Consider the following 68,029-nt stretch of genomic DNA (forward strand, 5'->3'; position numbering starts at 1 on the left):
ACAAGACGAGGCATTTCGAGGAGGGCACTGGTGTTTCTGGGAACCCAAACCTCTTTCCTTCGGGGCTCTTTGTGCACTGAGATCGCCCCTGCCTGCCTCCAGCAGCCACCACAAGCTGCTTGGCCCAGGATCCTCAAAAATTCAGGATCGGGACCCCTGTGCTGCCCAGCCCTGCAACAACCCATTCCCACCCCGATCTGAAACGGGTCTAGAGGCGGGTCGGACCCGGATATGGAGAAGGAGACTGCTCGGCTCTTTCCCTTCCCTCACTGCCAGTGTAGGTTTGAGCCCAACCCGCTTCCCACAGGAATGGTGGGGAGTCCTGATCCTGTGTCACCGCTGATATTTCTGCACTGTTGCTGCTGCATTTCCCCGTAGTCACGTTGACACTGTGCCTGGAAACCGTAGCTTCACCAGGAACTCGCACTGCCAAGCCACCGAGCGCTGCAAAGCTTGTGGGGAGGAAGAGAGAAAGGAGATCAAAGAGCCTCATGGCCACAGGCGCTCAGGGCTGCATCCTCCTTCTAGCCATCTGCAGAGACTTTGCTGAGTCAAAATTCAGACCACCACGTAGCTCCAAGACACGCCACTCAGACCAGGCGGGCATGTCATCCACTCTCCTCTGGCCAGTGACAACTCCTCCGGAGGATGGGTCAAGGAATCCTGCAGCGATTGGCTAACCTGCCCCCAGGGGAAAATTTCTTCCTGACCACAATATTAAAGAGGTTGAGTTCTGCCCTGAAGCATGAGAGTTATTTAATATTTAATATATATTTTAATGTATTTAACAGTGGGCTCTTCAATCGAGCAGAGAAAGCTCTAACACGATCCAGTGGCTGGAAGCTGAAGCTAGACAAATTCAGACTGGAAATAAGGTGTAAATTTTTAATGGTGAGAGTAATTAACCATTGGAACAATTTATCAAGGCTTGTGGTGGATTCTCCGTCACTGACCATTTGAAAATGAAGACTGGATGTTTTTCTATAAGATCTGCTCATTTGGGCAAGTTCTCTGGCCAGTGTTATCCAGGAAGTCAGATTAGATTATCATAATGGTCCCTTCCGGCCTTAGAATCTGTGAATGCGGAGATAGACTGTGGAACTCTCTGCCACAAGATCTCACTGGGGCCACAAGTTAGCAGTGTTTAGAGGAGGATCACACCTTGATTTGGAGAATGAGACTCTCCAGAGTTATAACAGGAAGGGGTTCACAATCGCTGTGGTTGGCAGGGCTATAAACTTTCCTGCATCTGGGCAGAAACCAACCTGTGACCACGAGGTGTCAGGCTGCCAGTCCATAACCCACAGCCACTGAGTTCGACTCACAGTCCCTGGCTTTTCTTCGCACTCACCCTCCCTCTTCCCCTCCTTCCTTCCACTCTCTCTCTGCCTGCCCCAGCTCTGAGGACGAGAAACTGGTGTTTCCTCTATGCTGCATCCCGCGAGGGCTCACGTGGCGGGTGGCGGTTTGCGTTTCACGCATGCATTTCCCCTTTCCCAGCCGGGCAGACTGACAACCCCACTGAGTCAGCCCCCGGCACCCCATGCGCACCCAACTCAGCCAGCCCCGGCGCGGATTGTCCCCTGTTACCCAATTTCTAGAGCCTGAAACGCCCCCAGTCATGGGGCTCCCTTAGGGGGAGGATTTCCCCAGAAACCGCCCCCCTCTGTCTCCTCCACTTCCCAGCCCTGGGGTCTCCCCCAGCCCTTCGCCCTCTGGCTCGGGGCCTTCAGCCTATCAACCCAGCTAGGAGATCTCTGGCCGTGTGCCACCAGTGGGAGCCTTGGATCAGACCCTTGGTCTGCAGATCTGAGCTAAGACAGCCTCAATCCCTGCCCACCCCCCACCCCACCCCCAGCCCCCTGCCCCTGGGAGCCAGGTCAGTGCAAGGCAGACCCACTACCCGGCCGCTCAGAGCTCTGACGGAGCCCCTGGGCTCGGCAGTTCCTGGATCTCTCAGTGGAGGAGAGGGGAGACCCTGTGTGTGAGGGGAGGCTACAAAGGGGGAGCCTGATCCTAATTCCGAGGGAGCTTAGGGGGAGGGGGGTGCATCCCCACACCCCAATCTCTTGGGGAGGGGAATTCTGCATGCTGCCTGATTTGGGGTTGGAGGGTGCAAGTTGGGGGCTTATTCTCAATGCTGGGATCTCAGTCCATTTACACCCCAATCCCATGGGGAAGGCATTGAAGCAGGGTGACCTCCCTGAGTCTGTGTTTGGGGGGACTACCCCAGATTGGGCCCCCATCCCAGCTCTGCAGGGTTTCCCGCATGTCTGTGTCTGGGGGGCACCTCCCCATTGAGATGCTGTGTCCAGAGTGCACCCTGATAAATGCTGGGGAGCTGGCTGAACCCCTAATTGTGGGGGGTAGCTTTCCTGGGGTGCATCACCCCTTGACGGCAGGATGGAGGCTCTGTGGAGTTCAGGGTAGGGAAGCCATCCAGATGTTGGCACCCCAGAGCTGGCTGCAAGAGATGAAACCAAATTTCATCCCAAAATTCCAAACTGATTTCATCTCGCAGAGTTCCAACTGAGCTAATTGTTGGGGGTTTTATTTTTAATTTGAAAAAAATATATAAATCAAAGGGTTTCTTCCATGTATGCAAAATGTGCCCATTTCAAAAGTGGCAGAAAGAAGGAAATACAATTTCCAGCCATTTCTTAAATGGGAAAAAGGCAAAGGAAATAAAAGGAACATAAAGGAAGGATAAAAAAAACCCCACAAAAAAGTAGGAAAAGCCAAAATAATCTCCAGAAAGATAAGAACAGGAAAAAGAAAAGAAAGAAAGAAAGAAAGAAAGAAAGAAAGAAAGAAAGAAAGAAAGAAAGAAAGAAAGAAAGAACCCGAAAAATATAATCTAATGCCAGCAAAATAATAATCATAAAATGAAGAACTCAGAAACTTGGGGGTGGAAAAGGAAAAGAAACAAACAAAACCTTTGAAAATATGAAAAAAAGGGTGAAAAAAAATTGGAAAAACTCAGAAATCTGAAAAAAATAGAAAAACCCTGAAACTTGAGAAAATTGAAGAATGGAAGGGGGGAAAAAAGACCAGCCTGAAAACATAAACAAACAAACGAGTGAAAAAAACAAACCAAGCCACCCCCAGTTAATCTGCACAAAACTAAAACTGAGAAACCAAGACAGCCAGACTTTACTACATTTCCTGTGTTGACTGCCCGGGCTTTTTGCATCATGCAGACAGACCCTGATTATTGTGGGTGTTACAGAGCAAATGAGACCTCATCCCCAGCTGAGATCAGGGCCCCGTTGTGCCGGGCGCTGCCCAGACACCCAGCGAGAGACAAGCCCTGCCCCAGCTGAGATCAGGGCCCCGTTGTGCCGGGCAGGCCTGGAGACTGACGTGTGGAATTAATGAAGCTATGCCCTTGGCCTCACTGAAATCTTGTGGCAGAGAGTTCCGCAGGCTACCTGCATACTTTGAGAGGAAATATTATTTCCTTTGATCTGGTTTCAAGTGCCCTCCTTTCAACACCATCAACTTTCTTTTGGTTCTTGTACCCTGAGACAAGGTGAATCTCACAGAACCCTACTGACCTCTCCTAACCCCACCCATTGTTTTGGGACCCTCTGTATTTGCTATGATTAAACGGCCCGTGGCTAGCAGAAATCTTCTCCCCATGTTGGGTCTTATAGACTGTGATCAAGCTACCTGTTATCCGGGCTGTGGGTGAGCTAAACAGATCAAGCGCCGGAAGGCAGCTCTCACAGACCTCAAGTCCTTTGCGCGGCTCTTATCTGAGCCCTTTCCAACTTAGCAAGAGCCTGTGTGAATGATGGACGCCAGAGAGTCTCCAGTAAGGATCTCCCCAAGGCTGTATACACTGGATCTTGGGGTACCCACCTGGTTAACCCCTGCCTCCAGTGAGAGGGAGTCTTGCTTACAGGAACTGGTGGTCAGTTCCCTAACCCCACCAGCCTTTCAACTTCTCAAGCCCCCTCCTCCGGGCTAGGCCAGTCCTGTCTCTGGCTTGCAAGTTAACAATAGGTGGAGCCCAGTCCCCGCACCCCTTTGCTGCGCTCCCCTGTGACATCCAGCCCTGACACTGGCTACTCACAGAGATCTGCCCCCGAAGGAGCCGCGGGCCCCCTCACTTTATGTCACCGCTCCTGTAAACCACACCACGAATCACAAGCGGGTTTGTTTCAGGAAGGACGGCGATTCCACTAGAAACAAGAAAGCGTGATCCGATTCTGCCCAAAACACCCCCGTTCATCATGGCACCTCCATGGGTGGGTTCAAAGCATCCTCTGTGTTATGCTGAAACAGTCTTTTGGCTTCATCCATACAGCTGGTGATCCCCGGGATGCTGCAATGTTCCTTTTATACCTCCACGTGGGATGTATTGTTGGCCATTGCCTTTGATGGTGTTCCCTTGACTGTTCAAGATCGGGGCAAAGGCAGCCAACTGAGCCTCAGATGACATCGCCGGCTAGCCAGGGATGGGTGGCAACTAGCCCCCTGCACTAACAAGCCCTGTAGACACCTTCTAAACTGAAGACCAGTTACAATGTTCCTTAAAAGCTACCTGTGCGCACATCACTCTATGATCCTGAACACGGCTAATTTCAGTAGAGACCTTATACGTTACACTTGATGGACAAACACCCGGTGAGCAAGGCATTTGATGGAGTGAGTTTGTCGGGTCTGAGACGAGCATTGCTTGCTTTGCCAAGAGGCCTTTATGTCACTGACACCACCTCCCTACGCCTGCTCTTAGCCACAACGTCGCGGACTGAAGTGCAGACGTAAGAGGTTGGGGTGAGATCTAAAACCCACATGCTTCAGGGCATCGCTCAAGTGCTTTCATACAGCGGTCAGGAAGAAATGTTCCCTGGGGGCAGTGTCATGGAGGTCACTCACGATTCGGGTGCCTCCTGCTGGCCTCTCTGGGGATTAGCTCTTGCCAGACCTGAGGCTCCCTTCTGACACTCGTCCGCACACCCAGCCACCTCTCCCTGCGACTCAGGGTTCTCGTTCTTCATGGCTTGGCCCTCTGACTAGGTCACTATAGTCCTCACCTTCTGGCATCCCAACTTCCCACTGGACAACTGTCCTAGACAGCCTTCTGCCCCACTGCCTGGTCTGTTCCACTTCCCCCGTGGCTGGTAGGGGAACCTGGGCCCACCCTTTACGCCAAGTTCCAGTCCAGGGACCTTACAGCCAGCAGCCAAGGTCTGCACAGCCCCTTACCTTGTTACGGTTTCCCCAGGCTGCTTTCTACTTTGCCTCTATCAGGCTCTTTCTCCACCCTCCTCTGGGTATGTCCTTCCCTCAGGGCCAGGACCCCAGGGCTTCTCTTCTCCCCCTGGTTCCTCGTCTCCCAGTCCACGGCTGGAGAATCACTCAAGGCAGCTCCTTCTGCCGCCAGCTTCCTGGCTCTGCCATAGCCCTGCCTGTTCCTTCTCAGCTGGGCTCTATTCCCAAATCAGGGGTTGCTTATCCTGCCTCATTCCCTCTCAAGTTAATCAGCCCACTTCTCAGCCTCCTTTACCCCATCCCAGTGGGTCTGGGGTGAACATCCCGTCATGGGCAAGTTATCTAGTCACTGCGTGGTGCCTTGAGCAACGCTGAGGGCCTTTGTGGTTTCTGGGATGTTTGATCTCCTTCTTCCCCACCAGGTTTGCAGTGCGTGGTGGTTTTGCAGCACCGGCTCATTGCAGAACTGCGGTTTGCGAGCTAAGCAGCAACATGACGAAGGGGAAAATCCGCCGCGGGGAGCATAAATAGCTCAGCTCCCACTGCAGGGCCTGGACCCAGAATTGTGCCAGCAGGCCGAGGATTGAGATCAAGCCTGATCGCTGAGCAGGTGAGTAGCTACGTGGAGGAGGCTGGATGTCTTTGGAGATCAGCTGCCTTCCCACTTGTTCCACTGCTAGGTCCTACTTGGAGCGTCCCCATGCAGAATCCAGGGAGGTTGTTGTCCCCGCTCTCAGGGATTAACTGTATCCACCTTCCCCATCTGGGGATGGCAGGGAAGAGTCCAATTCCCAGGTATGCCGGGTTCATCTCTCTGGTACACATCCAAGGCATTGCTTTGATGAGGGTGTCTCTCAACTCCTGGCTGCCTGTATTTCCTCCCTGACGTCAGGGATGGCTTTCTGTGCAAAGTCTCCCCCTTCCCCCCCACCCCCCACCCTGATTCTAGAAAAGCAGCTTTGTCAGGAAACCTTGCTCCGATTCCTGATTTGAGTCCGAAGGTACCTTGATTCTGGATAGTACAGGTTCAAAAATTGAGCTGGTCAATTTCTTTGCGACGGGAGCATTCGGTTGAAAAATACAGCGCCCGATTTCATCAGCGTCCGATTGTTTTGTGGGAACACGCTGATTTTGATGGCCTTTTCCACGGGAAGAAGTCAAAATGTTTCATTTCAATGTTAGCGAGACAAGGAGGGAGAGCTCATCTCTTTTATTGAACCAACTTCTAGGGCAGACATGGCTACCACAGCATTCCAGCGTTATCTCTTTATTTGGACACGTGTATGATAGCAAAATATTCATTTGCATGTTATTATACTTTAGATATTCTATTTAATATTATGTATAATCTAGTTACTAATAAGTAGAATAGAAAGATCAGAAGATAAAGACAAAATGAGGCTTGACAGCGGCTTTCATAGAATCATAGAATATCAGGGTTGGAAGGGACCTCAGGAGGTCATCTAGTCCAACCCCCTGCTCAAAGCAGGACCAATCCCCAATTTTTGCCCCAGATCCCTAAATGGCCTCCTCAAGGATTGAACTCACAACCCTGGGTTTAGCAGGCCAATGCTCAAACCGCAGAGCTATCCCTCCCCCCAAAATAAAACATCTTGACTAGAGCTGGTGAAATTTCTGGGCAAAATATTTTTCTGGTGGACAAAGCAGCTTCGGTGACCCCAAAACATTTAAGGGATTTGTGTCTATTTGGCTAAATTGTAAGAAAACGGGGGGAGAAAAACCTTTACATTGTTTGAAAAACATCCAAATGTCTCAGTTGGAGATTTTTTAAATGAAAATGTTTGGTTGCTGGTTTCTTTGGGTTGAAATAACTTTTCATTTAGAAACTCCCTGTGGCTTTGTTTTGAAAAACCCACCCCTTTAAAAAGCGCCCAAACTGGAACGAAACATTTCGCTTCTGGTCAACCCTAATGTTCCGCTTGCCTCCAAATAATTAGCACGGCGCTTAGTGACTTGATGATGTGCCAGAAATTTTACAAACTGCATTTTTTCATTCAGCCCAAAATAAATCCCCCCTCCCCACAATTGTCGGCAAACCGGGGGCGGGGGTGGGGGAGAAATCATTATTTGCCCTGATCTACTTTTGACCCTTTTGAAACAAAATAATTCGGTGGCCCCGAGATGAAATAGCTCGGCATTTTCATTTTGCGGGGAAGTTTGGCTTTTTGTTCCAATTCAGAACAATTCCCCCCCCCCCTTGCAAAATGTTAGGATTTCCCGTGGAATGGAAACACCCCATTCCCAACCAGCTCTAGTGGACTCAGGGCCAGATTCTGACCTCTGTGAATCCAATGTAAATCCGGAGTGATCCCACTGATATCAATGGAGTCAGGGCTGGATTCTGATCTCAGTGACCCCGGTGTAAATCCGGAGTGATCCCACTGATATCAATGGAGTCAAGGCTGGATTCTGATCTCAGTGACCCCGGTGTAAATCCAGAGTGACCCCAATGGAATCAGGGCTCAATTCAGATCGAGGGTCAATGTGGAGTGAAGCTATCTCCCCGCACGTGGCATTCCCACTCGAGGTTTCCTGTGTATCACTCTATTATCTGTCTCTCACACTCTTCCCATCCCTCACTCCCTGGAGGGTTCCCTCTCTCAACAATCTCCTCCTCCCACGCTCTCTCCTCTCTCTCTATCAGTCCATCTGCCTCCCACCCCAGCTCGCTCTTTATCCCTCTCACTGGGTTTCCTCTCCCAGGTAAAGCCTCCTCAGACACGCTGATCCTACACATCTCGATGGCTCCCAGGCTTGCAGGGCATCTCTGGAGGACAGTGGGGCACAGTTGCCTTCTCCTCCTGCTGCTTTCCAGGGCTGTTACCTCCATCCAATGCCAACCTGAGCCATCAGGTAACCGAGAAGCCGATTGCTCTGTTGAAACTTTCAACCTTCTTCCAGCACATTGATTATTGATGTCACTATCCCATCAACACGGATCGCCAACAGGATCTGAACCTAGGACCTCCATCAGAGCCTTTTACCACTTGAGCTAAAAGGGCTACTCCATTTGAGAGCAGAAGTAGTAGGTTGTTATCCTCTAGTCTATATGGGACATGCACACTGTAACCTGTGCTAAACCAGTGTGGCCCTCTGGTTCCCTCTAGTGGCTGAACCACATAGAGGTTGATAAATCCGCTACAGGATTTGGTGTTACACAGATGGCTCTTTTAGCTCAGGCATTACAGGTGCATGCTCTCCACAGAGCTGAGGAGAGAACCCAGGAGTCCTGGCCCCCAGCCCCCACCTGCTGTAACCTACCAGACCCTCCACCCCTCCCAGAGCCGGGGAGAGAACCCAGGAGTCCTGGATCTCAGCCCTCCACCTGCTCTAACCTACCAGACCCTCCACCCCTCCCAGAGCCGGGGAGAGAACCCAGGAGTTCTGACTTCCAGCCCGCCACCTGCTCTAACCACTAGACTCCACTCCCCACGCAGAGCTGGGGATGGAGCCTGGGTATTCTGAATGCCCTGTCTACATCACGTTCCCACTCATAGCCCCACAGCCCTGCCACCTCGTGCTCTCCTCTCTCACACGCCGGTCCCTGTCTGCTCCCCCTTCTAGGCGCTGGCGATTGCCCCCATGCCCACTGTTCTGTGCCCAGGGGCAGCTCCTTGCGCGTCCCGCTTCACCTGCCCGCCACCCTGGACCTTTACAAGTGGCACAATTCCACGCTGACATGGGACCACGTCTACACCTTCATCAACGGGACGTCACACCAGCTGCTGCGTTCCTTCCAAGTGCGGGTCTCTGTGTCCGGGGGCGACTTCGCGGTGCAGGGCGTACACAGCGGGGACGGGGGTGTCTACATGTTCCAAGATCTGGATGCGACGTGCCTGGCCCGGCTCCATCTGGTGGTGTTGGGTAAATTCAGCCCAGGGGGCGGCTCAGCATCATTGTTTGCTCGGAGGGTTTGGTGAGGGGTGGGGGAATTTTCCATCTCAGTCGGGGGGTGGAGCAACCCAATGCACTCCCCTGAATGAAAACGTAAAATGCCCACCACCGGTTCGTCCCGAAACTTCTGTGAGGGCCAGGGACCGCACTGCCCCATCTTGTGAAGCTACTAGAGCAAACTGACGATGCCTCAAAACTTTTCAGAGAAATGTATCATTGGACAACAGTGATCAGGAACAGGGGGGCCTCGGTCCGAGATGGAATTTCTGGGAGAAGGAGCAAGAACTCAGACTAGCCAATAGGGCTGGAGGTTAGGGCACGCACCATGAGATGCAAATTAACTTTTTCCATAAAAGTTTTTCCTAGTAGCCAGCCTTGGAACAAACTTCCTTCCTCTCTCTGTTTGCAGAACCTGTGGATTGGAGATGGTACCTGCTCCTTCTCATTCCAGTTTCGGCGGTTCTAGCCCTTGTGGGCTGGAAGCTAAAGGACGTGTGGGCGAGGATAGCCGTGGGCGACCAAGAAGGTGAAGACAGAAGGCTGTAGATGTGACCAGGGATCCCCCAAAATCAGCCTGTCGCTGTTTGTGTGTGTTGGGGACACAGAGGTCTCCCCACCACTCCCTTAATTATCCACAGTGCTGAAGGCTGGTCTCCGTAGGAGTTCTACCCGGGTAACACACGCAGTGGTGAATCCACAGCTGTGTGTGCATAGTCACACACTTCCAGTAGCGCTGGTGCAAGCTGAGCCATGCCTCCGTGCATGGTGCATTGCATCGTGGGTAGTTAACCCAGGTGCTCCATGGCCCACTGGGTAAATTTTGCACTAGATTGTGGGATAGTTCCAGGAGGCCAGCGGGGGTTGCCTCCATGCTGTATCCCAGAATTCACCAAGGTAATTTTTGCACTGCATTGTGGGACACTTCTCAGAGGCCCAGAGTACCCGTGAGAAAAGGGATCAAAGGACCACAGTTTCCCCCTGCCCGCCTTCCCCATATCCCAGAATTCACTTGGTGTGCATGCCACTTCCAAACTGATCTCTGAACATGGAGCTCCAGGTCCTACTGAAACAGTAAACCAGTGCTGGCATAGTGGAGTGCCCACAGTGTGGTGGTGGTCTCTAGAGTCATGCAAGCCAAAATACCCCTTGGGATGTTGACTCTGAGCCCTAATGATGGTACTTGACATATCAACATGCTTAAGGGGTTGGTAAACTTCATTTGAGAGGGAGGCTGACCTTGTGTTACAGGACTGTAGTCTATCCCCAGTTCTGCCATAGCCTCCCCGTGTAACCATGGGTAGTTACTGCATTGCTCAGTGCCTCAGTTTCCCCCTCTGTAAAATGAGGATAATAAGCCTTTCGTGTATTTAGATGATAAGCCTTGCAGGGTAAAGACTGTCAGTAAGGCTCTAGGGCATCTGGTACAATGGCTGATCTTGGTTGGCGTTACTGTAATATAAATAATAAGGGAGAGAGAACATTGTCATCACAGAAGATGCAAATTGCCCCTCAATGGGGCCTGGCCACCACACTGCCCTGCTCAGATCGGCTTGTGATGCAGAGTGTGACAGTGCACTCCATCGGATTTTATGAAAATATGCTAATGAGTGTGAATATAATGTAACTGGAATATGCTTCAGGCAAAAGATCTCTTGTAAGGTATCATTACAAAGCTTATAATCTACTGAGTGTGGTCATCCTATTTGTATGACTGTATCATTCTTGTATCTGAAACTAGAAATATGAAATATAACTCTGAGGTCCTATTGTAATTATGCAAAGTGTGGGCCATCAATGGTGGCTTGGAATCTTGATGACTCCCATTAACCAGGACAATTGACTGTAGATGGCTCTGTTTACTTGCAAGCCTTCCTGTGAGTCACGCTGGGAAGAATGAAGGCTTCGGGGTCTCACAGGACATGTGACCATGTCACCTGGTACTGGAATCCATCTTAAACCTGGGACTTTTCCATTTAGAAGGAGGGGTGAGGACCCAATGAGACAAAAGATTCCCGCCTTGTGCCAAAGGTATATAAGGGGGTGGAACAGAACAAGGCGGCTGCAGTAATGAGAAATCCCCCAGTTACCACCTGAGCTGGAACAAGGACTGTACCAGGGAAATGACTGGGCCCAGACTAGAAAGGAGTCTAGTCTGTGAAAGAAGCTTCTTGGAACATCTCTGAGGGTGAGATTTTATCTGTATTCGGTTTCCTACTGTATTAGGCTTAGACTTGAGTGTTTTTATTTATTTTTCTTGGTAACTTACTTTGTTCTGTCTGTTATTACTTGGAACCACTTAAATCCTACTTTTAATAAAAGTGATTAATAAAATCACTTTTGCTTATTACTTGACCGAGAGTAAGTAATTAATGCCTGGGGGAGCAAACAGCTGTGCATATCTCTCTATCAGTGTTATAGAGAGCGGACAATTTATGAGTTTACCCTGTATAAGCTTTATACAGAGTAAAACAGATTTATTGGGGGGTTGGAGCCCACTGGGAACTGGGTATCTGGGTGCTGGAGACAGGAATACCTGCTAAGTGGCTTTCAGTTAAAGCCTGCAGCTCTGGGGGACATGGTTCAGACCTGGGTCTGTGTTTGCAGCAGACTAGCATGTCTGGCTCAACAAGGCAGGGTTCTGGAGTCCCAGGCTGGCAGGGAAAACGGGCTCAGAGGTAATCTCAGCACATCAGGCGGCAGTCCCAAGGCGGTTTCTGTGACCCAACCCGTCACACAAAGCACTTCAAAGGATGTGGCTGCAACGTGTATTTATTATGCACTGAAGCGTAAAGAAAAGTCTGTGTGATACAGTCATTAAGACCAACCGTTGAAATTCAGTGTCACTTATTTATACGGCCACATACAATCTTGCTTGATGTATACTGCATAGGTCTGCAAACAGAACAAGCGCTGAGAATAAAGGAAATTCCATCTGAGAGATGCTCTACTAACGATGAGATGAATGCTTGCTGCCAGTGGGTTAAAGATAACAAACACACTTCCAATTATGAACATAGACCTATACGTTTCAACCAGTGTAAAATGCAGGGATGCTTTCAAAGATGTCAGGGATGATTTTAAGGCCAGAAGGGAAAATGAAGTCATCTAGTCTAACCCCGGCCAAATAACTCCTCCCAGTGGTTATCAGAGGGAATTTTTGTCTGGTCCCTGGATCCAAATCTCACTGGTGACCCAAACAGGATGTGGGGTGACTACAAAATGCAAGAAGATCCCATGTGATATTATGCTTAAAGCTTGGGCAGCTTTAGTCTGCAGTGGGAAATGCGAGGGGGAAATGAAAATGAGGAAGAAAGTGTTGGCTAATGTATCACGCTCTTCTCTTCCGTGATAAAAGCGAAGGAGGGTGGGGGATGGGAAATTCCAGCTTCGGTGGATCCACCGGTCTGAGCTAGCTTCAGCGACAGGACGCCAAGTAACACCAGCTGGGAATTTGGTGTGTTTGTCTCTAACGGAGCAATATTGATTCACACCTGCAGGGATCTGGCCCCATTGATTGCAATGAAGCGACGGCTGAGTCACCCCTGCTGGGGGTCTGGCCGCACTGACTCCAGCAAAGCGACACACATTTACACCAGGTGGGGCTCTCACCGGGGAGCTTGACGTCTGTTCTTTCTCGTCTCATCAGCCCCTTCCAATCTTAAACGAAAGACCGTTCAGGCAGAGAGCATGCAGGCTTGCACTGGACTTCACCACAGTGTCTCAGGTTACTAAGCAGTGTGGCAGCAACCGGTGGAACTCACTGCTGCAGGAACACAATTCCACCTAATGATGACGGTAAGTGTGGGTTTGAGAGGAGAAACGGCAGCACGTGTGTGCAATCATACAGCAGGATCAGAAACTTAGGCTGGCATATAATTCCTCTGAGCCATCTGGTATGGGCATCTCTTGGAGGACGTATATCGTTGACAGTGTCGTGACGGTTGCAGCAGCATCTGTGGGTGAACCTGTCCCCGAGGTGTCCTTGTTTCTCATGGACAGAACATACTGGGGAAGGGAATCACAGTGTGAAGTTGACTCTGATCATTCAGCGGGCGACAGGGAGTGTTTCCAAGTAGGAGCCCAGTTAGTGGGTGTGGTAGGGGGCGTTAAGGGGCAGAGGCCATGTTAAGCTACCTTTCCACTCATAGATATGAGGACGGACACACACAGAGAGAATCCAGTGTGATTCACGAGGGCAAATGTGGTGTGAGACGTTCCCTCCAGCAGGGGGCAGTGTTATTTCTCTCACTCACACCCACACACACACGTGTTCAAGGCATGTATAACATATTTCCTCCAGCAGGGGGCAGCATTCACACACACACAGACACACACACACACACGAAAGGGGGGAGAACCCGCTCACCTCGCCCACGATCAGCACCAGGAGGCAGAGAACCAGGCCCGCTAGGCACAGCCGGACAGCATTGGGCATCACAGCTCTCCCTCCATCCAGCGTGGCCCATACCGGGGCGAGGGGCGGCGCTGTGTCCCCTGCAGAGAGGAAACCAAATTCAGAGCCCTGCTCAACAGCACAGCCCTAGGGCTCACCGACACCCGCCCCCCTCCGCACACACCCGCCTGCCTGTCACGGGATTGGGGGCGGGGGGGTCAAGCATGGATCACCCCGGCCCTCAATGTCATGACGCCGCACAGGAGAGCTGGGATCTAAGCCGAGAAGCCTGGACCAGGAACCTCCACTGACCCACACGATCAGGACTGTTTTGCAGTGCGGACGGGGCTCAGGCCCCAAGACAGAAGGTCTGCGCAGCACAGGGCGGCCGCGTGAGCACGGCTGGGAGCCCCGTGGCCAACCACCATAAGGCCAGATTGAGCAGGCAACTCCCAGGCCGCAAGCCCCGGGGCCCACAGATCCGGGTTCACAGTGCAGGGTAGACGTAACATAAGAGGGGCTGGAGCGGAGGCCCGGGACGCAGGGCCCCAGGGGGCGAAGTTGGGAACCGGAGGCCTGGGGAAAGAATCATAGAATCATAGAACATCAGGGTTGGAAGGGACCTCAGGAGGTTCTAGTCCAACCCCCTGCTCAAAGCAGGACCAACCCCAACTAACTCATCCCAGCCAGGGCTTTGTCAAGCCGGGTCTTAAAAACCTCTAAGGAAGGAGATTCTACCACCTCCCTAGGTAACGCATTCCAGTGTTTCACCACCCTCCTGGTGAAAAAGTTTTTCCTATTATCCAACCTAGACCTCCCCCACTGCAACTTGAGACCATTACTCCTCGTTCTGTCATCTGCCACCACGGAGAACAGTCTAGATCCATCCTCTTTGGAATCCCCTGTCAGGTAGTTGAAAGCAGCTATCAAATCCCCCCTCATTCTTCTCTTCTGCAGACTAAACAATCCCAGTTCCCTCAGCCTCTCCTCATAACTCATGTGTTCCAGACCCCTAATCATTTTTGTTGCCCTCCGCTGGACTCTTTCCAGTTTTTCCACATCCTTTTTGTAGTGTGGGGCCCAAAACTGGACACAGTACTCCAGATGACGCCTCACCAATGTTGAATAGAGGGGAATGATCACGTCCCTCAATCTGCTGGCAATGCCCCTACTTATACAGTCCAAAATGCCATTGGCCTTTTTGGCGACAAGGACACACTGTTGACTCATATCCAGCTTCTCGTCCACTGTCACCCCTAGGTCCTTTTCTGCAGAACTGCTGCCTAGCCATTCGGTCCCTAGTCTGTAGCGGTGCCTGGGATTCTTCCGTCCTAAGTGCAGGACTCTGCACTTGTCCTTGTTGAACCTCATCAGATTTCCTTTGGCCCAATCCTCTAATTTGTCTAGGGGTATGTCTACAATACGAAATTAGGTCGATTTTATAGAAGTCAATTTTTAGAATTCAATTTTATACAGTCGATTGCGTATGTCCACACTAAGCGCATTAAGTCAGTGGAGTGCGTCCTCACTAAGCCCTTTAGATTGACGGAACGGGGTTGGTGTGTGGACGCAGTCATTTTTAAATCGACCTAATGAGGCTAAATTCGACCTAACGCCGTAGTGTAGACCAGGGCTAGGTCCCTCTGTATCCTATCCCTACCCTCCAGCATATCTACCTCTCCTCCCAGTTTAGTGCCATCTGCAAACTTCCTGAGGGTGCAATCCACACCATCCTCCAGATCATTTATGAAGATATTGAAGTGCCTTGGGGCACTCCGCTTGATACCGGCTGCCAACTAGACATGGAGCCATTGATCACTACCCGTTGAGCCCGAGGATCTAGCCAGCTTTCTGTCCACCTTACAGTCCATTCACCCAGCCCATACTTCTTTAACGTGCTGGCAAGAATACTGTGGGATGCGACACAGAGCCAGGAACAGAGCCGAAATCCCCTGAGTCCCAGCTCGGTGCTGTAACACCAAGACCTGCCCCCTCCGCCCCCCCCCCCCCCCACTGTGCACCTCTGTTCTCCTTCCTCACCCTGCAGTTCGGTGCTGCTGGCAGGTGCTGGCGAGGTGGGAGGCAGGACGGTGGTGGGGTCTGTAGGGAGACTGGGGTCTGTAGGGAGAGAAGCCAGAGCAGGGTGGGTGAGGGGGTTGGCTGGAGGGAGGGATCCCCTGCCGGGCTCTGAGTTCAACTCTGCACTGGCAGGGCCTCCCCAGGGAGCGGACTAGAGGCCGTGACAGGGGTGGGGGGCAGCACCATGGGACAGGGGCTGGCCAGGGTAGGAGAGTAGGGCGGGATGGCAGCTTTGCAATGGGATCCGTGGGGACAGCTGGGATGCCAGATCCCTGGCGGGGGTGAGATCCCTATGCGGGGAAGGATCAGAGATATAGGATCCCTGATAGGGGGTGGGATCCCCATATTATGTGGGGGAACAGGGTTACAGGATCCCACGGGGGATGGGGGTGAGGATAGGAAGCAGGGAATGGGGGAGGGACGGGAACACGAGGGGGAGGGGAGGGGTTGCAATGTGGGATCCAGTGGGGACTGGAGAAAGCAGATGGGGTAGGGGTTGGGCCATAGGGGGTGGGGGAGGGGCTGGGACGTGGGATCCCATGGAGGGTGGGGGAGGGAAGGGAATGGGTGTGGGGTTGGGACGCGGGATCCCATGGGAGGACGGGGGAGGGGAGGGAACGGGGGAGGGGTTGGGACGCGGGATCCCATGGGAGGACGGGGGAGGGGAGGGAACGGGGGAGGGTTCGGACGCGGGATCCCATGGGAGGACGGGGGAGGGGAGGGAACGGGGGAGGGGTTGGGACGCGGGATCCCATGGGAGGACGGGGGAGGGGAGGGAACGGGGGAGGGGTTGGGACGCGGGATCCCCTGGGAGGACGGGGGAGGGGAGGGAATGGGGGAGGGGTTGGGACGCGGGATCCCATGGGAGGACGGGGGAGGGGAGGAAACGGGGGAGGGGGTGGGACGCGGGATCCCCTGGGAGGACGGGGGAGGGGAGGGAACGGGGGAGGGGTTGGGATGCGGGATCCCATGGGAGGACGGGGGAGGGGAGGGAACGGGGGAGGGGGTGGGACGCGGGATCCCATGGGAGGACGGGGGAGGGGAGGGAACGGGGGAGGGGGTGGGACGCGGGATCCCATGGGAGGACGGGGGAGGGGAGGGAACGGGGGAGGGGTTGGGACGCGGGATCCCATGGGAGGACGGGGGAGGGGAGGGAACGGGGGAGGGGTTGGGACGCGGGATCCCATGGGAGGACGGGGGAGGGGAGGGAACGGGGGAGGGGTTGGGACGCGGGATCCCATGGGAGGACGGGGGAGGGGAGGGAACGGGGGAGGGGTTGGGACGCGGGATCCCCTGGGAGGACGGGGGAGGGGAGGGAACGGGGGAGGGTTGGGACGCGGGATCCCATGGGAGGACGGGGGAGGGAAGGGAATGGGGGAGGGGTTGGGACGCGGGATCCCATGGGAGGACGGGGGAGGGGAGGGAATGGGTGTGGGGTTGGGACGCGGCATCCCATGGGAGGACGGGGGAGGGGAGGGAACGGGGGAGGGGGTGGGACGCGGGATCCCCTGGGAGGACGGGGGAGGGGAGGGAACGGGGGAGGGGTTGGGGAGGGGCTGAGCTGCGGGGGACGGGGCAGGGGTCGGCCGGCGGGATCCCGCCCCGGCTCTCCCCGCCCGCCCCCACCCCGGTTACCTGCGGCGGGGGCGGGGGCGGGGGCGGGGGCCAGGGTCAGGTTGACCTCGGCCGCGGCCTGCACGTCCAGGCCCAGCAGGCTGACGCGGTAGATGCCGGCGTCCTCGGGCCGGGCGTCCCGCAGCAGCAGCGAGGCCTCGCGGGGGCCCAGGCCGGCCCGGCCCTCGTAGCCCCGGCCGCGCTCCAGGGCCAGGCGGCAGGACAGGCGCCAGGGGGCCGCCCCGCCGCAGCCCCGGGCCGCCAGCAGCAGCACCAGGCGGCCCGTGGGCTGGAAACGCCAGCGCACCTGGAAGACAGGGGGCGGCGGGGCCGGGAGCCGCAGGGCGGCGGGGAGCAGGGCCGTGCCCCCGGGGACCGCGGCCACCGGGCCAGCCGGCACGGCCAGCAAGAGCGGGGAGCAGCCGCCTGCCGGGAGAGGCAGCGGGAGTGCCGGGGGTGGGGGGGGGCGCTGTGCGGGCCCCCCACGTCCCCTCTAGGCTGCTCCCCACGGCCCCCGCCGCCCGGCCCCCCCCGCTGCCCCCCCCCGCACCCTCACCCCCGGCTCCCCCGCGTCCCCCGCACCCAGCCCCCCGCTGCCCCCCCCGCACCCTCACCCCCGGCTCCCCCACGTCCCCGCACCCAGCCCCCCGCTGCCCCCCCCCGCACCCTCACCCCCGGCTCCCCCGCGTCCCCCGCACCCAGCTCCCCGCTGCCCCCCCCCGCACCCTCACCCCCAGCTCCCCCACGTCCCCCACACCCAGCCCCCCGCTGCCCCCCCGCACCCTCACACTGGGCCCCCGCGTCCCCCACACCCAGCCTCCCATGACCCCGTCGCCCGGCCCCCCGCTGCCCCCCGCTGCCCCCCCCCGCACCCTCACACTGGGACCCTACGTCCCCCACACCCAGCCTCCCACGGCCCCGTCGCCCAGCCCCTTACTGCCCCACCCGCACCCTCACACTGGGCTCCCCCGCACCCCCACCACACAGCCCCTCACTGCCTCACCCACACCCTCACACTGGGCTCCCCCGCACCCCCACCACACAGCCCCTCACTGCCTCACCCACACCCTCACACTGGGCCCCCCACAGCTGCCACAGCACCACCACAGCCCCCCCACACTGTGCACCCTGCACCCCCACCTCCCCACCACACACCGCCCCCCCAACATGCCCAACTGTACCCTGGTACTGTGCCCCCCCTTCTTTCTTGAAGTAACCAAAATATTTTTCGCTTTCACACTCGTCCCTTTTTTCCTTCCCATCTTCCCCCATCCTCTCCCCACAGCCATCTCTCTCCCTCCCCCGTAGAAGCAGCATCCTCCCCCAAAAAAACCCTTTTGCTCACCCACAAAGACCCAGAGCAGGAACACCCCGACCATCTCGCCTGGGGCCAGCTCCCTGCACCACCGTGACCCAACACCACCACTAGCCTTCCCCGCCTCCTCGCCGGTCCACAAAACCTGCCTTGACTCTCACATCCTCCCACACGCGAGAAGACGCCTGGAGCCAGGGCCGGCTGGATGGAGCCAGGGTTTCCGCTGGGTGTCTCTTCTCCCCCCCGCCCTGTTCTCCCATCTCGTGCTCCTTTCAAATGTGGAAATGAATTATGCCCCCACCCCGGGCTGGACAGCGGCACTGACTGGAGCTCCGGGGGGAGCGCCTGGGTTCAACAGGCAACAATGACCTGAAAGCTCAAGGTCGCTCACCCGATGAGGCTGGTTCTGCTTCCAGCATGATTGGGCAGTTATTGGTGGCAGCGGTGGGGAACTACTTGCCTAAGCCAACGTCAGCTGCAGCCACTAGGGGGCAGCAGGGTAGCACCCCACCCCCCTCAGGGGGTCTGATATTCCACCCAGTAGATGGTGTGAAATTTAGAACTGGTGCCCTCTAAAGGGGAAAAACCCTTCTCTGCTTCTCTGGGCAAACCAGTTCCCCCCACCCGCCCCGGGGCTGGGTCAGAACGGACGACCCCTAGAGGGGAGAGACCCCATGTCCCAATCCCCGGGCATCTCAGTCCGGATATTCCCTGGCATTGCCCCTGCCACAGCTGCATCCCAGATGGGTCTGTCTGGCCTCGTCCCAGGTGCAGTATGGGACGATGCAGCTCAGGCAACGGCCACTAGGGGGCGAGATCCAGCTGTTGGAACCTGCTGTCACATCTGTTCTGCGCAGAGCATAGAACCCAATGTGCCCAGCCATTATGACCCCCCCGCAATAGAACCAGCATCCCCAGTACACCCACACCGAGCCAGGCTGGGAGCACCCTGGGTGGTCAGGATGTGGGGGTGTGGGACACAGCTGGAGGGGAGTTCTAGGGGGCGCTGGGTGCGGCAGAGTGGGGGTTATGGGGCCATGCTTCTCATTCTGGGGGGGCTTTACCCAGGCAGGGTCATGGAGGTGCGGGCTCTGCCCTATGTTGGGAAGGTGGCAGGTAAGGAGGTGGGTATACAGGGAGGTATTAGGATGTCTAGGCAGTATACTGGGGGGTACAGGTGTATTGGGGTGTGCTGGGAATAGCCAGGGGGAATCAGGGGATGTATTGGGGTATACCAGAGTGCTATGGGGTCTACAGGGAATGTATTAAAATATAAAGGAGGATGGGATATGGGGCCTTTCCCCTGTAGAGGGCGCTGGCTGGCTCAAGGGGGATTGGAATGGGACACTGGGCCTTTCCCCTCTGTGGGGCACCATCTGTGATCCGGGCCCACAGTTGGGGGTCGGCTGGCTCAGGGAGGCAGGGAATGGGACACAGGGCCTTTCCTCTCTAGGGGGCACTGGCTGTGATCTGACCCCATGGTGGGGGACTGGCTGGCTCAAGGAGGCTGGGAATGGGAGACGGGACCTTTCCACTCTAGGGGGCACTGTTCTGATCCAGCCCCAGGGTGGGGCAATGGCTGGCTCAGGGAGGCAGGGAATGGGACACAGGGCCTTTCCTCTCTAGGGGGCACTGGCTGTGATCTGACCCCATGGTGGGGGACTGGCTGGCTCAAGGAGGCTGGGAATGGGAGACGGGACCTTTCCACTCTAGGGGGCACTGTTCTGATCCAGCCCCAGGGTGGGGCAATGGCTGGCTCAGGGAGTGGGGAATGAGCTATGGGGCCTTTCCCTGCTAATCAGTTCTAATCTCATATCATCAGCTGGGTAAAACCGTCCCCCATCCCCTATCGCCCCCTAGTGGCTGCAGCTAATCAATGGCACACACCGTCCCCCCTGGGGTCCCACTATGAGTTACTCACCCTGAGTCTTTCCCCAGCTCCCAGCGCCTGCCCCCTCCTGCATCGCTTTGTCGCCCGGGGCTCGACGGCCGTCATCCCGCTCCGGCTGCCCCGGGGGAGCGTTGCCCTGTGCAGAGTGAATGCCCACAGGCCCCGCTGCGACTGGCTAATGGTGCTGATCCGGGGCCGTCTATACTACTTCCTGCGGGCCTTCAAGGGCCACCTCATCCTCCACACATCGGGCCTCGTGGTGCAGGAGATGAAGAGAGACATGGAGGGGGAGTACTGGGTCCTCTCGGGGAAGAACAGAACCTGCCTGGCCCGCATCCTCTTGACGGCTGTGGGTGAGTCTCTTTCTGGGGGGCGCTGGTTCTGGTCCAGGCTGGGAGGCGGAGGGGGCACTGGCTGGTTCAGGAAGTGGGCCTTGGGGCATTTCCCCTCTAGGGGGTGCCGGCTTTAATCCGGCCCCAGATCAAGTAATGACACGAAGAGGTGTGATATCAGTTGGTGGGTCTGAGCGCCCTGGTACCCAAACCACAGCTATTCCCAGGCTGGCAGCCCCAGTAGTGAAGCTGAGGACAGGCAAACGAGTGGGGCACCGGGACATGGAGCCTTGGGCAATGGCTGTGGACGACTGGGTTCAAGGCTGTGCTCTGCCGCGTGGCCTAGCAAAAGTCCCCTCCTTGAGCCTCAGATCCCCCTTCCATCCTTTGTCTGTCTAGACTTTGTAGCAGGGACTGTCTCTCCCTGGGTGTCTGGTGCAAAGGTGCCCTGATGTCAGACTTCTAGGAACTATAATAATTGTGGCTCAAAGAAACCAAACCACTCCTGTAAACTGGGGGATTTTTGGTAGGGGGGGCAGGGGCAGAAGGAAATCTGCCCATCCACTGACCCTACTGTGGGTAGACACAGACCTGAATCTCAGCCTCTAATGGTTCTTCAGGGTGCTTGTAATAGCAATACCCCGACTGGCCATGAGGGGGTGACAAACACCCACAGAGCTAGAACCAGGTGAGCCGACTTCTCCCTTAACCCGCTGCTCTTGCAATTCCAGGGCCGCTGTTTTTCTACCGGTTTCTCCTTGTCATCCCTGGCCTACTGTTCATGGCTGTGCTGGTGCTGATGTGGGACTGGCTTATAAAGGTCCGTGCTCACCCATTCACCACTGAGGGGCAAAGACATGGGCCGGTGATCGCTGATTCATAGCTGGCTGTAACCCCAGCAAGACGTCCACGTGAAACACACCAGCACAGCCTGATAATCTAGAGCCGCACCCACCACCCATCCAGCCAGAGCCCTCTCCTATGACACCGAATGGGCACACTACCTCTTCCACCCCATGTTCAATCACTTGTAAATATCTCAACTTGTACATTTCTAGGATAGTTGATTTTTAAAATACTGAATCAGTAACCAATTGGTTTGGTTGTTTCTTGGTCCAGTTTTTTTTAAATAAAGTCTTTGTTTTTAAATATAAAAAACGTGGAAAAAATAAAAAGGTTGTAAAAAGTTTGTACTGGTGGAACTCCATGCCACAAGATTAGCTCGACAGATAGATTTGGAGAAATTGGATGGCTGGATGAAATGGGATGTATCTGGATTAGAGGGAGGGGTGTGTGATCATGGATGGATCGCAGCATATGGGTTGGAGGGACGGATAGGGAGGTATATCTGAGGATTGATGGATGGATGGATATGTATGGGGAGAAAGGTGTGGGGGGATGTCTGTATGTGCATATGGGTGGAGGGAGAGAGAGGTATGTATGGGGATGGATGGATTGATATATGTGGGGTAGAGATGGATGTATATGGATGGGTGGGTAGATGGATGGATGGACGGACAGGGGAGGTATATAGGCTGTTAGATGCATGGATGGATGGGGTGGCTGGAGGGAGAGGTATGAATGGGGATGGATGGATGGATGGATGGATATCTGTGGGGATGGATGTCTATGGATTGGGAGGAAATGTATGTAGATGGACTGAGAAATGGGGGTGTGACAGGATCCCTGGGGTGCAGCCTGGGACTGTGGGACCGCAGTGCCCCCTGAACTGTCTCCAGCCTGGGCAGTCTCTCACAATGCCCTGCTAGTGACCAGCAGCAAACCCCTCCAGGTGCTGTGATCACTCAGCGCAACCACATGTGGAGACCCAACACCCAGCTACATTGCGTGAATGCTCCCAGAGCCACTCATGAATCACACAGAGAGAGGCACCAGCCAAATTCCCCCCCCCCCCCCCGCAAGCTCCCAGCATTGTACCCCAGGAATATACCATCTTGCACTGCTCAAGATGGGAAATGCAAATTTATTAATTGGTTCACCACTTCGTCAATGGAAAGTGGATATACACCAGCCTTTATAAAACCTGAGCAGATTTACCACAAACTTCAGGTAAACTCACTGATAAAGATAAACAGTAAAACAAATGTATTGACTACATAAGATAGATTTTAAGTGATATTAAGTGATAGGCAACAAGTCAGAGATAGTTACCAAAAGAAAAGAAGATATAAGCATGCAGTCTAAACCAGTGGTTCTCAAACTTTTTTTTTCGCAGACCACTTGAAAATTGCTGAGGGTCTCGGCAGACCACTAAATGATCTTTCCCAATGTTGTTTGTACCTTTAGCTAACTATTGTAAAAAAAAACCCTTAATAATAAACATTTTTTGTTCTACATATAAAAGCACACAACTCATATTTTAATGTCAGTAGTCTTACCTATCTAATACGATGGATGTGCCCTCTGTTCCCCGCTGCAGCAGCCCCCGAGCTGGGGCTGGGAAGGGCTGGGGGGGTCTCTCCCCGTCAGCCACAGCCCAGGAGCTGGGGAAAGTGACTGGCACCGCAGCCCTGCACGTCCCAAATTCCCCCCACCTCTTCTTCTCACGCCACTTCCCCCCACCTCCCCCTCCCACTTACCCCCTATTCCCCCCAAGGCCACCACCTCACCTTACATGTGCATCTTCTCCAGGGTCCAGGCACCTAATCAGTGGAGCCACCGTGCCTGCGCGACTCCCCTATTTAGGTGGGTGGCCCTTCACTCTCTCACGTGCAACTGCTCAGGTACACACCTTAGAGGGAACTATCCGCGGACCACCTGAATGGAGCTCGCGGACCACTGGTGGTCCATGGACCACAGTTTGAAAACCTATGGTCTAAACTCTCAACCCTATTAGACTGGGCAATATCTAGATTAAGCACTTTTTCTCACCGCCCTGGATATTGCAGTCCCTAGTCTACAAGATTTCACCCTTGAAATCTGGGCCAGTCCCCTCAGTTGGAGTCTTCAGAGCGTCCTGGTTGCTTGCAGCATAGATGGGGGCAGGAACAAAGGCCAAGCCTGGGCCCCCCGTGTTCTGCTTTATACCCTCAGTCCATGTGCTTGGAGAACACAAGTCCAGGCATGTCTGGGCGGCATTGCTGAGTCTCCAGGCAAGGTTGAGCAATTCCCCTGGTGTGGCCTCAGGAGGGTGAGTCATTGCATTGTAGCTCCCTTGCTGCACAATGGCTGTTTGTTTGACACCACGCCTGAGGCATTGGTTACTTTCCGTGCTGTTGCCTCTGGGAAGCTAATATCTGGCTAATTCCCCAATTTACAGCATGTTTTAGTGACAGCCGTACAACACAATTCTCATAGCTTCATATGCCTGAATGATACACATCTCTGGAGGGAGAAATGACTTTCAGCAGATCATGACCTTTCCCCTGATACCTTACAAGGCCTGCTTTATATGTGAGATCACAATTATATATAAATGAGGAATGTGGGGGTTACAAGACGCTCCCCAAAGGTACCATATGTCACGGAGGCATGTTTGGAGGTGGCTAGATAAGATTAAAAAGCAAAAGAAACATCTCTAGGCAGAAGCCAGACTTTAAAAAATATTTTCCTTAGTTTCTGCCTCGTGCTTGGATTTGTCCATATCAGCAGAGAGGCATGAGGAGCTGATGGGACCTGGCCCGTGGGTGGGAAAGTCACAGAGCGAGATTCTCCAGTTCTGTCTCCGACAACATCACGGCTGGCCTGGCAGCACACCATGCCTGACTTCTCAGGGGTAGCTGACCTTCTGTTTGTCTACTTCTGAGACTACAGCCTGCGAGCCATTTTAAGCCAGCCCGCGCGCTCCCACTAGGGAGTGGGATCTGGGGCTTGCCCCGCTCTGGCGCTCCAGCCGGGGAGCAGGATCAGGGGCTGCACCACGCAGCTCCTGGAAGCCGCGGCATGGCCCCGCTCTGGCTCCTACAAGCTCCAATGGCCCCCTCTGGCGCTCCAATGGGAGCTGCAGGGACGGTGCCTGCAGATGGGGCAGCATGCAGAGCCGCCTGGCTGCGCCTCCGCATAGGAGCTGGAGAAGGACATGCCACTGCTTCCGGGAGCCACTTGAGGTAAGTGTTGCTGAGAGCCTGCACCCGTAAGCCTCTCCCCACGCCCCAGCCTCCTGCTCCAGCCCTGCTCTCTGAACCCCTCAATCCCAGCCCAGAACACCCTCCTGCACCCCAAACCTCTCATCTCCAGCCCCACCCCAGAGCCCGTACCCCCAGCCAGAGCCTGCACCCCTTCCTGCACCCCTACCCCAGCCCTGATCCCCTTCCCTCCCTCCTAACCTGTCAGTTCCAGCCCAGAGCACCCTCCTACACCCCAAACTCCTCATCCCCAGCCCCACCCCAGAGCTCACACCCCCAAGCCGGAGCCCTCCCCCTCCCCCCCACACCCCACTTCTCCACCCCAGTCTGGAGCCCCCTCCCGCACCCTGAACCCCTCCTTTCTGGCCCCACCCCAAAGCCCACACCCCCAACCAGAGCCCTCACCCTCTCCTGCACCCCAATCCCAATTCTGTGAGCATTCATGGCCTGCCATAGAATTTCTATTCCCAGATGTGGCCCTTAGGCCAAAAAGTTTGCCCACCCTGTATTATACCAACATAACAGCTTCTCTTTATTAAGCTAAAGAGATTTAGCTCCTGAGTCTCTCACTATAGGGCAGGTTTTCCAGATCTCATATCATTATTGTAGCTCTTTCTGAACCCTTTCCAGTTTGTCAACCTCCTTGTTCAGGGGTGGACCCTAGAAATGGACCCTAGAAATGTGCAGAGCTGATCCCCTGCTCCTACTCAATATCCCCCTGCTTCTCCATCCAAGGGTCACATTTACCCTCCTCGCTGCACCATTGCCCGGACTATATTTGGAGTAACATAGGGATGAATCAAACCCTCTGCTGTCTGATTCTTCTTGAATCTAAGGCCCTTTTGCATCTCTCCAGCAGGGTGAAGGAGTCGCAGAGAACTGGAGCTAGCTGAAATTTTTCCGTTGAGAATATTGTATTTGAAAAAAAAAGCATGAATAATATTCGTCAACAAAATGGGTTTTCCCTATCCTTTTCCAGGGTTTTTCTACAAAATCCCCCATTTTTTTTCAGTTTTTCTCCCCCCCACTTTTTCTGCAGTAATAAAAAGCGGGTAGGGGAAATGAGCCTCGGGAGAAGGAGGAGTTGTAACGGGGGGGGGGGGGGGAGGGAAGAAAAACAGAAAAAAACTGAAATTTTCATAACCACCAATTTTCGATGGAAAAATATCAAAGAACCTGGTAACAAATTTGAAATGTCAGTACTTTTTGTGAACTCGTTTTCCTGCTTTCCAACCAGCTGCAACTTGAACATTTTGTCTCTTACAAACATTCCCACCCTCCTCTTAGTATTTATTATTTGTATTGCAGTAATCCCAGTCACGGAGCAGGGCCATCTGTACAAGCAGAACAAATGCAATGAGACACCCAGAAGATTTAAGAGAAAGGTGTGTCTCTTTATTTCCTGGGTCCAGGGAACAGCACCTGGTGGCTAAATTAACTAATTCTGTTGAAGTCACTCCCTCTAGTGAAATAATACATTCCCAGTTGCCTCAGGGTGATATGTATCTCTGCTCGTTGGGAACGGGCTAAAGGTGGGCGAATGAAGGGACCGATCCAAGAGGCATGGAATATTTTCTGGTGCGGTTTGCAGAAATCCATTCACCCCTAGCTGCGCTGACTCCAGGTAGCAGGCGACTCTGTTGATCCCACTTCTCCCACCAAGCCAATCAGATGAACCAACATGAGGATTTTCAAAGAGTGAATTTCCTAGGGACTCTTGGAAAGCGTGTGATTGGTTTTGGGTAGTCAGGGGCATGGCTGAAGGTTATCTTGGTCAGTACACAGCTGAGCAATGAGACTTCACCCCAAACCTCTTCCCAAGGATGGTGGACAGGGCCAAAACAGAATCTTTTATCGGGGTCAGGGTCAAGTATTGAATCAAAATCTTCAGCTGCCAGCCTAATGTCTTAAGTATGTGCCTGTTCCGCCCCACTTGACCTTACAGCATTGGGCTGGGACTCAGGAGATCTGGGTTCAATTCCCAGCTCTGCCACTGATGCCCTGTGTGATCTTCGAGAAGTCATTGCATTTCTGTGGGCCTCAGTTTCCCTATCTGTAAAATACAGGATAACATGAGGATTCCTTCATACTCACTGCTTTTTGTGACATTTTATGAACTTCTACTCACTTTCTTACAGCTGGGCTCACAATTAGGATACATGTGTAGGCCCAGTTATTACAACCAACCTCACTCTCCACCCAGAACAGACTCCAGGAGACCTAACGCCAAGCCCCACACTGCTGTGATCCATTAGACCCCCCCCTCTTCTCCCAGAGCTGGGTCTAGAACCCAGAGATCTGGTGCCCCATCCCTCACCCTAGCGTACTCGATCCATCCTCCCATTCCAAGCTCTAGGGATAGAACCCAGGAGTCCTTACTTACAGCCCCCTCTGCTCTACCCACTAAGCCCCACTCCCAGAGCCCAGGATGTAACCTAGGTGCCCTGACTCCTCTGGCGCTAACCTAGTAGACGTCACTGCTCTCCTAGTCCCAGGGCTCGGTTACAGACGTAACTGTCCTGCTCTGTCCAGCTTGGGGGAGACCTCAGCTGGAGTATGGTGTTGGGGGACCGGAAGCTGAAGAATGGGACCGAAGGAGCAGACCCACGAGATCCTGCGAGGCCATGACTGTGTTGGAAGGTGGAAAGGTTTCTCCGTGTCCCGGAATGTGGTAACAGGCCTATTTACCTATTTCACCTTGTCTGTCATTATTCGTCTGGCAACAGTGCAGGTCCAGACACGACAATAATTCTGTCTGAGAGAGCAGGTGTGGGAGGTCATCTTCTGTTGGTGTCCAATAAAGGATGTGGCCTCCCCCACCTCGTCTGTCAAATAGCCTGTGCCCAGCACGGCTACACCACCACGGTGTACAATAATCCTGTGTGGAATTGTGGAAATAAAGGCAACATTTGATGAAGCCTAAAGTGGGTAGACTTGTGACTCTGTTCCCGGGCTCACGCTCCCAACAATGTCCAGTTCTGGCCGTCACCCTCCGGGAAAGAGGTGGGGGAGAGTCCAGAGGGGAGTAACGAAAATGATCACAGGTGGCAAAAACCTGACTGAGTGGGAACGGTTAAAGGGTGACGTCTCGAGGGCCCTTCTAGCCCGACATGTCTATGATTCTATGAAGAATGATTCGAGGTCTGGAAGACGGAGGCACTCAGCCTGTGTGGTTGACCCAAGAGAAGGTTAAGCGGTGGCTTGATCATGGTCTACAGTTCCCTACGGGGGTGAGGCTCTCTGGTCGTACAGGGGGAGAGCATCTCTGCTAGCTGAGGGCTCCTTCATCTAGCGGACGAAGGCACAATGAGTCCCCAGCGGCTGGAAGGAGAAGCGAGCGGTCGCCACTGGGAGCCCCCCGGGAACCTTCTACTGCTGCAGTGCGAGGGGGGCTCCTCTGTTCACTGACCCGAGCAGAGCCCTATGCCTCAGCAGCTGCAAGGCACAGGGTTCAAAGCCTCCCTCCGCCATGTCCTGCATGGCACCCCCCATGGGACGCTCCGTTGGGGGGAAGGGTAGAGCCCTGTGCTGGGGCGAGCAAAGTTAAAACTCCGGCTCCCCAGATGCGTGCGCGCTCTTAACGAGTCAGCACTGGTGTTATCTCCGTCTGGGAAAGATGCCAGCAACCGTCCAGCACCTGGGCTCAGGAGATGGGGAGGGGTTTTCCATGGATGTGGGACCGGTTGCCTAACGAGAGGCTGGACTTGAATGAGAGCCAGATGCAAGGCGACATTAACTGACTGCCCAGATGCAGGGCCGGACAGAGAGAAAAGAGAACGAAGGGGCGGGCTGTCATCCTGTGGAGGTAGGTGTCCCTCCTGCCCCTCAGTTTGGGGGTTGGAGAGACTCTTAGAGCAAGAAGATGCAATAATTAGGGGGTTCAAGCACGGGAGGCTGGGAGCCAGGACTCCTGGGTTCTATCCCCAGCTCGGGGAGTGGGGTCTAGGGGATTAAAGCAGCGGGGCTGGGAGCCAGGACTCCCTAGTGTCTATTCCTAGCTCAGGGACAGGGGAGGGACCGGGGGGTTGGAGCACAGGACTTGGAGGATGCTGGAGAGATGGGTCCTAATCTCAGCTCAACCCAAGCCCTCGGTGCCCTGTTATTGTGCCCACCAGTCCAATGCAGTGCACGGCCCCTTTGAGGCTCATTTAATCCACCTTTTTAAAGAGCCTGGAGATTTTAAATCCACTTTTTTTAATCCACCTTTTTAAAGAGCCTGGAAAAATAGAGAAAAAGCTAGGGAAAGGGCTGCTGATCTCCTCACTTCCTGTGCACAGCTCCAAATACTTGACTTAATGACCATGGAGTTGTAGAAATGTAGGACCTAGAGAGATTGTCTAGCCCGGGTCCCCTGCACTGAGGCAGGACTAAGCATTACCTAGCCCATCCCTGACGTGTGTTTGTCTAAAATCTCCAGCGACAGAGATTCCACAACCTCCCTAGGCAATTTATCCAAGGCAGAAAGTTTCTCCTAATGTCCAACCTAAACTGCCCTTTCTGCAATTTGAGCCCATTGCTTCTTGTCCTAGCCTCACAGGTTAAGGAGAACAATTTATCACCTTCCTCTTTACAACAACCTTTACATACTCGAAGACTGTTCTCATGTCCCCCCTTGGTCTTCTCTTCTCCAGACTAAACAAACCCAGTGTTTTCAATCTTCCCTCTTCGGTCATGTTTTCTAGCCCTTTCATCCTTTTTGTCGCTCTTCTCTGGACTTTCTCCAATTTGTCCACATCTTTCCTGAAAGGTGGCACCCAGAACTGGACACAATCCTCCAGCTCAGGCCTTATCAATGCGGAGTAGTGCGGAAGAATTACCTCTCGTGTCTTGCTTACAACGCTCCTGCTAATGCATCCCAGAAGGATGTTCTCTCTTTTTGCAACAGCGTTGGCTCATATTTGGCTTGTGGTCCACTCTGACCCCCAGATCCCTTTCCGCAGCACTCCTTCCTCGGCAGTCATTTCCCGTTTTCCCAAGTGGAGTACTTTGCATTTGTCCTCATTGAATTTCAGACCATTTCTCCAGTTTGTCCAGTTCATTCTGAATTTTAATCCCGTCCTCCAAAGCAGTTGCAACCCCTCCCAGCTTGGTATCATCCGCAAACTTTACACGTGTGCTCTCTGTGCCATTGATCATTGATGAAGATATTGAACAGAACCAGAACCAGAACCGATCCCTGCGGGACTCCACTCAATATGCCCTTCCAGCTTGACTGTGAACCACTGATTATCTATCTATCTATCCCCAGACACCCCCTCTATTTATCTATCTATCTATCTATCTATCTCCATACACCCACTCTATCTATCTATCTATCCTACACTTGAGCGGGTCTGGCTATCTCCAGCAGAGGGCAATGTTGCACAAGCAGATATTCCCCAGGAAGGCCAAGACATGGGCCCTTGGCTGAGGTCTCTGGGGCTGGTGGGACCCTAAAGGCGGCATCTGCCTTTGCTTTGCAGGTGGAAGGAAGCCGGCCGAGATGGCTGGGAAAGATTCTGAGCTGGAGAAAGGCCTCCATGCCATCGTGAACACCTTCTACAAATACACCAAGGGCCCGCCTGGAGCCAAGGTGCTGGACCAGGCGGCTTTCCAGAAATTGCTCAGCAATGAGCTGAGCCATCAGCTCAAGGTGAGACCCGGGTACTCGCACCCCAAGGCGCCGGCAATTGCCAGTTGCTCACTGCTGGCAAAGGGGGCTCTGGCGGTGCCCCTCAATCGCGACCCTCAGCCCCCTGCTGCCCCAGCTCTGCCGGGGCCTCTCAAACCCGACCTGCAGCCCCTGCTAGCCCAGCCCTGGGCTCCCCCTTTCCTGCCACCAGCTCCGATGATGCCCCTTAATTCTTAATTCACCCCTCCTTTATCCACTTCTGCCTCTAGCTTGTAGCTCAGCGACACACAGACACACACACATGCCCATGTAGCAGGTGTGATTCCCTCCAGCCGGGGGCGTCCCTCGTCCGCCGCCCCACCAGTCGCAGCCTTCACTGGCCAGCTGCTTCCCCCACTGAGGCTTTGCCTTGTCTCCCTGGTGTTTCAGGAAGCCCAGAGCACAGAGGCAGGGAAGGACCTGTTGAAGAAGATGGATACAGACAACAACCAGCTCATCTCCTTCGAGGAATACTGGGAGCTGGTCACCTTAATCTGCCAAGCCATCGAGCGTTACAATTACAGCAAATAGAGACTGTTGAGCAGAAGCCAGTGGGGAAACTGAGGCAGGCTCCTAACTAGGCAACTCCCCCAAATCCTTCACCTACAGAAGTTAAAGCAAACCTGTCCCCCTCCCCCTCCTCTAAACCCAGTTGCCCTAAAACTCACCAGCTCGCTCGGAGACTGGAATCTGTCTGCCTACCCCTCCTCCCGCTGCCGGGATCCCCATTCCGGCCTGCACCCCCCACAGCTCCCACCGCCAGGATCTCCACCCCGCCCTGTGCTCCCCACATCTCCCCCTCTCCCACCACCAATATCCCCACCCCACCCTGTGCTCCCCACATCTCCCGCCTCTCCCACTGCCGGGATCCCCACCCCGCCCTGGGCTCCCCACATCTCCCCCCTCTCCCACTGCCGGGATCACCCCGCCCTGTGCTCCCCACATCTCCCGCCTCTCCCACTGCCCGGATCCCCACCCCGCCCTGTGCTCCCCACATCTCCCCCCTCTCCCACTGCCGGGATCCCCACTCCGCCCTGTGCTCCCCACATCTCCCGCCTCTCCCACTGCCCGGATCCCCACCCCGCCCTGTGCTCCCCACATCTCCCGCCTCTCCCACTGCCCGGATCCCCACCCCGCCCTGTGCTCCCCACATCTCCCGCCTCTCCCACTGCCGGGATCCCCACCCCGCCCTGTGCTCCCCACATCTCCCGCCTCTCCCACTGCCGGGATCCCCACCCCGCCCTGTGCTCCCCACATCTCCCGCCTCTCCCACTGCCCAGATCCCCACCCCGCCCTGTGCTCCCCACATCTCCTCCCTTTCCTGCTCCTGGGATCCCTCCTGGCCTGCACTCCCCACACCATCTGCCTTGCCCGCTGTAACTTGGTCATGTTGCTTGAATAAAGAAACCAATTTGTCTCTTTTCATACCACAGTCGCACGGGGCTCGGTATTGCACTGAGTCGGCAGAAGGCAGTGGGCGTGCTGGAGGGAATCAGACCTGCCGTGTGGGGTGAGGGGGGTGCCCCCCACTGGAGGGAATCAGACCTGCTTTCTCTGTGTGTGTGTGGTGCCCCCTACTGGAGGGACTCAGAGTTGGGGGGGGGGTGAGCGACAATCTAGCCCGGGGTGGGCAAACTGTTTGGCCCGAGGGCCACATCTGAATAGAAATTGTAATGGGGGGCCATGAATGCTCATGAATTGGGGTTGGAGAGCGGGGCAGGGGGGGAGGGCTCTGGTTGGGGGTGCGGGCTCCTCGGTGGGGCCAGAAATGAGGAGTTCAGGGTGCGGGAGGGGGCTCCGGGCGGGGATGCAGGCTCTGGGGTGGGGCTGGGGATGAGGTGTTTGGGGTGCAGGAGGGTGCTCCAGGCTGGGATCGAGGGGTTCGGAGGGCAGGAGGGGGATCAGGGCTGGGGCAGGGGGTTGGGGGGTGGGGAGAGACTCAAGGGTGCAGGCTCCCAGCGGCACTTACCTCAAGCGGCTCCTGGAAGCAGCAGCCTGTCCCTTCTCCGGCTCCGACACTCAGGCACCCCCCATGCAGCTCCCATTGGGGTGCTGGAGGGGGCCATGGGGGGGGGCACAGGAGCACATAGTAGCAGGAGCGGTGCCCTCCTGTGGCTTCTGGGAGTCGTGTGATGCGGCCCTGACCCTGCACCCCAGCCCGTAGTTTGCCCATCCCTGCTTTATGGGGGGTTTTTTCCAGCTCAATTGACACAGATATTACCTAGCATTGGTCCCTGGGGGACCCCACTAGAAACGACCCCATTAGACGACAATTCCCAGCAAAAATTCCTTTGGGGCATCTATCAGCAAGCCAGTTTTTAAGGCAGTGGATGTGGGCTGCCTTGGTTTTTGCCTAGAGCTAATTCTCGAGGCAGGCTGGCGTGCAGGGCTAAGTCAAATGCCTTCCATATGGGATGTCCGCTTTCCTTTGAGTGTACGATGTTGACAGAGTAATCCTTATTTACCTAACTGGGGAGCTCATAAAAAACCAATACTGAGTTTGTCTGACACGACCTATTTGCCAAGAAACCAGGCTGATGGGAAACTAACACAAGGTGCCCGGGTCTCTTTGTTCATTTCGCCTTAGGCCATGTGGGGATGTCTTGCTCCGGGTTGCAACATATGACAGATTCCAGGTCAAATTCCCTGCTGGTGGCGAACGACCCTTGATTCAACGGCGTTCCAGCCACTTGCCCGAAGGCTTCACTTGGCCCTGACTTCCTAGGAAGAGACGTTCCCACTTCTGTATCTCAGATACAGGTCAAGAGTGCACAGAGGCAGCCCTCCCTGGGCTAGATCCCCAGCCGGTGTCAATTGGACCTCGCTCCGTTGGGGCCCACGGAGCCAGAGCCCCAAATGGTGCAAGTCAGCGCTGGATTCAACTGGGCTCCACCCGTCTGGCACCTTTGCCTTCCAGCCCAGCTCATCTTCAGCGTTCACTGCCAAGAGACGGCGGGAGACCCATTTCCCCCTGGGAACCTCGCAACTCACTCAGAGGGCCGAGTCAGCGGTCTGCAACGGCTCATCCGTAAGGCTACGATTTCGTCAGGGATATTTTTAGGAAAAGTCAGGGACGGGTCACGGGCCATAAACAAAAATTCATGGAAGCTGTGAGCTGTCCCTGACTTTTACTAAAAACATTCCTGACAAAATGGGGAGGGAGGAGGGGCCAGCACCCTGCCCCATTGCGTGCAACAGCTGGGAGCTGTGGCCCCCGCCCTCCCTGTCCAGTGGCTGGGAGCTGGGGAGGGGCCACCAGTGGAGGTGGGAGGGGTCCCCCACCTCCCACAGCAACTGGGAACTGCGGGGTCCCCCTCCTCCTGCAGGGGCTGGGAGCTGGAGGGTCCCCCACCTCCCATGGTAAGTAGGAGCTGGGGGCAGGGATCGCCATCCGCAGCAGCTAAGCAGCTGCCAGGGTCCTCCTGCTGCCCGCGGGACTGGGAGGGTCCCCCACTTCCTGCAGGGGCTGGGCAGCTTGGGGGGCCCCCATGTCATGGAGGTCTCTGGAAGTCACGGATTCGTAGCCTTACTCAGCTGACAAGCTCAGCTGGTCCGAGGCCAGAGAAATCAATTTCTCCCCCAGGGAAGGAGAGAAGATGCATAATCCTATATGTTTCAGAGTAACAGCCCTGTTAGTCTGTATTCGCAAAAAGAAGAGGACTTGTGGCACCTTAGAGACTAACCAATCTATTTGAGCTCGCGAAAGCTTATGCTCAAATAAATTGGTTAGTCTCTAAGGTGCCACAAGTCCTCCTTTTCTTTTTTTGATAATCCTATATGGGATTTGAACCTATAAAATCAGGAATCCAGAGTCTGATGTGTACATCCAGAATGACCCCTCCAGAGTCAATGGAATCAGGGCTGGAGTCTGACCTCAGCGACCCCAGTGTAAACCCAGAGCGACTCCACTTCAGCCAGCAGCGTGTACTTTCGAAGTATGCTAGCGTAAAGCGAAGGAAGTCCAGCAGTTTCACTAGATTTACAATTTGTAAACCCAGAGTAAGAGAGGTTGACTCAGTTGAATTACTCCAGGTTCCCACCAGCGTAACGGAGTAATAAACTGATGGATTTAGTTCACTGCATTATTGGGATGTAATTGAAGAATAACTCCAGAAAGGCCAGCAGCGTTACTCCAGGTTTACACTGGGGTATAATTGAGGAGCCAGTCCAGGAACCATATCGGATTCATGTTGGTGTGACTGCAAAATAAGTCTGCTGACTGCGCCGGTGTTCTACTGGTACAAATCCAGAGTAACTCCAGTTAGTCCAGTGGAATTATTCCAGGTATGCTCACGTATCTGAGGAGTAAATCCATGAACTTCAATGGATTTACCTTGGTGTAAAGGGAGTAACTCCACTGCCTTCGCCTCTAGGTTGCGGGTTCGAATCCCATGGCTGTTGGGTTGGCTAAAACAAGGTGGTGGGATCTTGGCTTGTTCTAGGGAAGGGGCCCTGAAGCCATCATCACTGATCCTGCTGTTAACTAGCCCCCTGTCATTGGTGGATAAGCCAAGACTACCCGGGCCTCAGGAACTGAATAGAGAAGAATCCGTCCAGTTGTAGGACTCAGGTACATCAGCAGAGGGTGACGTGGGGCAATTTGGCCATGGCACCAAGATGGCTCCAATCAGGCCCCAGGGTCGGGGGACTGGCTGGCCCAGGGCGATGGGGCCTCTCCCCTCTAAGGGCGTCAGAGCTCCAGGTCCCACATGGAGAGGGGCTCACTGGACTGGGTGCTCAGGAAGGGAACTATCTCCTCCGCGAAGGAGTCCTGGAAGGTGTGCAGATGGCTCAAGCTGGAGCTGTTGTAGAAGGACAACTGGCCGCCTTCGAAGTCCAGATACACCCCCACCTTCTCCAGCCTCCCGCAGACGGACAGGGCGAGGCGGGGGTCCGTCAGAGCCCGGTACTGCCCCCCTCGCCGCTCGATGGCCCACACCCCTTCCCTGGCCCGGAAGCGGATGCGCCTCTTGCGTTTCACAAGGGCCGAGTGGAGGTCCAGGGTGATGCAGGCTGGCACTGCAGGAGGAGAGAGGGAAAGGAAGGGGTTAATGGCTGGGCTGGGTTCTCTGGGAGGGGAGGGGGATTCCCCATCAATTAAAGAGATATATTCTCTCCCAAGTCAGTGCTGGCCCTATGGGAGCACGAGGGGGCACTGTGTTGCAGGGAGCATAGTAGGGGGTTCGGTAGGGGGTGCTCTCCCCTCACAGCCTATGCTGACCCCAAAACCCCACTGCAGGGCTAGGGGGCGCTGTGCTGCAGGGAGCAGAGTGTGGGACCAGTAGGGGGAGCTTTCCCCTCACAGCCAATGCTGACCCCAAAACCCCACTGCAGGGCTAGGGGGCGCTGTGCTGCAGGGAGCAGGGTGTGGGATGCTTTTTCCAACACTGGGGGCATGCAAATCAATACCATGGGAACGGCACCACCCCGTCGCCTTCCTCTTCCTTAGCCTCTTCTTCCTCAGCCCCCAGCACCCCCTCCTGATCTCCCGCCCCGCTCCCCACAGCCCAGAGGCCGAGTATGGTCACCTCACCTGGGTGGACTATCCCCAGTAGCTCCTTCCAGGCGTAGAACTGCAGGGGTCCCTTAAACTCCCCGAGGTTCAGGTCCACAGGAACCACCCCATCGTCTTCCTCTTCCTTAGCCTCTTCTTCCTCGGCCCCCTCCTCGTCTTCCTCCTCTTCCACCTCAGGTTCCTCATCTTCCTCATCCTCTTCCTCTTCCTCCTCTTTCTCGCATTCGTCCGTGTCGTCATCACTGGTTCTCAATTCCTCTTCCGCCTCCACCTCGTCCGGCTTCTCCGCCTCCTTCCCCTGGGCTCCCTGCCCCTCCCGGACCCTGTGGAAAAGCTTGAGGGTTGACGTGAGTGGCCCTACCGTGGTTTTCGAGGATAACGGCCTACCACCGCCGGCCAGTGGGGTTATGAAGGGAACAGCCTGCCCACCACCGCCAGCCAATGGGGTCGCAAGGATAACGGCCTACCTACACTGTCAACCAATGGCATCAGGAGGGTAGTGGCCTATGTACCGCGGCCAGCTAGCGGAGTTACTGCTTTAGCTCAGGGGTAATGTCTGGCGTGTGTGTGGTCAGCTGGCCTGCAGAAGACAAAAGCCTACTACAGCTACTAGTTTATGGTGGTACTCCCATATGTCGAGCGGTAGAGTTCAGAGTTCGCTGGGTGCTCATGAGAGGATAATAACCTACTGTGGCTGCCAGGTAAGGGTGGTACTCCTGGAGCTCAAGTGGTAGAGTTCAGCGTGTGCTGGTCCATGGGAGAGAACAGCTTATCCCTGCGACCAGCTAGATGGAGTAGCTCCTGTCACTCACACGGTAGCGGCCCCTCCTCCTATGTCTGGTGGACCCTGGATTGAACCCTGCAGGTGACCTATGAACTCAAACTTTCTCATGGAAATTTTGAGCGTGGGGACAAACCCAAAGATACTCACCTCTCCATCAGCTCCTTGGCATCCTGGAGGAGAGGAGAAAAGGGATGGGAATGAGTCAACACCCGAAGGAGCTACCTCCGCCTCCCCCCACCTCTGTCTATGGGAGAAACTCTGCTCTGCAGCCCCATAACTGCTGCCTCACCCCAGTCAACAGGACCCTTGTTTCCTCCCTCGACCAAGTTTTGGTCCCCATCTCTGTTCCCTTTCAGTCCTATCAACCCCCATTGACCCATCTCTGCTGGCACCCATACCCCAGCTCTTCTCCCCTGCCCCTTGCAAAGACCTATCCCGCCCCCCAGGCGGGCTCTGCCCCAGTTCTGCCCCCCTCCAGCCTTCCCTGTCCCCTCCCAACCCTCCCCCAGCCAAGGTCTGGCCCTTTCCCCTCACCTTGAGGAAGCCAATGTTGTCCTTGCGCTCCAGCCCCATGCGTACCCTGGAGAGGGTCTCGGTCCAGGAGGCCACTTTCCCATTCAGCTCCTGGAGCTTCTCTTCCATCTGCACCAGGTTCTTCTTCCTCTGTCACTCCAGCGCCTCCTTCAGGCCCAGCTCCCGCAGACTCAGCAGCTGGCGCATCTTCTCAAACTCCCCCGAGATGTGGTCCCACAGGGACTCGGAGCAGCTCTAGGCGATGCAAAGGTGTGGGGGGACAGGATGGAGACCTCAGTGGATGCCTGATCCATCAGGCACCAGACCTACTTCTGCACCAGGGATGGGCAAACTTTTTGGCCTGAGAGCCACATCTGGGTGGGGAAATTGTATGCAGGGCCATGAATGTAGGGCTGGGGCAGGGGGTGGGGGTGTGGGAGGAAGTGCAGGGTGTGGGAGGGGGTGCGGGGTGCAGGAGGGGGTTCAGGGCATGGGGTTGGGGAGGAGGAGGGGTGCAGGGTGCAGCAGGGGACTCAGGGCAAGGTGTTGGGGGCTCAGGTCAGGGGCTGGGATGCAGGAGAAGGTGCGGGGTGCCGGAGGGCATGGTGTTGGGGAGGAGGAGGGGTGCAGGGTGCAGCAGGGGACTCAGGGCAGGGGGTTGGGGGCTCAGGGCATGGGATTGGGTGCAGGAGGGGTTTGGGGTGTGGCAGGGGGCTCATGGCAGGGGTTTGGGGTACAGGAGGCGTGTGGCACGGGGTTGGGGGCTCAGGGCAGGGGGTTAGGGTTCGCGGTGCAGGATGCAGGAGGGGTGCAGGGTGCGGGCACCTCAAGCGGCTCCGGGCTGGCAACAGGGTGCATTGGGGCTAAGGCAGGCTCCCTGCCTGCCCTGGCCCCGCGCAGCTCCCAGAAGTGGCCAGCATGTCCAGCAGTGGCTCCTGGGGGTGGGGTGGGGTGGGGCGGGGCGGGGCAGACAGCTCTGCCGTGCGCTGCCCTCGCTTGCGGGTACCACCCCCGGAGCTCCCATTGGCCACGGTTTCCCATTCCCAGCCAATGGAGGCTCCGGGGGGCGGTGCCTGCAGGTGAGGGCAGCGTACGGAGCCCTCTGTTCTGCCCTTCCCACAGGGGCCACAGGGACGCGGTGCCAGCCAATTCCTGGAGCAGCGCAGGGCCAGGGTGGGCAGGGAGCCTGACTTAGCCCCATTGCACCATGGGGCTGGCAATCCCACGAGCCAGATTGAAAGCCCTGATGGGCTTGATACGGCCAGCAGGCCGTAGTTTGCCCTCCCCTGTTCTACACCAAGGCCCATTGCAGGCTGAGGATAGAACCCAGGAGTCCTGGATCCCAGGCACCCCTCCCTGCTCTGACCACTAGACCCCACTCCCCTGCCAGAGCTGGGGAGAGAACCCAGCAGCCCTGCCCTCCCTGTGTCAAGCCCTTGTGCCCATCTAGCCCGGTATCCAGCCTCGTACCTGCAGCTCTGTTATGTTCTCCTGCTGGTGGCACTGGCTCTGCACCAGCCTCTTGAGACCTTCCTACAGGGGCTGCAGAGACGCCTTGAGCTGTTCCTGGGCAGCAGAGATCCGGGGTCACCGGCTGGAGCCGGGGGGGACCTGCTGCCACCCCATCGAGATTCCCCGCCCAGCAATGGGATTTCAGTCCCAGATCCCTCCCGGGAATTTCAGCCCTGCCCAGACCTTCCCATTGGCTGCCCTTCCCCAAAATCCCTGCCTCCCAGGAACGGGCAGCCAATCAGAGCTGCGGCAGGTGGCAGGCAGAATGTGCTACCTTCCCCCACCCGGGAGGGGTTTTCAGGTAGGGGAGGAAGGAGCAGAAAGAGCCAGACAGTTCCAGCCACAGGTTAGTCCGCGCCCCACACCACGCTGGGAGCAATGGGTCAGACTGCTCTCACCCCCCTCACAATAGGTCAGTCCACTCCCACCCTCTCCTGTTAACAATAGATCAGTCCACTTCCTACTACGAGCAAGAGGTCAGTCCTCTCTCCCCTCTTCCCCTGTGCGCAATGGGTCAGTCCACTCCCCTCTTATCCGTGAGTAGTGGGTCAGTCCACTCCCCCCTGAGAGCAATGAGTCAGTCTGCTTCCCCCCTCCCCCTGTGAACAATGGGCCAGTCCACTCCCCCCCCCCCCCGCAGAGTAATGAGCCTGTTCACTCCCCCCTTCCCCTTGATGAGCCACCCCTGTCCCCCCCCCATGAACAATGAGTCAGTCCACTCCCCCCCCACACAGAGTAATGGGCCTGTTCACTCCCCCCTCCCCCTTGATGAGCCACTCCCCCTGCCCCCCCCCATGAACAATGCGTCAATCCACACACACACACACACACCCTAACACAAGCCCTGGGAAGGGGAGGGACGAAGTGCAGGGTGGGGGCAGGACTGACACGTGGCTGATCGTGATCAGCACTGATGTGGGTCTCGACTTGTCTCTGGGGTGGGGGGCCCAGAAAGCTCTGATGTGGGGATGGGGGCACTGGGTTCACATGGGGCTTGAAGGGGCAGAATTAAAGGCTGGGCTGGGAAGCAGCCGGAGGCCAGCTGGGGTGGGCAGAATTGAACCCACGAGACCCTGCCTAGGGAACCCAGGAGTCCTGGTTCCGCCCTCCCTCCCCCCAACCTCTGAACCCCACTCTTCTCCCAGAGAACCCAGGCATCCGGGCCCTCACCTGATATTTCTGGACGGCGTTTTTGATGGGCAGGAAGTCGTGGCCGCAGTGCTGGGGCAGGTCCCGGCAGATCACGCACACGGGCCCCTCGTCCTGGCTGCAGAAGAGTTTGAGCGGCTCCTCGTGCTCTGCGCAGAAATACCAGCTCCCGCCTCCGCCCGGCTGGGCCCCCTCGTCCAGTTTGAGCAGCCGGGCTTTCTCCGCCAGGCTGCACAGGGCCCGGTTGAGGGCCACCCGGCGCAGGGCGAAGGGGTGCCGGCACTCGGGGCACAGCCCCCGGCCTTGCCCCTTGGGGACGCAGGGCTCCAGGCAGGCAGCGCAGAAGCTGTGTCCGCACTCCAGCATGCGGGGGTCCCGGAACAGGGACAGGCAGATGGGGCAGAGCAGGTCCTCCGTGAAACTGGAGACTTCCCTAATTGAGGCCATCACGGGATGGGGACGTCCCTTCTCCCCGGGGCCGGGACGCTGCTGGGCCGGGACGTCCCTTCTTCCCGGGGCTGGGTCCTTGCTGGGCCGGGACGTCCCTTCTCCCCGGGGCCGGGACGCTGCTGGGCCGGGACGTCCCTTCTTCCCGGGGCTGGGTCCTTGCTGGGCCGGGACGTCCCTTCTCCCCGGGGCCGGGACGCTGCTGGGCCGGGACGTCCCTTCTCCCCGGGGCTGGGTCCTTGCTGGGCCGGGACGTCCCTTCTCCCCGGGGCTGGGTCCTTGCTGGGCCGGGACGTCCCTTCTCCCCGGGGCTGGGTCCTTGCTGGGCCGGGACGTCCCTTCTCCCCGGGGCCGGGACGCTGCTGGGCCGGGACGTCCCTTCTCCCCGGGGCTGGGTCCTTGCTGGGCCGGGACGTCCCTTCTCCCCGGGGCCGGGACGCTGCTGGGCCGGGACGTCCCTTCTCCCCGGGGCTGGGTCCTTGCTGGGCCGGGACGTCCCTTCTCCCCGGGGCTGGGTCCTTGCTGGGCCGGGACGTCCCTTCTCCCCGGGGCTGGGTCCTTGCTGGGCCGGGACGTCCCTTCTCCCCGGGGCCGGGATGCTGCTGGGCCGGGACGTCCCTTCTCCCCGGGACTGGGTCCTTGCTGGGCCGGGACGTCCCTTCTCCCTGGGGCTGGGTTGCCCTGTCTCTGCCCCCAAACCCAGAGGCACTGGAGCCGGCTGCAGTGCAATGTGGCCAGGCTGCAGCTGCAACAGGACCCGCCTCCTCTGCTGACTCAGCGATTCCTCCTGGGGCTGCAAGGTGCCTGCCTCCTGCCTTCCCCCCCACCCCCCAGCCCTGACTCAGCACCGCTTTGTTTTCACCATTCCTCCCATTAACCCCCGCCTCTCCAGGGCTGCTGGAAATGACTATGCACCTCCGTGATTGGCTCTGCCAGCTGCCCTGGCTGTGCAGACAATGTGCGGGGGGAGGAGGGGGGGGGTCACGGTGAAGTCATTTTGGGGGACAGACTGAGCAAACACCTCCTCCCCCCTTCCTGAAACTGCCCCACAGCAGGCTGTGAAGCCTGGGAGCCAGGACTCATGTATTCTATCCCCAGCTCTGGGAGGGGAAGCGGGGGCTAGTGGGTGGGAGCAGGGGGGGCTCGGAGCCAGGACTCCTGGGTTCTGTTCTGAGCTCTGGTTTATTTGATTCATACACTTTGAAAATGTCCTCGTAACCAGGTCAATATCGTCCAAAGACTCGATAAAATCAGCTACTCATGCAACACACAATGAAATGCCGGTGTCCTGCCTGCTGGGCAACCCAGGTACATTTCCATGGCTTGTCTCTCACACTGGCAGGCTAGAGAGGCTGGATCCTGGTGGCTTCACTCTCCACCAAATCTCCTCCCTCAAAATATATGGCAGCTTTTCCTCTGAATCCGAATCTCTGAGGGCTGGGATCATCTGCACAGATGCATCCCAGGTGGTCGTCAGTGCCACGTGATAGATCCATCATGGACTGTGTCTAGAAAAGAAAAATAGTTGAATATTGATACCTTGCAGAGATGCAGCCAGCTCTGGGGTGGGGCAGCTGGGTAACAGCCACACAGCGACACCACATGGGAATGGCTTGCCTCAGTCAGGGTTGCAGCCAGCTCTGGGGCAGGACATCTGGGTAACAGCCGCACAGCAACACCACACGGGCATGGCTCGCCCAGCACTGAGATGCAGCCACCTCAGGGGTGAATCTTGGCTCCCCCACGGTGTCTCCTAAAGGTAGGACTGTGACACTGCACCCCATATTCATCATAGTGGCATGATTATGACATAATTATGATGTATTTTGTACAAGATGTGTCCTGTGAGGTCTCTGTGAAAAGTTGTTATTTGCTGGATATGATTATCCTATTTGTATGCATGTATCATTTGTGTATCTGAAGTTATGAATATTGACTGTGTAGCTGTATTTCAAATGGGCTTACTCTGGGTAACACCCACAACTAGCCTTCCAGGTACAACAATGAAGACGCGAGGCAGTGCTGATGGCTCATCAACAAAGACAATGGACCACAGAAGAGCATAGCCTTCCTATAAACGTTTCAGCCAGCCTATGAGTAATGGCTTCTATGCCCCAGCAAGGGCATGTGACCAGACCACATGAACTAAACTCCAGTTTGGTGCCTGTATTCTGCCACAAACCAGGCTGGGAATTTAGCTTGAAACAAAGGGGTTCCCGCTGTGTGGAGAGACTATATGAGGTGGGGCATGACATCATGACTGGTCTTCACTCCCCCACAACTCAACACCTGAAAGAAGCTCTGGAAGACAAAGGACTTGGAATGGGGGAGGGGAACCGAGGCTGCCAGGCAGATGTGGCTTGTGCCTTAAGAATCTGCAAGCCTGCTTGTACCGTCAGTCAGGGTGAGATATGGCTAATTCAAATCCTATCGATCTAGTATATTAAGCTTAGCTTGTGTTTTTGTTTATTTACCAGGTAATCTGCTTTGATCTGTTTGCTGTCACTTATAATCCCTTAAAATCTCTCCTTCTGCAGTTAATACACTTGTTTTAAGGTTTTATCTTAACCAGTGTGTCTTGAAGTGAAGTGCCTGGGAAAATCTCAGCTTGGTGGACACAGGCTTGTTGTGCATATCTTTCCCACATCGAGGGGAAAGCAAACTATATTAATGAGCTTGCATTGTACAGATCCCCATGCAGTGCAAGACAGTATAATTCTGGGTTCATACACCAGCAAGGGTGCAGGGCTGGGGAGCTGGGAAATTGGCTCCTGTCTCCTGTATGTCCTTGAGTGGCTTAGGTAAAGCATTCAGGTAGCTCAGCTGTGTGCATGGCACCACCTGCTGTCATGCAGGGTGATAACAGGGCCTGGAGAGGCTGGCTGAGTCACCAGCAGAGCCGCGTGAGAAGGGCCAGCCCAGTTAAATGGTTAGGGTCACAGCAGTTCCCACGGCTCCCAAACTGCAGTCCAGGGGGTGACAACCCGTCACAAGGACAAGGGTGAGAAACCAGCCTGACCTGCTTGGATGGTCCCCAGCATTTTCTGCCAGGCCTCAAAGTCCAGCGATTCCTTGAATTCCTCGAGAGCTGGGTCCACAGCAACGATATCCCCATCTTCATCTTCCTCCTCCTCCTCCTCGCCATTAGCATCATCTTCATCTCCTTCCTCCTCCTTGCCATTAGCCACATTTTCATCTTCATCAGTCGAATCATCTTCATCGCCGCTGGACCCTTCGTCACTTGCACCATCCTCTTCCTCCTCCTCACCCTGGCTTGACTGATCCTCCTGGACTCTACAAAGAGAGAAATCTACGACAGCAGCCACCTGTGTGTGTGCACACAGATCTCTCTCTCTCTGCGCACGTACGGATCTCTGTGTGTGTGCGCACACATACGGATCTCTGTGTGTGAGGGCGGACGTGTGTGTGACGCCATGTGCAATTGTGTGTGTGTGTGTGTACAGATCTCTGTGGGACTCCATGTGTGATTGTGTGTGACTCCATGTGTGATTGTGCGTGTGTGTCACAAAGAGAGGAACACGCAGACCAAAACAGTAGCCCTAAAAAGGAAGTGGGGGGGAGGGATGGGGACACACTCACCTTCTCATCAGCTCCTTGATGCCCTAGATTAGGGAGAAAGAGACAGGATTGACTCCTGGAACTACCCTCCACAGTAACACTCCATGCCCCGTTGTAGGTGAGATACCAGCCCTATGGGACAGCCCTTTCCCAGCTCCCCCTGCTCAGCCCCAATTCCCACCCCTGCCTCATCCAACCACTACTGTCTCCAGCTGCTTTCCCTCCCTACTCCTTCTTCTGCATGTTCCTCATGTCATACACCTGCCCATCACCCCTAACCTGCTTCTGCCTCGACAGCCTGTTCCCCTCCCAGAGACTCCAGGAGTCCTGACTCCCAGCCCCGCTGCTCTAACCCACTAGACCCCACTCCCCTCCCAGAGCTGGGGATAGAACCCAGGATTCCTGGCTCCCAGCCCCATTACACAATCTCCCATCCCACAGCTCCATCATGTAGCGCCTCCCAGCCATGTTCCCATCTCCTGGCAGATGAAATCCCGCCTCACCCTGAGGAAGGCTGTGTGATCTGAGGTGTCCAGCCCCACCCGGGCCATGGACAGGGTCTCGCTACGAAAGGTCACTTCTTCATCCAGCTCCTTCAGCCTCTCCTCCATCTCCTCCCGGTTCTCCTCCTTCAACCTCCCCACAGTCTCTTTCATGCCCTGCTCCTTCTCCTGCAGGATCTGATGGAGAACCTCAAACTCCTCGGTGATATAACCCAAGAGGTCCTGGGCATAGCTCTGCAGAGGGTGGAGAAACCAGCAGGAGGTTCAAAACACACCACCGACGGAGCATTTGCAGGAGGCAGGATGACCGGTCCCTCAGTTTCCCCAACTGTACAGTGGGGAGAACTGCACTTCCCTACCTCACAGGGGAGCTGGGAGGGTGAGCACAGGAAAATGGAGTGAGATGGGAATTTATTTGACAAAATGTTTTTTATAGAAAAATTTGGAAAAATAGAAACTGTGAGTGAAACAGGGTTTGGACATGACAAATCTCCTAAATCAGGAAACGTTTGGCGGGGAAGGTGAGCTAAAGGGCTAGGCCATGTTAATTTAGGGACAGTCACTGACTCCTAACAATAATAATACCTAGCACTTTTCATCCTCAGATCTAGCAGCCCCTGACAAGTTTTCCTGGCTCTGCCAACGTCTGGGGTCTGCTCTGTAATCCTGAGTCCTGGCTACTGGCCTGTCATTAACGAGCATTCATCAAAAACCAGACTTGTGGGAAAGGCTGATTTTTCAAAAGGGGGTTTTCCGAAGGAAGTCAGTGTCATAATCCCTGTCTGACAGGTAGGGAAACTGAGGCACGGATTGGGGCAATGACTGGCCCAAGGTCATTCCGCGGCAGAGCCAGGAATAGAACCCAGGTGTCCTGAATTCCTTGCCAGTGCTCGAGCCACGAGGGCAGAGGTGGGCAAAATTTTTGGCCTGAGGGCCACATCTGGGTGTGGAAATTGTATGGTGAGCTATGAATGCTCACGAAATTGGGGTTGGTGTGTGGGAGGGGGCGAGGGCTCTGGCTGGGGGTACAGGCTCTGGGGTGGGGCCAGAAATAAGGATTTCAGGGTGTGAGAGGGGCCTCCGGGCTGGGCCATGGGGTTGAGGTGTGGGGGGGGGCTCCAGCTGGGGGTGCTGGCTCTGGGGTGGGGCTGGGTATCAGGAGTTTGGGGTGCAGGAGGGTGCTCTAGGCTGGGACCAAGGGGTTTGGAGGGTGGCTGGGGCAGGGGGTTGGGGCAGGGGACGGGCTCAGGGGTGCAGGCTCTGGGTGGCGCTTACCTCAAGCAGCTTCCGGAAGCAGCGGCGTGGCCAATGGAAATTGCGGGGGCGGCGCTTGGGGCAGGGGCAGCACGCAGAGCCCCCTGGCTTCCCCTAAACGTAGGAGCCGGAGGGGGGACAGGCCACTGCTTCCGGGAGCCACGGCATGCGTGCGTGGAGTGGACCCCGACCCCGCTCCCCGGTTGGAGCAGGGCAAGCCACAGACCCCCAGCAGGAGCTGGAGGGCCGGATTAAATCGGTTGGCGGGCCGGATGTGGCCCACGGGCCGTCGTTTGCCCACCCCTGCACTAGGGTATGTGGCATCGCTCTCCTAGGCCTATAGGCATGGTCCAGCCAGTAGGAGGTGACAGCGAGCCCACACTGTAAATGTAGGTTAAAGCCTGACCCAATCTCGGGACCATATGAGGGGGATTTTGGCAATACCTCCAGCTCTGCTATGTTCTCCTGCTGGCGGCGCTGGTCCTCAGTGACTGAATTCAGATTGTCCTTCAGGGGGACGAGAGATGCCTTCAGCTTGTCCTGTGCGGTAGACAAACCCACCCGTCAGCGAGGGTTTTTTACCCTTTCCTCACAGGTCAGGTTTTCTCAACCTTTGATCATTTTCGTTGCTGCCCTCTGGACTCTCTCCAGTTCGTCGACGTCTTTCCTCAGGGGCAGCGCCCAGAACTGGATGCAACATGGCAGCTGAGGCCTCACCAGGGCCGAATCGAGCAGGGCAACGACCTCCCACGTCTTACATACGACACCCGTTCACACACCCCAGACGATCAGCCTCTTTTGCAGCCACATCACCTTGGTGACTCATCTTCAGTTTGTGAGCCACTGGACCCCCCAGTCCCTTTCCAGCAGCTCAACCACCTGGCCTGTCGTTCCCGGATTTGCAGCCGTGCATTTGATTTTTTCCTTCCGAGTGTAGTACATTGCCCGTATCTTTATTGAATTGCATCTTGATTTCAGACCCATTCTCCAGTGACACAGCGAGGAGTCCCCCCATAATGAACTGGCCCCCCAGCTGATGTAACAAGACAGGAGCTGTGCTCGGGACAGAGTCCGGGAGCGTCCCCCAGCCTAGTTTGACCTACTTAGACCCCAAATTCCCCTCCCAGAGCCGGAGATAGAATCCAGGAGTCCTCACATCCAGCCTCTATCTTCCAACCCAGTAGATTCCACTCCCAGAGAACCCAGGCATCCTGGTTCTCAGACCCCCCCCCCCCGCTCTAACCACTAAACACCACTCCACTCCCAGAGAACCCAGGTGTCCTGGCTCCCAGCTCCCTCCCCCCCTCTAACCACTAGACCCTGCTCCCCACTCCAAGAACCCAGGCGTCCTGGTTCTCAAACCCTCTGCTCTAACCACTAAACCCCATTCCCCTCCCAGGGAACCCAGGTGTCCTGGCTCTCAGGCCCCCCGCTCTAACCACTAAACCCCACTCCACTCCCAGAGAACCCAGGCTTCCTGGCTCCCAGCCCCCCTGCTCTAACCACGAGACCCTGCTCCCCACTCCAAGAACCTAGGTGTCCTGGTTCTCAGACCCTCTGCTCTAACCACTAAACCCCACTCCCCTCCCAGAGAACCCAGCTGTCATGGCTCTCAGGCCCCCTACTCTAACCACTAGACCCTGCTCCCCACTCAGAGAACCCAGGCATCCTGGTTCTCACACACACCCCGCTCTAACCACTAGACCCTGCTCCCCACTCAGAGAACCCAGGCATCCTGTTCTCACACACCTCCCCGCTCTAACCCACTAGACCCTGCTCCCCACTCCAAGAACCCAGGCATCCTGGTTCTCAGACCCTCTGCTCTAACCACTAAACCCCATTCCCCTCCCAGGGAACCCAGCTGTCCTGGCTCTCAGGCCCCCCTACTCTAACCACTAGACCCTGCTCCTCACTCAGAGAACCCAGGCATCCTGGTTCTCAGACCCTCTGCTCTAACCACTAAACCCCATTCCCCTCCCAGGGAACCCAGCTGTCCTGGCTCTCAGGCCCCCCTACTCTAACCACTAGACCCTGCTCCCCACTCAGAGAACCCAGGCATCCTGGTTCTCACACACACCCCCGCTCTAACCACTAGACCCTGCTCCTCACTCAGAGAACCCAGGCATCCGGGCCCTCACCTGATATTTCTGGACGGCGTTTTTGATGGGCAGGAAGTCGTGGCCGCGGTGCTGGGGCAGGTCCCGGCAGATCACGCACACGGGCCCCTCGTCCTGGCTGCAGAAGAGTTTGAGCGGCTCCTCGTGCTCCAGGCAGATGGACCATCCGGACCCTTTTCCGCCCGGCTGGGCCCCCTCGTCCAGTTTGAGCAGCCGGGCTTTCTCCGCCAGGCTGCACAGGGCCCAGTTGGTGGCCACCCGGCGCAGGGCGAAGGGGTGCCGGCACTCGGGGCACAGCCCCCGGCCCTGCCCCTTGGGGACGCAGGGCTCCAGGCAGGCAGCGCAGAAGCTGTGTCCGCACTCCAGCATGCGGGGGTCCCGGAACAGGGACAGGCAGATGGGACAGAGCAGGTCCTCGGCCAGGCTGGACGCGTCCAGAGCAGACGCCATCCCAGCCCCGCGCCCTGAAATGTCCCCCGACCGGGCGGAGCCACGGGCCCCGGGGCTTTTGCTTTCGTTTCCCGCACACACATGTACACCGCCCTGCCAGAGGAAAGGGAGAGCCCGGCAGCTGTCACCGCCCCGCACGCTTCCGCCGGCTCTCCAAAGTTCAGCTTCTTTTGTTTGCATAAGTCAGAAGCAATGTCCAGAGCTGGGGAGAGAACCCAGGAGTCCTGGCCCTCCCCGGCTCTAACCCACTAGACCCCTCTCCCCTCCCAGGGCTAGGGAGAGAACCCAGCAGTCTTGGCTCCCAGCTCCCCCTGCCCCGCTGCTCTAACCACTGGACCCCACTCCCCTCCCCTCCCCTCCCACAGCTGGGGAGAGAACCCAGGAGTCCTGGCTCCCAGCTGTAACCACTGGATCCCACTCCCCTCCCCTCCCACAGCTGAGGAGAGAACCCAGGAGTCCTGGCTCCCAGCTGTAACCACTGGACCCCACTCCCCTCCCCTCCCACAGCTGGGGAGAGAACCCAGGAGTCCTGGCTCCCAGCTGTAACCACTGGATCCCACTCCCCTCCCCTCCCACAGCTGAGGAGAGAACCCAGGAGTCCTGGCTCCCAGCTGTAACCACTGGACCCCACTCCCCTCCCACAGCTGGGGAGAGAACCCAGGAGACCTGGCTCACCTGCTCCACTCCCATCCAACCTCTCCCTAAACCAATGTGTACAGGGGTCGGGGGGGGGGTACAAGGTACAGCGGCTTTTTACACCCCTAATCCCTCCTGGAACAGAGGCTGCAATGAGGGTTTCCACCAGTAGGGTGCAGTCGTGCTCTGAGGAATGACGTAACCCCTGCTCCCTCCACCCCACCCCACCCCACCCACACCCACAGTCTCCTGCTGCTCAGTTTACAGGGTCCCTCCTAACCGGCTGCAACTTGCTTTTCATCTGTTTGTTTTTCCACTCCCCTCTTTTCAGTCTCTCTTCTCCATCCCACCCCCCTCTCCCCAGTTCCTGGCCTGCTCCCCAGCTCTGAACCAGGTCTTCCCACCCTGCAGCTTCTCTCTTTCCTCCCCATTCTCGCCCGCCCGCCCCTGTGGGGAGCCAGGTCCTACCGACTTTCAACCACTTTCTCTTTTTCTTCCCCCATCTGCCTCCATCCCTCCAGCCTCAGTTTTGTGACTGGGTCCCCTCCCCGCCTGCTGCCACTTACCTGTATTTGCTCCGTCTCTCCTTCCAGCCCTTTTCCCCCTAGTTTGGAGCTGGGTCCTGCCAACCGGCAGCAACCTTCCAGGTCCTTCTCTCATTCGTTTGTTCCTGGACTCTTCCTTTTCTTGTTCCCTTTGCTTGGATTCTTTCTTTGTTCGCCATTCCCCTTTTCCCAGCTTGTAACGGGTTCTCCAACCCACCAGTTTGCATTCTCTCTCTCTCCTTCTTTCATTCCTTTGTTCCTTTTCTTTCCTTCTTTCAGGGCCGGCATAAGGGAAAATGGCACCCGGGGTGAACTTGTTTTTTGGCCCCCCGGCCCGTGTGTGTGCAGTGCCCCCCAAAATTGCTCCGGCCCCCGTGGGTGCACCCCATTGCCCCTGGCTCCCCGCCCTCCCTCCCTCCCTTCACCCTCTAACCCCTGCACCCCTAATCCCCGCACTTCCCCTGCACCCTGTGCCCCAATCCCTGTATTGTGCCCCCCGCATCTCTAATCTCTGCACCCCATCCCGTGCCCCTAATCCCTGCACTCCCCCCTTTACCCAACCCCCCCCCCCCATGCTGCGCCCACATGGGGAAACTGACCTGGATACATGGATGCCCTGCTGCTCGCTCCCCGCAACGCTGCTCCTCCACGCCCCCCAGGGGGCTGTGAGGAGGCGTGCGAGGAGTGACAGTCAGGGCTCCCGGCATCCAGGTCACTTTCCCCACCTGGGCTGCATAAGGGGAGGGCAGGAGAGCAGCGGGGAGCAACGCACTGCCACATGGTGACCCCCCGACCGCAGCGCCCTGGGCAGTCGCCCGGGTGGCCCACCCCCGAGGCCAGTCCTGCCTTCTTTTCCCTTCCTTCCATCCCTTTTTCTCCCATTTTGTAGCCTGTAGTACCCAAGGTCCCCTCCCAAGCCGCACTGACTTTCATTCTCACTCGGATACTCCTTTCTTCACTACTTTCTTCTTTCTTTTCTAAATAGCCACCTCTCTTCTTCCCCCGTTTGGATCCAGGTCCCCTCCCAACCTGAAGCAACATTCATTCGTGCATTCCTACCCACGCCAGAGGAGCTCACCCAGCAATTCTGGCATCCAGCCCGTATCTGGTGGTTGAGCTAGAATGTATTTTGGATAAGACCAATTTTATCTTGATTTACAGACTCCAGGGAATTAGGAATCCACCAGGTTCCTAAGTAAGTTGTTCCAGTCATTAATTACCCTCCCTGTTAAATCATTGCACTCTTTTTGTAAGCTGAATGTGTCTAGCTTCAAATTCCAGCCATTGAATCTCATTCTATCTTTGTCTACTAGATTAAAAAGCCTTCTGCACTCAATTTTCGCCCCATGTGGGCCATGATCAAATCACCTCTTAACCTTCTCCTGGATAAACTAAATAGATCGGGCTTGTTTAGTATGTCACTATAATGCAAGTTTTCCAAACCTGGAATCGTCCTTGTGGCTGTTTACTGAAACCAGGGGTGCCGGAACCGGGGAGGTCGGGGGGGACCATGCCTGCCCACTTTTTTACATGGGCGTAGTTTGCGGACGGAGGGCTGCATTGCCCCCTCAAACTGAATAGTGTAAGTCCCAGAACAAATCCAATTAGACACTCCCTCATTCAATAATGATTTCCCATTGAAAACTATGTCTTGAGATTTATCAGTATCTCAATTTTTACCCATTTCATGTGCGCTGCACTGATCTTTTCAGAGTGCTAATTTTTTTAATTGGGATGTTGTGTGGTACAAAAGTCTTATTGTATTACGTCAACAGAGTTACCTTTCTCAGCATTGTATATATAGATCAACCAACCAAAGTTGTGAAATCATCAAAAAACAGTATCAAGTTTGTCTGACAAAACTTTACAACCTAATTCCCACAACTTTTTATGAGGAAAGCAACTTCAAGGACACAGGTATAGAAAATGCAAAGCTTTTATTCACCACATAAAAGGAAACAACTAAACAACAACAACAAAAATCTATATATTAGTGTAAAAATCTTTTTTTCTCTACTCGCCAAATATGTACAGATCCCGTTTCCAAATAACAATAGTAAAAAAGAAGAAAAAACTACCAAGATTAGCAAGGAATTTAAAAAATGAATAAAAAGCATTTGACAGGGTTGTGTGTGGGTGGAGAGAGACAAAAACATACACATCCAAATCATTAAATCTATATCATAGTCACCAATATTTACTCCTTGGAAACAAAAATATGACCGGTTTCAGAGTAGCAGCCATGTTAGTCTGTATTCGCAAAAAGAAAAGGAGGACTTGTGGCACCTTAGAGACTAACCAATTTATTGTTATGACTTTTATTTATATGTCTGGGGATTTCAGAGAAATCTAAGGAAATTTAGTGCTCAAAAGCTCATTCATTTCTATGAGCACTTCACTCACCTTCACCTCCTTTGGGAAGCTCAGCTCAAGACTTTGCAAAGTGATTAGTGATTTCGCACCTTAAAGGCAGATTTTCCGAGAAGGCCCTTTGGCGTCGTGCCTCTTTCCCGCTACAAAAATGAATGCACCCTAAAACACTAGTCACCAGTGAAAATCTCACTGCCCCCAGACTTTGTAGTATGTTATCTACAATCTCTTGCTCCAAGTCTCAGGAGGAAGTAAAAATTAAATTACAAACAATGATGCCTGGATCCCCAGCTGGTGCCAACCAGCAGCAGTTGCACTGATGTTGACGGCATCAGCTGGGGATCTGGCCCTGCTAGAACAAACAGTGTCTCTTGCTTTGTTAGAGCAGATCACCGGCCCCCTCTCGACCAGTCTCCCTCCTCTGAGGGTGGCCTGGTTGCCTCCAGGCTATTTCATTGTTGTCCCGTACCTTCGCCCCACCCCTCCCTTCCCCTGTCCATGTCAGTAGCAACTCCTACATCCAGTGTTCAGTTCACCCCAGTGCCATGACACCAAGGCACTATTTTCCCCCCAGTGTTAGTCCAGTCCAAGTGAAATTAAAATAATACAGAAGTCTGATCCCCAAAGCCAGTTCTGCCAAGTCCCTTTTGGAGTCATCCCCGCTGCAGGACGGCAGTGGGGAAGAAAGAAACACCCTCCAAGGGATACAGAGGGGAAGAGTAAAAAAGAGGGAATGAGGGAAGGGAGGAGTAAGGAGCAAGGAAGGGTAGATGGGAAAAAAGGGAGTGAGAGAAAGAGGGATTGAGAGATGTAGAGGGGATGAGAGATGGTGACAAGAGAAAGTGAGAGAGGGACATGGAGTCTGTGTGTGAATGAGTGAGAGAAAGAGAGAGCGGGATAATGAAAAAAGGATGAATAGATAGAGAGAAGAAGAAATGTATCGATAGAAAGGGTCAGGAATGCCTGGAGAGAGAAGTGAGCTAGCTAGCTAGAGTGGCAGGCAGGCTGGCCAGCCAGGGATGGACAGATAGAGGTAGGGCCAGACACAAGGACAGATGCCCCTTAAGACGCCCCAGTAGAGAAGCTTCCAGTTCCCAGATCCAGCTCCCCACCCAAGCTCCTGCACAGACGACCCACAGCTGTAGCTGGAGAGATGCAGAATAGAAGCTGATGCCTGGGGGTCCACATGGGCTGGTGCCCCCTCTGCTCAGCTTGGCTCACACCATGTTGAGGGCGTCCTCAGACAGGAAGCGGTGGATGTGCTGGAAGGAGGGACGGTCCTTGGACTCGCGGACCCAGCAGCGCAGCATCACCTCATAGAGAGCCAGGGGGCAGGCAGGGGGCCGGGACAGGTATATCTGGGGGCAGAGAGGGGTCAGTGAGTGCCTATCCCACAAGCCAGCCAGCTGTCCCGCCCTGGTGCCAGATCAGAGCCAGCACACCTGTGACATAGTGTACCTCCATATTCACCCCTTGTATATGGTTATGATATATTACCAAGTATGCCTTGAGAGGTATCATTTGAAAAGTCATAACTTGCTGAACATCATTGTCCCATTAAAAGCTATGTGTGTGATTGTAAACTGAGATTTTGCTACATGTTTGTTACTGAAACATATTGTGAGTCTGGCAAATGCCCACAGACTGGCTTCTCAGAAATCACAAGGGATTGTAAACAAAGGCCTTGCACGTCACCCCAAATGTCACGAACCAGAAGGTGCAAGCAAGAAATGTACAATTCACCTGAGAGATGCTTCGAACCTCACATACACAGGGGACTGCTTTGTCTACACCCCAGCAGGGCAGGTGGGGGATGTTCCTCAAGGAGAGGAGGAGGGTATAAAATAAGGACATTACCATTTTGACACATGGACAGCAGATCATTTGGAAGACAAAGAGAAGAATAATTGAACTGTGTATTTGTGTGGGAGCGGGGAGAAGACTCACATTTCTAGGGTGCAAGGCTGGGGCTGCGGGTATTTGTGGGTGTCTCCCCGTGTACTATTCATGAGTGGCTGGGAGAGGATTCGTGTAACTTTGCTGGGTGCGACTTCACAGGCTGATGACTGTGTGAGGGCAAAGTCTGGAGGGGCTCCCCTGAGCTGAGGGGGTGCAGAGATGCCACAGTCCAGGTTGTACCCTGGGGGATGTCACCACCTCCTAGAGGGTACAGGCCCAATTTCCACCCCCAGAGTCAACCCTGGAGCTGGAGGGAAGCCAGTGCCCCCTAGAGGGGAAAGACCCCATGTCCCATTCCCCTGCCCCCCTGAACCAGCCATTCCAATGCCAGGAACCGGATGGGAACTGGAGTCCCGGGGGTGGGGGGTGGGGGGAATGCCCTGTCTCCAGTACCTGCTCGCCCTGGTCCCGGAAGAACTGCCCGGCATTCTCGATGACCTGCTCGTCGGTGAGCTGGCTGTAGGGTTGCTCCTGACACAGCATCAGCACCTCCCAGAGCGTCACCCCGAAGGCCCAGACATCGCTGGCCGTGGTGAACTTCCCCTGCATTGGGGGGCAGGGTTAGTGTGTGTGTACAAACCCCAGGATGGAACTCTTCCCCCCCATCCCAGTCCTCTTTCCCTGCTCCCTCCTCCTGCCCCATTCCCCTTTCCCTACCCAAATTCTCTCCTCCTCAGAGCTGTAATGAGGCATTTTAGCGCTCGGGGCAAGCAAGCAAGCATATTTGCGCCTCCTGGAGCTGATGCGTGGGGGGGGGGGGGCACGCAGGGTCATGTGCCATATTCCTGCTTCCCATTTAGCACAGAGGTTTTCAAACTGTGGGATGCCCTTCCTCCCTGCCAGGGTGCACTCCACAGTTTAAAACAAATTACCTCCTGCCAGGAGCCAGTGGATCAGAAGCTGGAGGAAGCCGACAAGCCTGCTCAGGCCCCTCCACTCTCTTCCCTACCCTGCTCCCCAGGCCGGGCCACCTCTGCTCACTCCCACACCATTCACTCCCTTTCCCCCTCTCTTCCAGCCTTTTCACCTTCTCTCCTTTCCACACTCCCCTTTTCCCCTCCCTTCCTCCTTCTCCCCTTCCACACTCCCCAGCTTTCCCTTTTCCCACTCCCTGTCCATTCCCCACTTCTACACTCCTCCCTTCTCCCCTAGACCCTGCCCTCTCTCCCCAACAGCCCCCCCCTTCCCCCCCAGGAGGATGCACTCTCAAGCCATCCAGCAAATGGGCTGCACACTGCGCCCCAGGATGCCGGTGTGGTCCTCCCTCCACTAGCCCCACCCCTTTCCCCAGGCCCCACCCCCTCTCCACAAGACCCCGCCTCCGGTGGTGGGGGGGTCTCACCATGAGGATGCACTCCCAGGCCATCCAGCGGATGGGCAGCACGGCGCGCCCCTGGATGCGGTAGTAGTCCCCCGAGTAGAGGTTGCGGCTCATGCCAAAGTCGGCGATCTTGATGGTGAAGCCCTCCCCCACCAGGCAATTGCGCGTGGCCAGATCCCGGTGCACGAAATTGAGAGAGGCCAGAAACTTCATCCCCGAGGCAATCTGAGCCGCCACGTGGACCAGCGTGGGGTAGCTGAACAGAACAGGAGGAGAGGTCAGAGATATTCCCACCATGCACTGGGGCAGCTGAGCAGAAGAGCAGTGGGAAGGGATGTCGTCAGAGAGATTCCCAGCATGCACTGGGGCAGCTGAGCAGAAGAGCAGTGGGAAGGGATGTCGTCAGAGAGATTCCCACCATGCACTGGGGCAGCTGAGCAGAAGAGCAGTGGGAAGGGATGTCGTCAGAGAGATTCCCACCATGCACTGAGGTAGACAAAGGGAGGGAACATCAGATATTCCCAGCATGCACTGGGACCCCTGAGCCCCACACCAGGGTGCAGGGTTGGCTGGGCTAGGCCTCCTTGGCCTGCCCTGGGGATAGTACGGGGGGGTACCTGATGGTGGGGGCATCGCTGGTGCTGCCCCCCAGCTTGTCCTCCAGCTCGTGGCTGCTGAGAAACTGGTTGAGGTCCCCGTTCTCCATGTACTCGGTGATCATGCACAGGGGGTCGTCCCGCACACACACGCCCAGCAGCCGCACGATGTTAGGGTCCTTCAGCCGTGACATGATCTTCACCTCCTTCAGGAAGTCGTTCCTTGGGGTGGGGGGAAAGGTCTCATCAGCACCCCATGGTGCACTCACGAGGGAATAATCCACGGCTGCACAAGCATCCCCCTCGTGCAACATACCGGTATTGCACATGCATCCCTGTCGCATGCTCACAATGGGACAGTCCAAGGGGCCACAAGCTACCTTCTCATGCAGTCATGATGAGCGAGCCATGGTGAAACGACCATCTGCCTTGTGCAAAGGAAGGTCTCTGGTGACACACCTGCCTCCCCCAGTACAACAGGATGTTCTGAGTTTGCACGCGCATTCTCTTCTTGTGCACTCACAGTGGATGGTCTGAGGTGTAAGAAGCATCCACCCCATGCAATGGGACATTCCGTGTTTGCACGATTGCCCCCCCTTCCCTGTGCACTCACAATAGATGGTTTGAGGTCACAGAAGCATCCTTCCTTGTGCATCGGGACATGCCATGTTTGCACACGTGTCCCTCCTCTTGCACTCACAAGGGATGGCCTGAGGTCTCACAAGGAACTCTCCATTTGCAGCAGGAGATCCTGTGTTTCCACGATCACTCCCCCCGTGTGCAAGGAGATCCTCCATATTTGCACAAGCATCATCCCCCACCTCTCCCCCCCCACCCCACAACTCTCATGCACTCACCTGGCGTTCTTGGTAGCATCAGAGCGCAAGATTTTCACGGCCACCAGCAGGGGGCGCCCCTTGCGCACGTTGAATGGGAATTCCAGAATGGGCAGATCCTGGGGACTTTCCACCTCGCAGAGATGCACCTGAGGGCGGGCAGAGAGCAGCAGCCAATCAGCACCTGGCAGGGTCAGCCACATAACCCACCCACTAATACACCCTCCCCGGGACTCATCGCAGCCTCCCAGATCCTTCCGCCTATAAAATAGCCCCCCCCCCCCCGCTTCCTCAGAGCGGGGATGGGGAAAGAGGAGGAGGAAGGTGTGGAGGGGAAAACAGGTGTACCAAGAAAGACAGACAGAAACAAAGGGGAGTTGGGAAAAGAGATAGACAGAGAAGGTGAGAAAGTAAGAGTCAAGGCTGGTTGGAGGGAGAACGGACAGATGGATAGAGAGAAAGAAGAACGAAGAAGGGAAGAGAATAAAAGAACGAATTATGAAATAACACGAAAGGCTGAACCAAGGGAACGAACAAAAGAATGGAGGAAAACGAATGAAAGAACAAATGGATCAAATAACGCATAAACGAATGAACAGACGAACACACGCACGAATGAAAGAAACAAAAGAACAAAGAAAAACTACTGACTGAAGGAAAGAAGAAACAAATGAGTGAAGACGGCAAAGGAAGTACAAACTCATGAATGAAGTTATGATAAAAAGGAAATCACTACCAACTGAATAAAACCACGAATGAATGAATAGATGAAGGGAAGACTGAAAGGAGCAACGACTGCACTAGCGACAGAAAGAACAAAGGAACCGACAAATGCATAAATGAACAAGTGAACGACTAAATTAGTGAAAGACCAAAAGGGGCAAACGAACACAAGACTGAGTGCCCGAGGCAAAGGCTGAACTCGTGAGTGGCAAAACCAACAGACGGAGGAATGAACGAAAGGCTCAGGGGAGGACCAAAGGAATGAAGAATGGAAGAACGGATGAAAGCACAACGTGAAGGGCACAATGGGAGAATGAGCCGAAGTGAAAGCAGGCGGAAAGCTGGGACGGTGGCGGTGGAGGGGGGACAGCGCATGGGGTTCAGGGACCCACCTCTCCAAACTGCCCCTCCCCTAGCTTCTCCTTGAAGAGGAGACGCCCCCGGGGGAACTCCCCCAGGGCCATGTCCTTGCCGGCCAGCGCGTCCACGGCCACAGCGGGCACGGCATAGGTGTTCCCGCCCGTCACCCCCTGCAGGTTGATAATGTCTGCCTCGGCGTAGTGCGGGACATTGTTCTGCGCTGCGGCCTGGCCCCCGGCAGGGTCTGGTTCCATGTAGTCGCCGCTGCAGGCTGCGGGGGGCAAAGAGACTGGGGGTTAGCGGGGATGTTCCTGTCAGTGGGGAGACCCTGATATGCTCCACCCCAGAGCTGGCTGCATCTCGGTGCTGGGATCCCTGTATAAACAGCTGCCCCATCCAAGAGCTGGCTGTCTCTCAGCGACGGATGTGGGATCCCTGTATAAACAGCTGCCCCACCCCAGAAGCAGCTGCATGTCAGTGCCAGATGAGGGATCTCTGTATAAACAGCCACTCCACTCCAGAGGTGGCTGCAACTCAATGCCAGACAAGGGATCCATGTATGAACAGCTGCCCCAGCCCGGAAGCGGTTGCATATCAGGCGAGGGATCCTTCTGCAGCGTCGTTATGTGTGAATGCGCCCCACCCCAGAGCCAGCTGCATCCTGGCATCAGGATGAGGAGTCCTGCAGAGCTGAAGGTACAATGTTATCTCTTATCAAAGCCCCGACCCCTCCCGGTCCCATAAGCCAAAGCAGAGAGGTTCATGGGAGTAGAGGGCCACGGGTCAATGCCAACCTGGGTTATGCATGCAGACAGGGTGGAAGGTCGGACAGGTGGGAAGCAGAGAGCGCCCCCTAGAGGGGGACAGAGGAATGCAGCCCACTAGCTGCTGCGCTCCCAGGTCGGGCCGCCACGTGGCGCCCTCCTTACCATCTGTGTTGATTGGCTTAGCCCCGTCGGCTGGCGGGCGAGCGAGCCCTCCCATTGGCTGGGCGTATGTGGCCAGGAAGAGCCGATAGGCCGGGTTGTTGAGCAGCAGAGCTGTCGGGAGAAGGGGATGTGGGGCGGGGATGGGAGGGAGAGACAAGCGGATGGATGAGAACGGACTGACAGACGCACACGAGAGGGGTGGGGCATGGGGAAGGGGGTGGGGCTGCATTATGCTCCTCCCCTTTAGACCCCATCTTTCCCGAGACAATGGAAGGGAGACAGACATTCCTGACACATGAGGGTAATAAAGCCAGGCCCCTTCTTTGGGGCAATAGAACCCAGGAGTCCTGGCTCCCAGCCCCATGGCTCTAAGCACTAGACCCCACTCCCCTCCCAGAGCCGGGCGTCAGTCACTCTCTGTGGCCATGGAGGGGGGAGGACACACAGGATGAGATGTGATGGGAGGGGTAAACACAGCAGGATGGGGGAGGGGGTCCCAAATCTGCAGCTGAGGGGGGAGGGACAGCACCAGAGAAGGGGGCATGGGAGGAAGCTGCCTCCCCCTTCCATCTCTCTGCCCACCATGGATTTTCCCTCCATCCATCTTTCCTTCCTGGCTTTCTCTGTCCCCCTTCCTGCAGCCCTCCTGCTCTCTGCCACGGGCCTCCTTTCCTCCATCTGGCCCTTCCCCATTCACACTCTCCATGACCCTCTCTCTCTCATTCCTGCTCTTTCTTCCTCCTCCACCCCCTGAAATCCCTGCATCTCGCCACTTCTTGGTCTCTGCCTTTCCCTCCCTCCCTTTCCTGCCCATTTCTCCATTTCTCCCTCGATCCGTCAGCCAATCATCCTGCTATCTATCGCTTCATCCCTCCATCTGTCCATATGTCCATCCATCCATTTATCCATCCATCTCGCCATCCCTTCATCCATCTGTCCATCATCCAGACATCTGCCCCTTCATCCACCTGTCCATCATCCATCCATCCACCTATTTATTCATCCACCTGTCAGCCCATCCATCCATGTGGTCATCATCCATGCATCCACCTATTTGTCCATCCATCAGTCCCTTCATCCGCCGGTCCACCATCCAGCCATATATCCATCCCTTCATCCTCCTGTCAGTCTATCCATCCATCCATCCACTCATATGGCCATCCATCTGCACATTTTCCTGTCTGTGCACCTATCCATCCATCCATCAATCCATACAGCCATCCGCCTGTCCGTCCGTCCATCCATCCACCCACCCACCCACCCGTCCATCTCGTCATCCATCCATTTGCCTGTCCATCCATCTGTCTATCTGCCTGTCAACCTATCCACCTCTTTCTCCCACCCCTTCCATCTACCATCCTGTCCCCTTGGCCTTGGCTCTCCGTGCTTGGATGGATCCTCTCTCCCCATGGCATGGCTGCTGGGTCCCTCCGATTCCCTGCCCCTCACCAGAGTTCTCGGCACCATGGGGAAGCTCGGGCAATTTCATGCGGGCACGGCTGGGCTCCTGATACTCGGTCTCCCCCGAGTGGATGCGCTCGTAGCGGTTCGAGTGGCGTTGGGAGCCCATCGTGTTGTTGATGACGATGGTGTCACCCGGGACCGACAAGTGCACGGTCAGGTCATCGTCGGAGATTCGCCGCTGGGCCTGAGGGGGGCAGCAGAGAGATCACACCAGCCCTTGACACTGACCACAACACCCCACTCTCCCCCCACCCAGGGTAAGGAATGAACCCAGGAGTCCTGGCTCCCAGCCCCTGCTGCTGTAACCCATTAGACCCCAATCCCAACCCCCAGAGCTTGGCCAGAACCCAGGTGTCCTGATTCATGTCTGCCCCACAAAATGTAGGAGCAGCAAGCGTGTTAAGGAATATATAGGTATATGCTCTGTAATGCCACCGAATGGCAAATATAACACACACTCACATCCCTATCCAGCTCTGCCAGGGCCCCTCAATCCCAACCAGCAGCCCCCCTGGCCCCATCTCACTTACTTTCCCCAGGATCTTTTTCCAGTATTGCCTCCAAAGGATGAGGAAGATGACGACCAATAGCAGCAGGATGATGGCCACCAGGCAGCCAATCAGAATGGAGGTATTGCTGTTATCATCCTTGGCGATTGGCTGGCCAGATTTGGACTCTCCTTGGACCTCGAGGTCTGAAATGGAGAGAGACAAGGAGAAAATTTGGGACCAGCCTCTCAGTGGGTGGATCCCAGGGAAGAAGGCCACAGTAACCGCGTGCACTGTCCCACCCCTTGCCGAGTGGCTTACCCTGTATGCATCCGATGAAGTGAGCTGTAGCTCACGAAAGCTTATGCTCAAATCAATTGGTTAGTCTCTAAGGTGCCACAAGTCCTCCTTTCCTTTTTGCGAATACAGACTAACACGGCTGTTACTCTGAAACTTACCCTGGAGTGTGAGGTTGGACGTGACCCCCGTGTCTCTGTGAAGTGTGGAGCCAGGGTCTTCCAGAACAGGGGGGGCTGCAGCACCCCTTCCCGAGGGCCGGGGGCCAGCCATCGGGGGCCAGTGGCTTGTTCCAGAAATGGACACGTTGTCCACCACATCTGGGGAAAGAGAGGGAGTGAATGAATGGATGACAAATGAAAGAATGAACTCAGGAACACACTAATTGAAGAACGAGAGGGGGTAAAAGAAGAACCAGTGAGTTAACCATCAACAAGAACCAACTAATTAATGAGTGAGAGAACTATCAATGAAAGAACAAAATAAAGAGCTAATGAACCAACAAAGCAATGCACCAATCAACATGACCAACCAACCAACTAACCCACTTACCATCCAGCCCATCCCAAATGAACCAAAGTAACCAACACATTAAACAATGGCATAACCAACCAATCAAAGCACAAGCCAACCAACCAACTCATTAAGGAACTGACCAGCCAATGAACCCAACAAATGAACTAAACTAACCAACCAACAAGCCAATCAAAAAGCTTACCAAACAGCTAACCAATGAACTAGCCGACCAACCAGAAAAATTCACCAGACAACCAATCAACCAGGCCACAAGTCAACTAACCATCAGCCAGCCAGCCAACCAGCGAACTAACCAACTAATGAAGGAAAACACGGAAAAACTCACAAAAGAAAGACTGACTAATTAATGAAAGATTTAATGAAATAAATAATGAGCGAACCTACAAAAAAATTTGCCGAAGACCCTGAATGAACAAATGAGCTAACAAACTAATTGATTAATGGATGAGCTAACGAACGAACCCAACTCACCTGAGAGGAAGGCGATCTCACTGAAGAGCATCCAAGTGCTGGAGAAGTGGAAGTGGCATTGTAGGAATCGCCCAAGGTGCCCCTCCAGGGGCACAGTGACTGACCGGGCACTGGGGTCCTTGACGTCCACGGCCAGCATGTGGGAGACGAGTTCAGGCTCCCAGGCTGTGGGGAGGCTGCGTTTGAACCTGCAATCCACCTGCCGGAATATGCTCACCCCCCGCGTGTGCATGTTATTGCAGTGGACCTGGGGGAAGAAGGAGGGTCAGCCATGGAGAGGACACCAGCGCCCCATAGAGGGCAAATTCCCGCATTCCTGCACCCTTGAGCCAGCCAGTTCTTCCACTCTGGGGCAGGATGGGAGCCGGCGCCCCATAGAGGGGACAGGCCCCGTGTCCCATTCCCCATTCCCTTGAGCCAGCCAGTCCCTGTCCTGGGGCCGGATGGAAGCTGGAGCCCCATAGAGGGAAAAGGCCCCATATCCCATTCCCCACCCACCTGAGCAAGACAGTCCCCCGCCCTGGGGCCAGATCGCAGCCAGTGCCACCTAGAGGGGACAGGCCCCGTGTCCCGGTACCTTCATGTAAGTGAAGGCCCGCAGGCTGTCGAACTCGAACTCCATCTCCATGTAGCCTTTGGGGAAGGAGTCATTTCTCCAGCCCACGTAGTCGTAACCCGGCCAGACCCGCAGCTCCTTAGTCTGGGTGAAGTCGTCCAGCCCCACCACGCCATCCGTCAGCTGCCCCAGCCCCCCAAACTGCAGTCTGCCAGGAGGAGACATAGCACCATGGACAGGGGTAATGCCAGCTCCCCACCAGCCCTGAGTCAGGTGCTGCACTGGGAGGGGGATGGCCCCCAGGGGTCCCTCCAGACCCATAGGAGGGGGACTGGCTGGGACTCCTGGGTTCTGGCACTGAGGGAGTGAGATGGGGGAGACCAATGTATCAGGCTGGTACACTGGGGAACAGGAAGGGGGACCTACAGGAGAAGTCAATACACCCATCTTCCAATCTATCCATCCACCCACCTACTCATCTAGTCACCAGATCCATCCAACCATCCACCTACCAGATCCACCCATCTTCCGGTCTATCCATCCACCCACCAGATCCATCTGATCTATCCATCCGCCCACCAGATCCTTCCACCTTCCGGTCAATCCATCCGCCCACCAGGTCCATTCATTTTCAGGTCTATCTATCCATCCATCCATCATCAGATCTATCTTTCCATTCATCCGTCAAACCATCTTCAGTTCTACCTTGTCAGATACATCCATCCACTCATTCTCTGGCCTGCCTATCCATTTACTCACTCATTCTCAGATCTAGCTGAGGGGGAAGGGGATTGTTTAGGGGACCAGGCAGGGGGTCAGGGGCCGGCAGAGTGTTTGTTTAGGGGTTTGGGTGGGGGTTCACCAGGGTGGGACATGGGAGTCAGTGGGGATGGGGGCCAGGGGACAAGGGTGGGAGGGCCAGCAGAGAGTGGAGTAGGGTGTGGAGGGGCGGATCAATGGGGGTGGGGGTGGGGGACGGGTATGGGGGGCAGTATAAACTCACTTGCTGACACTGTAGCCGTCATAGGTGGAGTCGTTGAGGTAGACAGGCTCCGACTGGAGGACCATGGTCTGGCCCAGGGGGGCGGTGTAGGACTGCAGCCCGTCTGCAGCGGGAGACACAGAGGGATGTGCGTCAGCCACCTTGACCCACACGATGTGGGGCGGGGGGGCGGGAAGGTAGAGCGAAGTAGGGGGTGGGGGGCAGGGAACCTCACCGCGCCAGATGCAGCCGTACAGCTCCACGCGCAGGCAGACGCTCATGACGCGGTCGGCGCGGGGGTAGAAGCGCACGTAGCGGGCGATGATGGGCGGCCCCAGGTCCTTCAGAACCACCTCGTTGGTGTTCTCGTTCCCAGAGATCACCTGGGCCGGGAGGGGTTAATCACTCCCGGAGCCGGAGCCCCGCCCCTCGTGCCAGCCCCACCCACCCCATTGGGACCTCCCCCACGGCCAGACATCACAGCCCTGGGCCCTATCACATCACAGCGCAACATCACATGACACCATGGTGTTGCCACCCTCCACCCCCCCCATTTGATGTCATCGTTGTCGGATTGTGACATCACAGCCTAGAGTAATGTCATCACCCTCTTGCAGGAGCCGGATGATCCCTGTAACACTGTGACCCCCACCGCGACTGGTGTCCTCAGAGTCACATGGTAGGAGGATGTCACAGGCAGGTGGACAATGACTATGTCTGAAGGGGCAATGACTTCACAGAGATGACTGTGATGTCACAAGCGGGCATGATGTCACATACAAGGGGTTTTGGTGTTACTGACAAGTCATGATGTCAAAGTCGCATTGAGGAGACCTCACAGACGGTCATGAGGTCACAGACAATGATGTCACAGGGAGCTGTGACATCACAGGACGACAGTTATGATGTCACGGGGGGTGGCGAGAGAAGGGGAAAGTCCAGCATGACGGAGCCTGGGCATGAACCTACCTTCCCCAACTCACTGCCCCCCTCCCTCCATTGCCACCCCTCCTGCCGCTGTCCCCTCACCACACCCGCCCCCGCAGCCCCATTGCCCCTCCACCCCCTCATCTGCCCCCCTTCCCCTTCCCATGCCCCTCCCCGCACACCCTGCTGCCCCAGCAGTCTGTCCCCTTCGCCCCTCCCCGCATCCTCCCCCTACCTCGCTGCCCCAGCGGTCCCGCCAGGCGAGCCAGTGGTGCCGGTCACGGCTGTAGCGGAGGCGGTAGCCCCGGGCAAACTCCTTGCCGTGGCCCCCGGCGTGGCGGCCCTGGGTGCCCACCAGGGTCAGGAAGTGCAGACGCCGCAGGTCGACCTCCAGGAACTCGGCGTCGTTGGGATAAACGGGCCCCGCTGGGCACCACGCCCCGTCCCCGTCGCTCGTGTCCAGCCTGCGCCCGGGGGAAGGAGGGGGACATGACCCACACAGGGGGGGTTAGCCCCGGGGTTATTGTAGGGTCTCTCGGAAATGCTGGGGCTGCGCGGGCCAGTTGGTTACCGTTGGGTCTCTGATAAGATTTGGGGCCGGGTTGTTATTGTAGGGTTGCCCCACAGTCCTACATAGGCCCATTTGTTATCCTAGCATCTTTGATACGCACCCGGGTTGCTTTGTTCTTGTAGGGTCTCTCAGGAGATCTGGGGCTGGTTTGTCTTGTAGGGTAAGAGCTGGGGCTGGTTTGTTCTTATAGATTCATAGATATTAAGATCAGAAGGGACCATTATGATCATCTAGTCCGACCTCCTGCACAACGCAGGCCACAGAATCTCACCCACCCACTCCTGAAAAACCTCACCTATGTCTGAGCTATTGAAGTCCTCAAATCGTGGTTTAAAGACTTGAAGGAGCAGAGAATCCTCCAGCAAGTGACCCGTGCCCCATGCTACAGAGGAAGGTGAAAACCCCCAGGGCCTCTTCCAATCTGCCCTGGAGGAAAATTCCTTCCCGACCCCAAATATGGCGATCAGCTGAACCCGGAGCATGTGGGCAAGACTCACCAGCCGGATACCCAGGAAAGACTTCTCTGTAGTAACTCAGATCCCACCCCATCTAACATCCCATCACAGGCCACTGGGCCTATTTACCATGAATAGTTAAAGATCAATGAATTGCCAAAATCATGTTATCCCATCATACCATCTCCTCCATGAAATTATCAAGTCTAATCTTAAAGCCAGATAGGTTTTTTGCCCCCACTGCTTCTTGTAGGGTCTCTCAGGAGTTCTGGGGCTGGTTTGTTACTGTAGGGTAAGAGCTGGGGCTGGTTTGTTATTGGAGGGTCTCTCAGGAGATCTGGGGCTGGTTTGTTATTGGAGGGTCTCAGGAGATCTGGGGCTGGTTTGTTATTGGAGCGTCTCAGGAGATCTGGGGCTGGTTTGTTATTGGAGGGTAAGAGCTGGGGCTGGTTTGTTATTGGAGGGTCTCTCAGGAGATCTGGGGCTGGTTTGTTATTGGAGGGTCTCAGGAGATCTGGGGCTGGTTTGTTATTGGAGCGTCTCAGGAGATCTGGGGCTGGTTTGTTATTGGAGGGTAAGAGCTGGGGCTGGTTTGTTATTGGAGGGTCTCTCAGGAGATCTGGGGCTGGTTTGTTATTGGAGGGTCTCAGGAGATCTGGGGCTGGTTTGTTATTGGAGCGTCTCAGGAGAGCTGGGGCTGGTTTGTTATTGGAGGGTAAGAGCTGGGGCTGGTTTGTTATTGGAGGGTCTCAGGAGATCTGGGGCTGGTTTGTTATTGGAGGGTAAGAGCTGGGGCTGGTTTGTTCTTGTAGGGTCTCTCAGGAGATCTGGGGCTGGTTTGTTATTGGAGGGTAAGAGCTGGGGCTGGTTTGTTATTGGAGGGTCTCAGGAGATCTGGGGCTGGTTTGTTATTGGAGGGTCTCCCTGGAGGGCTGAGACATCTCGCAGTGGGGCGGGGAGGAGAGACACTCACCGGCTGTGCTTGGCGGCCGTGGAGTCAGACCAGGCACTCGAGGCAGATAGATCCTCGTCGGGGATGGTTCGATCCTGCATGCCCAGCGCGTAGCGACACTTGGCTGCAGAGAGAGAGCGAATGGGGAGTGGCTCCTATACACCCTCTATAGCCCACCCAGCCACTACACATCCCCGATAGCCCACCCAGGCCCTATATACCCCTAAAGTCCACTGAGGGCCTATACACCCTGATAGTCCACTAAGGCCCTATAAACTCACCTGTAGCTCACCTGGCCCCAATACACCCCTAAAACCCACCCAGGCCCTATATACTCCCTCGACTCCCCCCAGCCATACATCCTAATAGACCACCTGGGCCTATACATCCCCTATAGCCCACCCGGGCTCTATAAGCTTATCCATAGCTTGTCTGCCCTCTATGTTCACTCTACCTGGCCCATATAGGGCTTCCAGCCCCTATACACCCCACCAACCCCCTATACGTGCCCCTATATCTCCTCTACATTCCCCCTCATATCCTATTCATCACGTCCATATGACCCCTATAGCCCTCCTCCCACCCCATCCTCCAGTCCCCTTACCTATCCCCCCTCCACGGCCCCCAGCCCAATCTATTCCCCCATAGCCTGAGGCAGACAGACCGTGGGGGGGTAACGTGGCCCAGCTGGGACCCCTGGGTTGGGGGGCAGGGCTTGGGGGGGTGATGGGTCTTCTAGCAGCAAGTAGGGGGAGGAGAAAGGGGAGAGTCCCAATCTGGCCACCAGGGGGCACCCCAGCCCCACACATGAGCCAAGCCACTTGGCCATGGCCCTGTCCTGCTGCTTTCCTGCTTCCCCACTCACCCCTCCCCCCCCCACTCACCTTTCCCCTCCCCTCCCTTCCCCACTCACCCCTCCCTTCCCCACTCACCTTTCCCCTCCCCACTCACCCCTCCCCTCCCCTCCCCACTCACCTTTCCCCTCCCCTCCCCTCCCCACTCACCCCTCCCCTCCCCTCCCCACTCACCCCTCCCCTCCCCTCCCTTCCCCACCTTAGTGCTGGGCAAACCTTCCCTTTGCAGAGAGCTGTTCTGGGTAGCTGTTCCCCAGTCCCTCCCCTCCCCTCCCCACTCACCCCTCCCCTTCCTTCCCCACTCACCCCTCCCCTCCTTTCCCCTCCCCTCCCCTCCCCACACACGTTTCCCCTCCCCTCCCCTCTCCATGCACCTTTCCCCTCCCCTCCCTCCCCTCCCTTCCCCACTCACTCCTCCCTTCCCCACCTCACCCCTCCCCTCCCTTCCCCACTCACCTTTCCCTTCCCTTCCCCTCCCCTCCCCACTCACCTTTCCCCTCCCTTCCCCACTCACCCCACCCCTCCCCTCCCCTCCCGGCTCATGCAGCCCGTGCCCCACCCCCGCTCCCATCCAGGAGCACCCGACACCCAGAACTTCTCTCCTCGCCCGGGGCCCAGCTGGAGGGGCAGGTGTGGAGGGACCCGAGCCCAGGCCAGGCTCGGGGGGGAGGAGTGTTAGGGATTCCCCTCCCGCCTGTGCCCGGGGTGAGGAATTGGGGGGGCCCCCAGGAGGGCTGAGGAGCCGTGGGGCATTTCTCACTCTGTGTGTGTGAGTGTGAGAGACTCTCCCCTGCGGGCGGGAATCAGATCCGTGCTGTGCCTTAGCGTGTACGGAGCATGTTCCTGCGGGTGCGAACACGCATGTTTCAGTGCGCACAAAGTC

At 55.9% G+C, this 68,029-nt stretch overlaps 5 protein-coding genes across 9 annotated transcripts in view; 1 reads left to right on the top strand and 4 right to left on the bottom strand.

The window, feature by feature from the left end:
- Positions 1-11,888: 11,888 nt before the first annotated feature.
- LOC142068993 (uncharacterized) lies at positions 11,889-18,600 on the bottom strand. The gene is made up of 5 exons (XM_075119112.1): positions 18,567-18,600; positions 17,243-17,647; positions 15,569-15,646; positions 13,502-13,629; positions 11,889-13,140 (listed from the first exon to the last, which is right to left on the bottom strand). Exons 1-5 carry the CDS (start codon positions 18,598-18,600, stop codon positions 12,988-12,990), a joined length of 798 nt encoding a protein of 265 aa, XP_074975213.1. The 3' UTR covers positions 11,889-12,987.
- A 9,937-nt stretch (positions 18,601-28,537) lies between these two features.
- LOC142069150 (protein S100-A16-like) lies at positions 28,538-31,921 on the top strand. Its single transcript, XM_075119569.1, has 3 exons — positions 28,538-28,649; positions 30,307-30,476; positions 30,885-31,921. The coding sequence occupies exons 1-3, from the start codon at positions 28,553-28,555 to the stop codon at positions 31,023-31,025; spliced, it is 408 nt and encodes a 135-aa protein (XP_074975670.1). The 5' UTR covers positions 28,538-28,552; the 3' UTR covers positions 31,026-31,921.
- Positions 31,922-35,184: 3,263 nt separating this feature from the next.
- On the bottom strand, positions 35,185-38,875 carry LOC142068994 (zinc-binding protein A33-like). The gene is made up of 5 exons (XM_075119113.1): positions 38,777-38,875; positions 37,328-37,561; positions 36,941-36,963; positions 36,028-36,332; positions 35,185-35,513 (listed from the first exon to the last, which is right to left on the bottom strand). The coding sequence occupies exons 2-5, from the start codon at positions 37,433-37,435 to the stop codon at positions 35,185-35,187; spliced, it is 765 nt and encodes a 254-aa protein (XP_074975214.1). The 5' UTR covers positions 37,436-37,561; positions 38,777-38,875.
- A 2,702-nt stretch (positions 38,876-41,577) lies between these two features.
- LOC125621667 (nuclear factor 7, brain) lies at positions 41,578-48,399 on the bottom strand. Its single transcript, XM_048818790.2, has 6 exons — positions 47,889-48,399; positions 46,195-46,290; positions 44,497-44,730; positions 44,015-44,037; positions 43,434-43,708; positions 41,578-41,922 (listed from the first exon to the last, which is right to left on the bottom strand). The coding sequence occupies exons 1-6, from the start codon at positions 48,315-48,317 to the stop codon at positions 41,888-41,890; spliced, it is 1,092 nt and encodes a 363-aa protein (XP_048674747.2). The 5' UTR covers positions 48,318-48,399; the 3' UTR covers positions 41,578-41,887.
- Positions 48,400-51,418: 3,019 nt separating this feature from the next.
- DDR1 (discoidin domain receptor tyrosine kinase 1) overlaps positions 51,419-68,029 on the bottom strand; it is a 28,923-nt gene continuing 12,312 nt past the window's right edge. For 4 of the 5 annotated variants that reach the window (XM_075119570.1, XM_075119571.1, XM_075119572.1 and 1 more), the window contains 16 exons: positions 66,314-66,416; positions 64,550-64,778; positions 63,623-63,770; positions 63,409-63,511; positions 62,427-62,613; positions 61,850-62,096; positions 61,003-61,161; positions 60,587-60,750; positions 60,042-60,240; positions 58,593-58,703; positions 57,696-57,934; positions 56,602-56,729; positions 55,766-55,966; positions 55,170-55,404; positions 54,221-54,370; positions 51,419-53,226 (listed from right to left, as the gene is read on the bottom strand). In XM_075119570.1, coding sequence (XP_074975671.1) covers positions 53,086-53,226; positions 54,221-54,370; positions 55,170-55,404; positions 55,766-55,966; positions 56,602-56,729; positions 57,696-57,934; positions 58,593-58,703; positions 60,042-60,240; positions 60,587-60,750; positions 61,003-61,161; positions 61,850-62,096; positions 62,427-62,613; positions 63,409-63,511; positions 63,623-63,770; positions 64,550-64,778; positions 66,314-66,416 — 2,744 coding nt within the window. In that variant the 3' untranslated portion in view covers positions 51,419-53,085. The remainder of the gene's footprint in view (positions 53,227-54,220; positions 54,371-55,169; positions 55,405-55,765; positions 55,967-56,601; positions 56,730-57,695; positions 57,935-58,592; positions 58,704-60,041; positions 60,241-60,586; positions 60,751-61,002; positions 61,162-61,849; positions 62,097-62,426; positions 62,614-63,408; positions 63,512-63,622; positions 63,771-64,549; positions 64,779-66,313; positions 66,417-68,029) is intronic. The other variant, XM_075119573.1, reaches the window with a different exon arrangement.

The sequence above is a fragment of the Caretta caretta genome, chromosome 14 (assembly GCF_965140235.1).
Source record: "Caretta caretta isolate rCarCar2 chromosome 14, rCarCar1.hap1, whole genome shotgun sequence".
NCBI classification, from domain to species: Eukaryota; Metazoa; Chordata; order Testudines; family Cheloniidae; genus Caretta; species Caretta caretta.

Coding starts and splice junctions, on each gene's coding strand:
- LOC142068993 (XM_075119112.1), bottom strand. CDS start 18,600: ATGGTCGGGGTGTTCCTGCTCTGGGTCTTTGTGG. Junction 15,647..17,242: donor CGCCCCCGCCCCCGCCGCAG/GTAACCGGGGTG, acceptor CTCTCCCTACAG/ACCCCAGTCTCCCTACAGAC. Junction 13,630..15,568: donor CAGCAGCACCGAACTGCAGG/GTGAGGAAGGAG, acceptor TCCTCTCTGCAG/GGGACACAGCGCCGCCCCTC.
- LOC142069150 (XM_075119569.1), top strand. CDS start 28,553: ATGAGAGCCAGATGCAAGGCGACATTAACTGACTGCCCAGATGCAGGG. Junction 28,650..30,306: donor CGGGCTGTCATCCTGTGGAG/GTAGGTGTCCCT, acceptor TTTGCTTTGCAG/GTGGAAGGAAGCCGGCCGAG. Junction 30,477..30,884: donor AGCTGAGCCATCAGCTCAAG/GTGAGACCCGGG, acceptor CTGGTGTTTCAG/GAAGCCCAGAGCACAGAGGC.
- LOC142068994 (XM_075119113.1), bottom strand. CDS start 37,435: ATGGAAGAGAAGCTCCAGGAGCTGAATGGGAAAGTGGCCTCCTGGACC. Junction 36,333..36,940: donor GCCAAGGAGCTGATGGAGAG/GTGAGTATCTTT, acceptor GCTTTTCCACAG/GGTCCGGGAGGGGCAGGGAG. Junction 35,514..36,027: donor ACTGGGGATAGTCCACCCAG/GTGAGGTGACCA, acceptor CTCCTCCTGCAG/TGCCAGCCTGCATCACCCTG.
- LOC125621667 (XM_048818790.2), bottom strand. CDS start 48,317: ATGGCGTCTGCTCTGGACGCGTCCAGCCTGGCCGAGGACCTGCTCTGT. Junction 46,291..47,888: donor ACGCCGTCCAGAAATATCAG/GTGAGGGCCCGG, acceptor TCTACCGCACAG/GACAAGCTGAAGGCATCTCT. Junction 44,731..46,194: donor AGAACATAGCAGAGCTGGAG/GTATTGCCAAAA, acceptor CACCCTCTGCAG/AGCTATGCCCAGGACCTCTT.